The sequence below is a fragment of the Ceratotherium simum genome, chromosome 6 (assembly GCF_057802395.1).
Source record: "Ceratotherium simum simum isolate JZ-2026a chromosome 6, ASM5780239v1, whole genome shotgun sequence".
Taxonomy (NCBI): domain Eukaryota; kingdom Metazoa; phylum Chordata; class Mammalia; order Perissodactyla; family Rhinocerotidae; genus Ceratotherium; species Ceratotherium simum.
In genome coordinates, this window is record NC_141905.1 from 50,824,684 (window position 1) to 50,896,772 (window position 72,089).

The following is a 72,089-nucleotide window of genomic DNA, read 5'->3' on the forward strand; positions in this document are numbered from 1 at the left end:
TACCGGAGTCCAGGCAGCCTTTTGTGTTGGCCCTTCCCAAAAGGGGGGATGCACAAGTCTCTGCTCTGCTCAGTCCTGAAAAGCAGCCCACAAGAAAGACCTCTGCATTGGACAGCTGAGAAACCAGGGCAGATCATGAATTTATAGTATCTTGATTAGGAAATAAAGGGATCATTTTGAAAAACATTTTGACTGATGTCTGTTCCTTAGCATCCCAGATCTTGTATTCATTGACTCATAAAACAATGCTGTTTATTGCTATTGAAATCTGGCAAGATAAAGAATATTTCCCTTGATCCTTGGATGGTGACAAGAGACAATGGGTAAGGATGGGGACCAGGGCTCCTAGCAGGAACTAGCATTTCCATGTCTGAAGAGAGGGAGGTGACTTCCCCAGGGATAGACTTTCTTGGAGTTTTCTTCCTTTCAGAACACACACAGATGCAGAATGACTTAATTTATTGATGCTGCTGCTATTTTTAGAAGAGGCTTCTGGTGTTATGACTTCTTCTGCCATCATCCCAGAAATCAAGAAGGCATTTTATTCTTCAGCATTTTCTTATGATGAAAGGCATTCAATCTTGAGAGGCATGCCCAAAGGTTCACATGACAGCAACTGAGTTAGGCAAAAATGAGGTAGACTTGTGAACCGTGGGGGCTTTGTAATGTGTCAACTTGGCAAGACTGAACTGTGTTTCCCAGAATTTCCTTCTCTGTATGTTTCCAGTCAGGGTGAGTCAGGAGACATTTTTGCCTGTGATTTGGAGGGTGGAAAAGAAGCAGTCATTTTGTTTTTTATGCTTGGAAGGGCAGGCAGGCATTTTTGTAGCTCAGGGCACATTGTTGCTTATCTCCTGGCTCAACCCTTTGGTGTGCCAGGCCTGCAACTACTCCACCTTCCCCTGGATCCTCCCTGAGCATCTCTGAGTCCTGGGCCAGGAGTGTGTTTAGGTCCAGCACCAGCAACTCCTGCAGGACCCCCCTATCATCGAGGTTGGAGGCAGCGAGAGATGACTCCAATTCCAGCCCATTGTCGCGGGGATGGAGCCCTGGCTGTGGCTCCGACCCATCCTTGCTCTACTCCCTGCCTAGGAACTGTAAGTGCCAGCATCAGACAAAAGACAAGAGCCTCACAGAGACGGCTTAGCCAGCTCCCACAATTGCATAAAATCAAATTTCTGTAAGAAATATGTATATACACCTCCTAGGGGCTTCTCTTCTCTCACTGAACCCTGACTAATACACAGAGAGACTTAGTGAAACTAGGAATTAGGAAAGTAGTGACCTAGTTTCATTTCTGCCAGTTCTGCTTCTGTCACTTTGTGAAAATTATTTTATCTTTTTAGGCCTCAGTTTCTTTAAAGTACAAGAGTTTTACCAAGTGATTCACTTACATCCCTTTCCAGCTCTAGGGCTATTAAATGACTTGATGACTCTGCCAAGGTTTGCCAGATGCTTCAGGAATAGCTTTCTAACTGCAATGTATGGAGATTATGTTATGATTTCATTATTTCTACATTATCTTCAACCCTCAACTACACAATTTGTGTGACAGCAATGCCAGTTCAGGTCAGAGAGTGAGCTTTCTATTCCGTAGTATAATTTTGTAGAGAATGTTAAGCTGTAAAGCGCAGAGTTTACAACTGGAAGTGCTGGACAGGGCCAAGGCAAGGTGGTTTGAGAGGGCAGTGAGGCACCAAGCGCACGTCACTTAAGGAGACACTCACTCTCAGGGTCGTGCAAGTGTAGGGTCAGCATTTGTACCAACCTGAGAGCGAGTGTCTCCTTAAATTTTACACCCCAGGTGCCTCACTCACTTTACTCCTCTCCTAGTTCTGGAGCCTGACTACCAGGTAAAGCAAAGATCCACCACTTGAAAGTATGCAGTCTTATGCAAGTTATTTTAATCCCTTTGAGTCTGTTTCCTGATCTCTACAAAGGGGATAATCACAATATATATCATAAACCATAATCAGAGATTAAACACAATAGTATATGTAGAACAGCTAAAATAGTTCCTGGCACATAGTGAAGGCTCAATAAATGTTAGCTACCTTCATTTTTATTTGCATTATATTCAAATATTAGAGGCACAGAACAGTGTCTGACACACAGTTGAAATTCAACAAATATTGACTGAGTGAATTAATGAATGAATAGAGATGGATAGATGGATGGATGGACAGACAAAATACGGACTCTGAGTTCAGCTTCCCTGAATATCTCCTCAGCTGTTCAGAGAAATACAAGCAAGAGAGAGAGAACTATCACTGACAAATTATTGATGATTATTTTTAAAGATTTTATTTATTCAGCTTTTTCGCCCCAAAGCCCCAGTAGATAGTTGTATGTCATAGGTTCACATCCTTCTAGTTGCTGTACGCGGGACTCGGCCTCGCGTTGGACAGAGAAGTGGTGCCTCCGGGCGCTCCCAGGATCCGAACCCAGGCCGCCAGCATCAGAGCGCACGCACTTAACCGCCAAGCCACAGAGCCGGCCCTGATGATTATTTTTAAATGGAGGAAACTATTTAAAACAACCTCTGCTGCTCATGATTGGGTTTAGGGATATGATTAGGTTGGGGAAAGGAAGGTGCCTTCTTTCATTCATTCGTTCATTTTCCAAGTCAAGAAAGCACAACTTGCAATTTGAACTTCCTCAGTGTCTTTTACTCTATGGTTATTTTCCCAAAAACCCCTTCCTGCTCTCCTTTTGGGAGCATGCCCCCTCGTTTTTCTGTTTTGTTTGTTCTTGGTTTTTTGTTTTTAAGTGTTCTAGCCTCATTTATCTGTATTACAAAGGTAACTTGAAAATACAGAGTGCTATCTAAATGTGAGGGACAAGAGATGACAGTGACTTTTTGAGAACCCGTTATAGAATCCTGCCCCTTTTCTTCAGTTTCCCTGTCCTTGATCAGAATAAGTTCTTTGTGTGATCAGGCTCAAGGGCAAGAGTCTTAGTGAGACCAGCAAGAGGGTGACAACAGGAAAAAGAACAATTTTTCAAATGCAAAGTAATTCACTGCGTTTCTTTGGGAAGTAATAACAACAGCGGTTTCATTTTCTCAGTTCTAATGACTTCATATCTATGCTGAAAGAAAAAGAAAAATAGGTGACAAGACTGGTGCTCTCCTTACATAAGACTTTTGACAAGCAAGAGAGGCCATGGCTGGACTGACTCCAAAAGCTAAAGTCCACGCAAGAATAGCTGGGTGTTGAGTCACTGTACCCAGAGGGTCTGCAGACAAGACCTATGAGACAAATCTCTCTCTGCTTCAGTCAGGGAGGTGTGGAGGAGGGCCCACATAATGACCATGCAATAATATAATGTAACTAACATGTATTAACAGCTTGTAATTTACCAGGCACCACCCTTGGGGTTTTTCTTGGTTTATCTAATGATAACTACTCCTTACAACAAACCTATGTGATAGGAAGCAGAGGCAGAGAGATGCTAAGTAACTTTCCCAAGCCACACAGTTAGCAAGTTGCCCTATTTCACTTCAGAGCTAAAGGACTTGACAATTACCATTATGTTAGTTTGGAATATTAGCCAAAAAAATAAAATCATAAAGACCAGCTCCAAATAGTTCCTTATGCTTTGGAAAAGCAAGAAATCTCATAAAATATAATCAAATTGTGAAAAATATGAAGTCTTAAATTTAGATTAAAAAAAGTACTAATAGAAGCACACAGAATATATATTACTGATATATACACTCATAAAAATCATGTAGAATGTAAAATAGAATATTATATAATCTATGATGGAATCTATTGCTTTTATATATTATATAGAAAATATATAATAATAATATATAAATGCTGTATAATATACTCATATAAATATTTTATTATATTTACATTTATGTTACATTTAATACTGCTATGATATATTTACATATAAATATTTACAGTATATAATATAAAATAATATTCATTTTATATATTATATAATTTAAAATAATATATAAATATGTTCTAAATAAATAATAAATATGTTATAATAAATAAAATAGATTATAAAAAATCTATATATAATGGAAACACAGAGAATAGGAGAGATTTTTTGTCAACTGCTTTACTGCAGCTCATATAAAATACACTTGAAAGAACTGCTTGTGTGAAAGGTCAGTTGGTATCAAGAAAATGGTATGCCCCCAGAAAAATAACTGCCATTTTTGTCTAGCTTAATAGAAGTAGAGTAGCCAAAAAAAGGGAGATGAGAAGTGTTCTAAGGTGTCTTGGTTATAAGATCCCGTTTGGTGCAATGTGTCCATTTGAGACCCCAATGCTTTAAGGACGAACAGAGACCTGGCTCTCCCACCACTCTCTGCCCTTTTCTATGATACATCCCACCTTCTTCCCTTCCTCTTAGCTTACTGAGAGTTTAATCTCCAACGAATTTAGTCTAAAGCAACTATTCTCTGGAAAAGGATGGGTGAAGAGTGTGGGCAGGCAGTGAGCAGCCGTGAGGTTGGGGGAGAGTTTTGGAGAAGCATCAGGGGATTTCTATCTGAGTGGCAAGTGGTGGAAGACAGGCAAGATGGGAGTGAAGAAGGCTCCCATCTTCACGAAGGCTTTCAGATTTCCAAATGCACTGGTACAGCTAAGGTTCTGCCATGACCCTGAGTTGGAGACAAGGGCTTCTAGCCAGACCACAGAGAATGACAGAGAACAACTGATAGAGAAATCCCTCCATTTTCTGAGAAACATCTTTGAGCTGAGTCCTGACAAACAATACTTTAAATCTTTTGTTCTTGAAACTTCAGAAGAAGCATGAAGAAACAGAGTAGAGAGGTCATTAATAGAGGCCTTGAAGCAAACCTCACACTAACAGATATACTTTATAGTGTGGGCAAATTTTAACACAGAACAGGAAATCTGGAAAAAGCTCTGAATTACTTATAAACGTTTCTGAATTCTCACCAAAAATAGCCTACTCTCTTCACCAGATCTGAAACTACTCTGCGGAAAAAGCCAAACAAATTCAAAATGCAAAACATATGAATCAAATGAGAATGAAGAAATCGTATGGACTTTAAAATGTGCTATAAATTCTTTTTTTTCTATAAGATGTCTTTATTTTTATTTTTTCTTCCAGTTTTATTGAGATATAATTGACATACAACACTTTTTAAGTTTAAGGTGTACAGCACAACGACTTGATATACATATATATTGTAAAATGATTACCATAATAGGTTTAGGTAACATCCATCACCTCACCTCCACATAGTTACAAAAAAAATTTTTTTCACTTGTGATGAGAACTTTTAGGACCTATTCTCTTAGCAACTTTCAAATATATAATACAGCAGTGTTAACTGTAGTCAACATCTTGTACATTACATCCCTAGTACTTATTTATCTTATAACTGAAAGTTTGTACTTATGACCACCTTCACCCAATTCCCCTGCACCTCTGTCTCTAGCAACCACAAATCTGATCTCTTTTTCTATGAGCTTGGGTTTTTTTTAGATTCCACACATAAACGAGATCACACAACATTAGTATTTTTCTGTCTGACTTATTTCACTTAGGATAATGCCCTCAAGGTCCATCCATGCTGTCACAAATGGCAGCATTTCCTTTTTTATGGCTTAATAATATTCCATTGTATATATATCACATTTTCTTTACCATTCATCCATCAGTGGACACTTAGGTTGTTTCTATGTCTTGGCTATTGTAAATAATGCTGCAGTGAACATGAAGGTGCTGATATCTCTTCAACATAGTGATTTCCTTTCCTTCAGATGTATACCCAGAAGTGGGATTCCTGGATCATATGGTAGCTTTATTTTTTGTTTTTTGAGGAACCTACATACTGTTTTCCATAGCGGTATAAATTCTTTAAAGGCAGCTGTTAGTCCAGTGAGACTATCTCTGCAGCCTGCCAACACCTGGCCAATACGTACACTTACATGAAGACAGTAAAGCATGAAAAAGCAAAATGTTACTTTTGGAGAGAATTCAGAAAGGAGCTAAGTCCTACAGGGAAACAGTTGCCCCATCTGCAAGATAGCAGCTTTCGGCCACATGAAATAAACTGTGAAGACTGCTATCTGCACAGAGCAGAAGGGTGGGCTGTCCTGGGGTTCACTGACAGGCAGAATGGAGAAGAGGGAACAAGACACCCCACTGAGACAAACATAATCTAATGGCGGCAACTTTTCCCTAAGCAAATCTGGTCATGGCCAGTAAATATAAAACATTTCTTCAGATTTTCTACTAATCTATGAGGCGGCTTAATTGGGTAAATTATGGGACCCTTCATGAATATGGGGACTAGAAGAAGAAGAGGAGTTTTGTGGGGAAAGGTAAGTTCCATTTTAGACTTATTGAATTCATTTATGATAGAGGTCAGCAATTTTTTCTATGAAGGGCCAGAGAGTAAATATTTTAGGCTGTGCAGGCCACATACGGTCGCTGTCACATGTTTTTGTGTGTATGTGTGTTTGCAACTATTTAAAACTATAAAAAACAAATAAACTTGAAGGCCATACGAAAAACAGGCAGAGGAATGGATTTGACCCACAGGCTGTAGTTTGCCAGCTGCTGACTTACGACTATCCCAGGTGAAGATGTCCAGCAACCTATTGGAAGAACTACTTGAGTCTGAGCTAAAAGTTCTCAGATAGACAGATATACATGTATGTATATTAATATTTATATCTGTATTTTTATTTATATATACATGTATTTATCTATCTATGTATCTGTCTCTCTCTCTCTACACACACACACACACACTCTGGGGTATCATCAATAGTTCAGTTAGAATGATGATGGTAGGTAGGTAGTTCCACAAAGAATACCTTGACTCTGGATGTTATATTGCCAAGTCTTAGTTTGCTCAGCAAGACCGGTTCTATTATGCGGGAACTCAGAAAGAAAACACAGACCATAGCCTAACTCTCCTCAACTTGGCAGACAATGTCTTTCACAGTCTCTCTCCAGGAGCACCTTCTTAACCAACTCAACCCCTCAACCCTTAGCAACTTTGAAGTACATAATACAGTATTGTTGACTGTATTCACAATGATATGCATTAGGTCTCCAGAACATATTTATCTACTTAGTTGCAAGTATGTATGTATCCTTAAACAACATCTCCCTAATTGTGCCACCTCTCCAGCCTCTGGGAACCACTATTCTACTCTCTGTTTTTACAAGTTCAGATTTTTTAGATTCCACATACAAGTGACATCATACAGTATTTGTCTTTGTCTGACTTATCTCATTTAGCATAATGCCCTCAAGGTCCATCCATGTTGTTGCAAATGTCAGGATTTTCTATTTTTTATGGCTAAATAATATTCCATTGTATATATATACCACATTTTCTTTATCTATTCATCCATGATGGACACTTATGTTGTTTCCATATCTTGGTTCTTGTGAATAATGTTGCAGTGAAGATAGGTGTGCAGATATCTCTTTGAGATACTGACTTCAATTCATTTGGATATATACCTAGAAGTGGGATACTAGATCATATGGTAGGTCAATTTTTAATTATTTGAGGAAACTCCATACTGTTTTCCATAATGGCTGAACCAATTTACATTGCTACCAACAGTGTATAAGTGAATCCACGTAGTTTATATCCAGAGAGTCCTTGCTCTTAAGCCCCACAATTAAACAAGTGAGAATCTAGAGTCAGACAGACCTGGATTTCCTCCTTAGGCATGTTGCTTAAGCTCTATGAATCTTCTTTTTTTTTTTTTTGTGAGGAAGATCAGCCCTGAGCTAACATCCGTGCCCATCTTCCTCTACGTTATATGGGATGCTGCCACAGCATGGCTTGACAAGTGGTGCTTCGGTGTGCACCCAGGATTCGAACCCGCGAACCCTGGGCCATGGAAGTGGAGCGCGCGCACTTAACCTCTTGCGCCACCACCGGGCCGGCCCCTCTCTGAGTCTTCTCTTATTCATCTGGTAAATGGCCGTCTCTCACATGGGCGTCAAAGGGAGTAAATTAGATGAGTCCTATGAAGCCCTGAGCAAAGATTCTCAATCAATATTAGCTAGTGGGGTTTCCGGTGACAGCAGTTCTCCTGAAGCCACATAAGTCTAGTGGTCATTTAGATCTCTCGTTCTCTGACTGCTACATCTCTGGTCTACCTTTTAGGAAATTTTCCTCTACCTTGAACCTCCTACACATACTTCCTCCAAAACATTTCATCCCAGTTGAGTTCCCAACCAGAAAGACCAAAGCTCTCCTTGCTAAAGTCTTCTTTTCCTCCAGCAGGAAACCAGCGTAGCTGCAAGTTAGTTGTGCTTGCCAGGATAAATTTCCATGTCATGTTTGCAAGTACATAAAAGTGTCCTTCGTCAATAGCACTGTGCTTCTTGTCCTCAGAATCTAGAGTTGGCTCAGGCATTTTTCTGAGCAGCAAATCAGCCTTTTCCAGAACACTGCAGGACAGCTGGGCAGTACTCGGCCTATGACCATGAGGTAAAAGTTTTTTTCTTACACTAATCCCTTTAAATTGTGTCTAGTGTCTTTGAAAATCTCAAGGCAGATTGTTTTTAAGTACTAGACTTCAGCATCTGTTTAAATATTTAACATACCTTAATCCAGACAATAATTGTTTCAGGCACTTAAAATTCTGAAGCACTTCTGCGCTCCCACAGGCTCTCCCTAATGGAAGTTTTTAGAAATCCTAAACAGGAAGTGGCCAGTGGCTAGAGCAGGGAAGGAAGGCCCAGCAGGCTTTGCGGAATGGGGGAGGGGCAAGTTTATTTCATTCTGTCACACACCAGGATGAAAACCAGACAGAAATGTTCTTACCGGCTTTTGTTTCTCTGTATTTCATTTGAAAGGAAAAGTCAGGAGCATGGGGTTATTTAATTATAATTTTTAAGGGAAGCATACTCTTTATGAGAGCTCAGCATTGGATGCTTTAGTAAAAGATGGGCTGAATTTAGTCAATTCTTTTCCAAAGAAACGTGGTTGGGCACTAAACCCGAATCCACATTTCTGAGGTCCCCCAAAGCCTCCAGGAAAGCTGGGCTTGATCAGTCCCAGTACCCACCCTCTCCTTTTCTGTTTTGTTTTTAATCCTCAGTGATCTTTAAAAACACACACACACACACACACACACACACACACACAACTTACCTAGAATCATGAAGGACGTTTTTCAGGATAAAAATACTATAAACACACTAAAAAACTTTGGAAAAATATCAGATAGTATCAGGGGGAAAAGTCATATCATCTATTATATAACTAACCAGAAATAAAATATTTCAACATTTGATATATATGTACTTTATGTGAGAAAGTTTTTCAAAGTTGAGGGTATATATACACATAGTTTTGTTTTGTTTTGTTTTGTTTGCTGAGGAAGATTTGCCCTGAGCTAACATCTGTTGCTAATCTTCCTCTATTTTGTATGTGGGCCACCACAGCATGGCCACCGACCAGCGTTGTAGGTCCATGCCTGGGAACCGAACCCCCGGCCACCGAAGCAGAGCGTGGCAAACTTAACCACTAGGCCACCAGGGCCGGCCCACATACAGTTTCATCTTACCTTTTCACTAACATTAAATTGTGACTATTTTCCCATGTTATGAAAATTTTTCAATACTGTGAGTATTGAGAGCTTCATAATAATGTTGCAAAATATGGATGTATCGTGATTTCTTTATCTTCCTTCTTTCCTTTTGTTCTTTCTTCCTTCCTTCCTTCCTTCCCCATCTCATTCCTTCTTTTTTTCCTTCCTTCTCTCCTTTCCTCCCTCCTCTTCTCCCTCCTTCCTTCCTTTGCTCCTTCCCTCCTTTCTCTACCTGTCTCTTTCCCTCCTTTCCTCCTTCCCTCTTTCCTCCCTCTCTTCCTTCCTTCCTGATACCTTCCTTTACAGTTTAATCAAATTTATACATTCACACCATTTAAATCATCAACATGATCTACAAGGTAGGAGAAATAGTAGTTCCCCATCACCATCCCACCTTATTTCCCACTCCTCAGAGGCAACCATTTATAATGCTTTTAGTGACTGTTGTGTTATTTCTTGCCATATACTTAAATAATATGCTTATATTGGAAGTTCTTGATTTTTTTAATGTTAGGTATTATCTATTGGCTTTCTACCATAAAACCCTCTCCCCCAACACACACACACACACACACACACACACACACGTCCCTCCTCTCTCACATCCTCCCATCCCAATACCGTTTTGTCACTTTGGTTAGATTAATATTCACTATTTAGATTATTACAACCACATAAACGCTTTTCATAACTGAGCCATGTCTTGTTCTACAATGACCTTTCTTTTCCTGTATTTTGTTTCATTGTTTCTGAAGTTAAAGGAAACAAGCAAAAAAAGTCATTTTGTTTCTTTTTCTTAGGTTTCCAAGTATTTATCACCATCTCAGCCCCAAATTCTCCTCTAGCTGACTAAATCTCCTCTCCATATTTTCAAACATTAGGTAAACTCTCATTTTCACATTTCTGTGGAAATCACTCACAGGACCTTTGACCTTCTCCTGTCTACTCTGGTTGCTCTCTAGGCCTGCTGCAAAGCAGCAAGTATTTCCCTTCCCCTCATCCAGGGTCTTCCCTTCACCTCCCTCTTGTAGGAGACCGTCTCTTACACTGGATCCTGCGTTTTCGAAGTCCCATTTCTTTGTTTGCCTGGGTTTACTCCTAAACATCTCCTCTCAGCTCCCTGAGGTACAGTACACGTCAAATTTTTACTTCTATATATAAAAGAGTCTTTATTCTTTCCTCACATTTAAATAATTATTTGGCTATGTTTAGAATTCTAAGTTAGAAATTATTATTTATTTTTTATTTTTGAGAATCAATTCACAACCTTTGCTTTATTGCTAAGCGCTTCAGATACAGACATGGACTCCCGCCTTCCCACCAGGCCCTGGGCTGAGGTTGATGTACATTCAAGGTCTCCAGCCAGGTCACGGACGGCCCTGTAAAGAGACGTAGGTCTGGATGATCGGACGTCCCCCGGCGGAACTGGGAAGTGGAGGCAAGAAATATGCACAACGCTGAGACCCAACGGGCAGCTCAGGCTGAGGCTGGCCCGGAGGCTGGCTGGCCTGCGGGTTTGGGCGACGCCGTCAGTTCCACTCGATGCCCCGCTGCTCTCCGGACCGTGAGGCACGCAGTCCACGTAAAGAAACATTCCAGCCTGGTACTCCATCCAAAAGCTAAGTTAGAAACTGTAGCCCCACAGCATTTTGAAGGCATTTTCCCATTGTCCTCTAGCTTTCAGTGGTGCTGTTGACAGGCCCAATAACATTTGGATTCTTGTTTGTTGTATAAATCCTTTTTCCCTCCTAGAACTTGTAGAATTCTCTTTGCCACCAGTGTTCTAAAAGTTTACCATCATGTCCTCCATAAACGTTTCTTTTTATCCATTTGGAATCTTACAACTATCAGTTCAGGGAAATATTATTGGATTTTTCTTTTTTTTTAATTGGACTTTTCTTGAATAATTTTTCTTCCTTTTATATTCTTTTTCCTATCTAGAACTCTTATTATTCAGATGTTGGTCTTCATAGACTGATCCTCTAATTTTCTTGTCTTACATACCCTATTTTTCCTTTCTTTATCTGTTTTTTTGACTCTTTGAAAGATTTTTTTCTAATTTTTCTTCCAATCTTTCTTTTGAGTTTTTCATTTCTTTAATTATTGTTTTAATGTCCAAGGGTTCTTCCAAGTTCTTTAGAAGTTCCTTTTTTTTCATAGCATTTGTTTTTATTTTATGGATGTAATGTCTTCTCCAATATCTCGATTTACTGATGATGGTTTCTTTGTTGTTGTTTTAAGTTTTCTTCTCCCTTCAAGTCAATTTTACCATTTGCTTGTTTGGGCTGCTGTCCTCCATGTGACAGTCTTTCCTAAAATGTGTGGGGATGCTTTAACACGAGTTCATAATTAATAGTGAAACACTAAAAAGATGACCTGAAGTTTGGCGCACATGTATGGCACTCGATGACTCGTCTTCCTTATAAGGTGATCTCATTGTATCATTTTATTGGAGGCAAAATCTATAGGAATAGCTTCTTAAATTATTAATCAGTCATCGGATTCTTAGCTCCAGCTCACCCCTACACACACACACACACACACACACACACACACACACACACTTCTGCAGCACCTCATGCCACTGATTCCTGACCCTTTGGGGAATTCTGCATTATAAGTAGTTTTTTTTTTTATTTCCCCCACTGCTAACAGATGTGGTTTTCTCAGGTTTAGTATAAGGAATTACCACTTATCTATTTCTTTCAGAGTTTTCAAGATTTTGTTGCCTTTGTATTCTCTTTTATTCTCTTTTCTTTACGGATTTAAGCCTTCATAAACTCTGTCATTTTAGTAGGATTTGAGGAGGGAACTAAAACAGACTCATGTGTTCGATTGATAGTCCTACAATACCTTTAAATATTTTTTTTATGAACCATCATCTAGTTTGTTTAAAATTTTACGCAATTATAACTAATCCTGCAATGAACATCCTTTGTTCACAAACCTTTGTACCAGTCAGGGTTCAACCAGAGAAGAGGAAGCAGTGGGAGATATATATTAAGAGATTTAATGCAAGGAATTGGCCTATGTGATGGTAAGGGCTGGCTAGGCAAGTCCAAATCCATAGGACAAACCATCAAGAAAGGCAGGCTGGAACTCTGGGGCATGGGCTGCAACTGCTGTCCATAGGCAGAATTTCTTCATCAGGGAAGCCTCAGTTCTGTCTTAAAGCCTTTCAACTGACTGAATCAGGCCCACCCAGATGATCTAGGATAATCTCTCTTGCTTAAAATTAACTGGTTATGGAATTGAATCATGTCTACAGAATACCTTCACAGCAACATCTACATCAATGTTTGACTGAAAAACTGGGCACTGTATGTGGCCTAGCCAAGTTGAGACATCAAAAGACCATGACAACCTTTGACTGAATATCTGATTTTCCATACATTCCTGAAATTCAAATTTTTATGTCAAAAGCTCCTAGTGTGTCTTGCCACAATGCCCCACAAGTTCTTTATCCAAATATGTTCCAAACACTCATGTATAAATAGGAGTGTCCAACTCACCATATCCTTGCCAGCTTTGATTAAAATTTTTTTTCTGTAATTGAATAGTTTTAAATGGCATTGAAATATTGTTGATTTTATTTGCATCTCTTTGATTATTAGTGACCATTTTCACATGTATATTGGTAAATTTAAAACTGCCTGTTCCTATTACTATTTTCTGAATGATTTGTTAGAGGCCTTTACATATTAAAAATGATATTTCTTGTCATACTTGTTGTAATCATTTATTTTCTGTCTTCTAGTTTGCCCTTTGATTTTTGTGAATAGAAATTAAATGTAGCCTCTTTTTGTCATGTTTCTCATCTGCTCCAGATTTCTCTCTATCTCTGTAGGGAACTTGACTATGGCTTTTGTGGCTATAGGGAACTTGACCACTGACCAAAGCTAAAGAGTGGTGGGTCATGGCATCAGGTGGTAACTATCAAGGTAAGGGAGTGGGGAGAATTTGAGTTATTGTTACAATTCTTGAATCTGTTCTAAGAGCCAGCTCAGTAAAGCAAATCAAGTGGGATAGTGACACAGTACTACCCTTACTGGCCCAACTTCAGATGAATAAAAAGCTCACTGTGGGCCAATTTGAATGAACTAGCTCTCTCTGCAGATACCATCCAGTGAAAGGTCTCCCAAGGGACATCTATTCATATCCAGCCCCAAACTATTCCCTTTTCATCTTCTCTTGATATCTTGGCCCCAGCATTTCCTTTAGTTCCTCTGACTAATTAGGTGGATCAGAAGTTTAGGCTTACACCCTGGTTTCCATGCTTGAGAGAACAAACGAAAAATAGATCTCACTAAACATTATTACTCAACTACCACACCATTCTCCAACAGCATTTATGCTGAGAAACTTAACTTCCCTTTGCAGTAGGAGCTCCAGGACCTCTGAGCACATCCTTCTCTAAGATAAGTGGAAAGTAGGGTGGCCCTTGGTAATAAATTTCCTCTACTTCCCCTTCCTTCCAGGCCATCCCTTCTATCATAGTCCATTTGGACTGCTATGACAAAATACCACACATTGGGTAGCTTATAAATAACAGAAATTTAGCTCTCACAATTCTGGAGACTGGAAGTCCAAGATCAGGATGCCAGCATGGTGAGGTGAGGGCCCTCTTCCAGGTCACAGACTTCTCCTTGTATCCTCACATTGTGGGAGGGTCAAGCTAGCTCTCTGGGGCCTCTTTTATAAGGTCACTAATCCCATTCATTAGGGCTCTGCTTTCACAACCTAAGCACCTCCCAAAGGCCTCACCTTTAATAACACCACCTTGACCATTGGGTTTTCAATATGTGAGTACTAGGAGGAGACAAACATTCAAACCATAACATTCTTCTTTACATTCTGACTAGCCACAAAATGCCATGTGTGTTTTAATGGTTAGGGGATCGGGGAGTGCAGTCACACATATGCACATATACACATTTGGTTAATTGATATAGCACTGTACTTGCTGTGTAATGTTGTGTAAGAAACTAGCTCTCTTCGTTCCTCATCGGTAAATGGGGATACTTACCACCCAGCTCCGGGGGCTGCTGTAAATATTAAATGAGATGATCCCTGTGCAAGCCTCATTTGATTAATATAAGTTGTAGTTACACAGAATGATAATACTAATAAATAACATTTTCAGATGGTTCTTATGTACCAGGCAACGTTACAGGCACTTGTTATATGTTATCTCATTTAATCCTCACAAAATATATGAAGAATCTAAACTCAGAAAGGTAAAACAACTTACATAAGGTCACAAAGAGAACACGCTAATTACGTTTCCCAGTAAGTCCTCAGGCCCCGGGTTCTGATTTTTAAGGTTTCCTCTTTTTTTCTGTATAAGTCAGCTTCCTAGCAGGAAACTGTTGTCAAAATCAATATGAGCAATTGAAGGAAGTTGAATAAAGAGGTGGCTGAGTTTAGAGATAATGAGAGCCAATGTAATGCCCTGTGGGTAACAACAGACTAGGCCTCAAGGGGCAAGAGAAGGGAGAAGTTACAGGAACATAAAGAGAGAATTGTAAATAGAGGGCCAACTGACAGCAACTGTGGACTTTAATCAGAGGAAAGTTCTGGAGGGTGGAAGCCCCAGAAGTAAATATTTGAGGATACTGCTCCCTCTCTCTGATCTCGTTGTGTTTCCTTTTCGCCAAACTCACTGGAAAGCCAGACAGTGGACATCATTGGTATTTACAAAGGTGGGTGGAGAAGGATGAATGGATCTGAAGAGACAAATGGGAACTATCTAGTACTGATTCCATGATCTTATGACACACACATTACTTGATTTTCAGAAATGCATGGTCAAAAGCAAACACTTAGGGGTGGAGGAGAGAGAAAGCAAAGAGATAGATAAAAATGAAAAGTAATGCTAACATTTTGGTGTATATCTTCCCTAAGAAGCAAACTTATAAAACCATCCTAATTTGTCACTACCAAATCTTCACTCTGCCTAAATCTGTGCCTTCAGCCTGCCTCCCTTCCACAATTTTAGAAGAATTATCCTTATTGTAAAAAAAAAAGTCAAGCATCACAACGTTGTTCTGGTTCACTTCCTATTTCACCTACTCAAAGACTTCTCTCCAGTAATTATCAGCTCCGTTTGTATCATCAGTTTTTCCATCCTTACTGAATCCCTCCCATCAGCATATACATATACATTAATATCATGCAGTTTCAAAATAATCTCCCCTCATCTATCTCCAGCTATACCCACCCAACTTTCTGCTTTTACAGTGAAACTTCTTAAAAGAATTGCCTCTTCACTTCTTGTTTTCTCCTCAAGACATTCCAAACGGGCATTTGCCTCCCTCGCTCTTGACACATGTCTCTTACAAAACTCACCAATGATGACCATGTTGCCAAATTCAGTGGTCACTTTTATATCCTCATTTTAGTCCTTTCTCAAGAACTAACTTCCTCTTTGAAAACTTTCTTTTCTTTTAACTAGTTCTTATGGTAGCATCACCTTCGACTTTTCTTCCCTCCTCACTGGCCACTCCTTCTCAGCCTCCTTCTGCTGCTTCTTACCCTCTATCCAATCTCTGAAAGTCACTGGGCTCTCTCTGGGCATGCCCTCTCTTCTACATCTACATTCTTTTTATAGGTAATGGCATTCAAACCCAAGGCTTTCAAAACTACCTATATGGTCAGGACTTCCAGATTTATCACTGCAGCCTTGACCTCTGAACTCTAGACACATCTATCCAGCTATTGCCTTAATGGCTCCACTTGAAAATTGAATAGGCATCTCAATTTATTCCAAAACAGAACTCCTGGCTTCTCCCATAAACCTATTTTTCCTGTTGTCTTCCTCAACTCAGTAAGTGTTTCTATGTCCGCCAAGTTGCTCAAACCAGAACTTACTATAATCCTCATTTCTCTCTTTACGATACCCCAAATCCAATCATCAGCAAATCTTGTTGACCCTACCTTCAAAACTATACTCCAAATCTGTTGCCTTCTCTCTATCTCTTCTGCTATCACACTAGTCTTGGCCTCCATCATTCCTTGCCTGGACCACAGCAATAGCTTCCTAACTGGTCTAGCAGTTTCCACACTTGACTTCCTAAAATCCAGTCTCTGTACAGCAGCTGGAATGATTCTGTCCAAATATATATAAAAGCAAGTCACTCCTCTGCTTAAACTCTCTCCCCCAAGACACACCCCTGCCCATTGCTTTATATGTGACTTAGAACAACATCCATGCCCCTTATCCCATCTGACAGGCCCCATGTGATCTGATCCTTGTCTAATCCTCAGACATATCTCACATGACCCTCCTCCTGCATCAGCCACATCAGCTTCTTTTTCTTAAACCTGCCAAGTTCATTCCTGCCTCAGGGCCTTTGCAGTTGCTCCTTTCTATGTGTGGAAATGATCCCTCAATCCCCAGATCTTTGAAGACCTAGTTTTTTCTTGTCATTTAGGTTGCAGCTTAAATGTTTCCTCCTCGGAGAGTCTTTTTTTAAACTATCCTACTTAAAGTAACTATAGCTCCCCTCTCATCATCACCAAATACCCCAGGCAGATCCTGACTCATACTCTCAGTTTTAATTTCATCAAGACAGCAGTAATCATGACAGGGTAGTGTGACACAAGGATATTTTCCTGTATTGTCCCATATTTGTAGTTTATTGCTGTCTTCTCCCACTGAAATTTGAGCTGAGAGAGAGTAAGAACCTGTCTGTTTCTTCGTTGCTTTACCTCTACCGCAAAAAATGACACCTGGCCCAATATCTCTTGCACAAGTGAATGAGAGAGATATAGATAGATACATAAATTCATTTATTTGTTCAACAAACATTGTGGATATGTATATGTACATACACACATACTCACGTGTGTGTGTATTTCACATACTTGTTTAACAAATGAATTATATTTACATAGCTGCTATCTACAGCTTTAGACTACTAGTTAAGAGTGTAGGCTTGTAAGCTAGACTGCCTGGGTTCAAATTCTACCTCTGCCACTTAATAAACTATATGACCTTGAACAAGTTACTTAATGCCCCATCTGAAAAGTGGGGATAGTAATAGCTTCTGCCCCATAGGGTGTTGTGATGATTATGTGAGTTAATACATGGAAAGCCCCTCGAACAGTGCCTGGCTCAATGGTTCATGCTCAATCGATGTTAGCTCGTGTTTTATTATCATTATCTATCTTCTTTCCCAAGGTTCCATCATATTTTACACATGACAGAACACATGATAGCCTGCATTTGTCTTAGCTGTAGAGCTTGATCGTCTCCTCATACCAATTAATGTGCTTCTGCATGTTTGATAAACACCTTTGAACTACAAAACTGCTATTGGTGAGAAGGGAGCACACTGTGTACTTTAGGAGGTGAAAGAATTCAAAATCATTATAAAACAACTTAGATTCAAATATAACATTGAAAATCAAAATCATATTTTGGGCATAGAGTGAAATTGTGAGCTCTTCCTCTTTACTGATAACTGTGCTCATCTTCCTTGGGGATGGTCACTTGCCAAAAGCAAATGCTTTTCTCTCACCCTCTTCCCCTTTCCTTCTCCTCTTCCTGCCTCTGGGTGGATATGTGTTTGTCTTCATTCTCTCTCTCTGCCCCTCTTGCCCCCTGACTGATATGCATGCATTTAGAAAGACTGGCAGGAACTGGAGTCAACTGTTCAGTGACTGTTCAGTGAGATTTCAGTGAAATCTAGGAGTGAATCTAATCTGGGTGGAAAGAAGTGGTCTCTTGCACATAGGTTGGTCTGGCTAGGACTGCTGAGTAAACCTTCAGTCAGTGTTGTTCAGGTTGAGTGCCAACTTCCATATTAGCATAACAAGAATTTATCCTTCTCCCCTGTCTGTTCCATCAGAAAATATCCTCTCACCACTTCCTCTGAGACACCTTGAAATAGCATGCAAAAGAGGCCATGAGACCCATGGCTTAGGTTACTAGCATGTGAGGATGGCTGAAGGGCTGTAAAGTTGCTCATCTTCTCCCTGTCTAACCTCTTCTCAGAAGTGGTCAAATGGCCATGCTTCAAAGCTGCCGCTTTGTACATCTGCTCACTCACATCCCATGTGTTCACTTTTCTTCTCCTACAGTGAAATCACCAAACATTCCTTGGAAAATATCTTGCCACTGCTGAAATGCCCTTTTATCTGGTATTTATATGATGAAGACAGTTCCTTTGGATTATTTAGAAGACAGAGTGTGTGATCAGGTAGAATTTTCAAAGACTGAATTCAAAGCTATCATGTACAATCTGTTTGCCTATGTTATACACCTCGGAGGCCAGAACAAGGCGGCTCTGAATACTCACACCAAGCAGACCAGTTTATCCTGCATGAGCAGGCCCGCCAAGGCAAAATCAGAAGTCTAGTGACCAACTACCTGGGTCTACTATCACATGGGCATACTTTCAGAAGCATAGGCTTATACCAACAAGGTGGGAAATCTTTGCAAGAAGTTTGCAAGCTCCTATAGAATTGAATGCCCTCAGATTGACTATGAAGAAGGATGGGTGCTTTTTAAATGGGGCGAAAAGTATTATGAACAGGCTAAGATGTGCTTCGAGAAGGCTCTGGAAAAGAGACCCACCAATGCAGAGTTCTCCCTAGGATTGGTGATCACAGTCTATCATCTGGATGACAAAGCATCAACAGAGAACACCATTCGCCCTTGGAGTCGGGCCATCCAGCCCAATCCTGACAACCACAGTATATGAACATTCTCCTAGCTCTCACTCTTCAGAAGATCAAGAAAGAAGTAGAAGGACAAAAGCTAGTGGAAAACGCCTTGAAAAAAACACCGTGTCCAACAGATGTACTCTGCAGTGCAGCCAAATCTTACCAAATTAATGGTACACTGGACCCAGCTATAGAATTACTTTAAAAGGCTTTAGAATCAGGGCCAAACAATGCCTACCAACATCTCCAGACTGGATGCTGCCACAGAGCAAAAACCAGACAAAGAGAGAGGTCAAGAAAGTGCTCAACTAATGAGGATGAAGAACCACAGAAATAATGACAAACACTTTGGATCACTTTAGGTAAGTTGTTGAATTGAATGTTCACCTCCCCCGTGCCGGCTTGGACCATGCATGCCTCTATGTCATGACAGGTCAGTATGATGAGACGAAGTATTACTTCCAGAAAGCATTCAGTAAGGATCTGACTCCAGCAGAGAGACAAACGCTCCATGTGCGGTACGGCAACTTTCTGCAGGACCAGAGGATGTGCAATGACACTGCCATCCGCCATTACCTGGAGGTCTTGAACAGAAACGGGACAGTGACTGAGAAGGAAAAACTGATCATAAATTTAAGAAGAACTGCCAAGAAATAACTCTGAAAACACCTCAGACGCTGTGGGTTGGCAACTCTCCAGATTCATTCGTGGACTGATAGAAAAGGGCACCCAACAGCTGACGGCTCAGAGAGAGGACTGGATGCCTGCTGGACGATCCAGCCTCAGACCCTGGCTGATTTGTCCCCCTGCATCTCTGGCTGGGAAGGGCAGTAAGGAAATGGTAGAGGGTACAGGTGGGGCCCACCTCCCAAGAGCAGAAGGCCCTAGAAAGAGTGTATAACCAGGCTTCTGAGCTTCAGAGAGAGAAGAGAGAGCGCAAGAGAGAGGGATAGGAGGCCTGTTTGTTGTTCACGAAGGGGAGGGAATTGGGAATTCAGAGAAGCTGCAACTCACAGGAGCAGGGCCCAATGGCTGGGCTCCTCATTTTGCTGTCTCTTTTTCCATATGAAACAACACAAAGGCATAAAATATTAATAAATTCAACTACATTAGAAACACATTGCACAGATGAGATACCTTTAAAAAGTCAAAAGATAAATGACAATCTTAAAAATACTATTTCAACAGATTACTAGGTAAAAGATTAACTTCCTCAATGCTGACATAGTTCCTGTTAATCAATAAGGAAAAATCAACTCAATTGAAAAATGGGCAATGATCGGGAACAGACAGGAAATGCAAATGACTTTAAACCTATGAAATGATTGTCAATGTCATTCCTATTTAGAGCAAAGCAAACCAATACTACAAGGGAAACCATCTCAGGTCAATAAAGAAAACACCTTTCCTAAGAGTGTACCAACAACGTGTGGGTAATAGGCTTTATTGTGCATTGCCAATGAGAGGGTCAAGTGTATAGCTGGAGGGAATTTGTTGCAGGCCATTAAGTGTACATAAACCTTTGCCCCAGCGATTCCCCTCTTACTAGTTTGTTTATTTACATATGCATGCAAAGACATGTACATGGATATTCATGAAGCTCTGTTTATAATCACAAAGGACTGAAAACAACTCAAGTGTCCATCTTTAGGGGACTCATTAATTCAATTTAATGTTTCATCCATGAAATAGCACGTAGCTATTGTAAAAAAAAAAAAGGCAGTTCTACATGTAAAAATATAGAACACTATCTCCGAGATATATTAAAAAATGAAAAGATAGAAGTACACAAGGGTGTGTACAGCATGCTAACATTGTTCAAAGGAAGGAAGGAAGGGCAGGAGGGAGAAAAAAAGAAATATCAGATCACAAATACACATAGAATATTTGCAGAAGGATATATTCCGTCTGGAGTAGCCTCTAGAGAAGGAACTAGTTGTCTAGGAGTCCATATGCAAGGGAGACTTATTTTCGATTGTATATCTTTTTGAATTTTGAATTTGATACCAAGAGCAAATATTACATAGTCAAATAAAGTAACAAAACAAATTCAAAACAAAGATGGTCAGGCCAGAATGCTCTGACCACCCCATTGGTGTCCACTCTGCAAATAGTTCCTAGTGTGTGCAAACCACACTAATCAATGTTTGAAAATCTCTGCACATAACCAACTAGTCTCTATTTCCAGGTCCTTCCCCATGCCTGAATCTCTACCACCACCACCACCCACTCACCCCACCTCAAACATACACAAAATGTTCTCCAACTCTTTTCACCAATCCATAACTTTGTTCATCAAAATTGATTTTTGAAAGTTGAACTGCCTCCTGGAAGTTTGCTCTGACCACTCTCCTCCATCTGTCTTAATCTCCTCTGGCTCTTTTGCCATCAGTACTAGGAAATTTACTTTTCGTGCAACAAACTTTTCCTGGGCTCTAGGAAGAAATGGAAGTAATATGATAAGTGAGAGTGTACCAAAATGAAAGGCACACATCTTTAACAGTTCACACTGTAATATGGTGCTTCTGTTGACAGCACACACAACCTCAGTTGTCTCATGTCCCAATAATAGCTTCATCCATTCCACGTGCTTTCCGGTTTTGAAGAGCTTTCCTCTCTGTTGTTAGATGTCTGAAAGTTTAATCTTGTGATCAGATTAGGAACTTCCGAAAGGCAGAGACAAAGGTTTTTATTTCATAGTGATAAATACCTGCCCTGACACTGAGGGGCAATTTTAGTCTGCATTGGTTGGCCTGGCATGAGGATGGAGGTCTCTGCCTGTAGCCCTTTAGTAAGTACAAAAAGAGTGTAAAGAAAGGTGCAAAGTCTGGTTGGAAACTGTGAAAAACCCTAGAAGCTTTGCTTCCAAAGACCTGGTGAGGCAGCTGATAAGAGAGGTGGAAATATTCCTACTGTCAATTTAAAAAAAGATCCGGAATTCACATACATTCAGAGAACACATAAACATTCCCACACATTTCCTCTGACTACCTTTTCTGTCCCTTGTACCTTTATGTGGCCTTTTTTCACGTCTCTTTTACCTACTAATGCTTCCCTGATAATCTACTTCTAAAACTCTTTTTATTCTCAGAATCAAACATTGACAAATATTTGAGGCATTCTTTGAGGGCACTAATGTTTTGAATAAATGCTCTCCTAAGGGATACTATCAACAAAGGTCCTATACGTTGGTCCCATCTGGGACCAACAAGGTAAAAAGAAAACCCCCACCCCGTGGCAGAAGAGATCAGAATAAGAGAGTCAATGTCAAAAAGAACCTCCCAGAGGATGGAGTCAGGGATGTGGAGAATCACGGCAAGAGAGTTCCCATCAGAGAGCAGAATCAGGGTCTAAATAAGGAACTTCCACCATTGCCACCATTAGAGGATCTTCAAAATGCCTATCCAGCAGAAATCATCATTGCTACCAACTTATGACCTCTGAAGTGCCTCCACGTTCCCATTTTTCAATTTGGACTGTGTATGATGGTTATCATGCCCCACCATTGCACGTGGCTCACATGAATTATCTAACTTTATCTAGTCTTTTAGTGTTTTTATCACCAGATCACAAGGACTCACACCCACACCAGTGGGGAGAACAGTGCATCACCCAGAGATCCCTGACCATGAGCTGGTATAACGATTGCTTTGACTCCGGGTTGACTCCCTTGGGAAAGGTCTGAGTATGCTCTGTGTTTGGGAAGAAGGGTACACTGTGGATATTTAGGGCCAGAGTAGGATACTGTGATAGAAAAAGCTCATGGCCTCCCCAAACAAGTGCTCCCACTTCCATAGTATGAAGTGGTCATTGGCAGGGGGGCTTCCCAGTCTGGAACTACATTTCCCAACCTCCCTTGACATCTAAGTGGGCCAGGAATTGCTTGGCCCCACCCTTAGCATTTCTGATTCACTAGGTCTAGAATGGATCCTGAGAATTTGCATTTGTAGCAGGTTCCCAGATGATGCTGGTACTGCTGGTGGTTGATGACAATGTGAGAGGTCGTGTACTATACCACTTTGTAGCTGATACAGCCCCTCAAGGTGGCTTTCCTCATTCCAGGAACAGCAAATACAGAGTCTCCGTTAGTTAAGCTGAGACGGGGGCAGCCCTAGGTCTATATTCTAGGACACAGACACATAAATATTTGTAACAACCAGAGTAATCAGAACTGTCATTGAGTAAGTTTCATTTTTCTCAAAATAGAAATATTGCCAGGAAAAACCGGTTTTCCTTTCCAGTTTCTATTTTGCAAGCACACCGTGTATTCTCACAGTTGATACAACCCTATTGTGGTAGCATTATACACAGGCACTGGCCATATAGATTTCTGAAAAGTAAATCGGTACCTTTAGGCACTTCAAAACTCAGTGACCATGTGCTTTCTCTGTGCTTCTCCCCAGCCAGTACCTTTATTAGTAAGATGTAAACATTTCTATCCAATAGTTTTCCGGAATGCAAATTCCAAGAAACAAAACAAAATTCACAATGTTCCTAGTTTCCTATTTCAACATTTCTTGTACATCTAACATACATTTCTATAAATACATAATAGAATTTGTAAATAGAACTAGAACTTGTAACTCTTGAGTGAGACCTAAAAGTAAGGGTTTCCAACTGGGATGGTCTTAGCTGTGTATCCTAATAAAAGGGTAGAGGATTGTCAGAAGCATAGCTTCTGCTTCCACCCTGCCCAAGGCAGAAAAACCCACAAGAAAGAATGCTCTCTCCAAGACGAATAACCCGCCTTACCAACCGCCGGTTTACTGGCGAGTATGTTTCACCTACGCTCTGTGTAATTTCCTGACCTCAAAGACACCTGGTGCTATTACCTTTTTTCCCCTTGGGTTTATGTACATTGTAATCCCTTTGTGATCAAGGGTGTGAATAAGAAAAAAGCAAAGAAAGCACTTTTCCCCTAACACAACAAGCCACCATGGCTGCAAATTGCAAGGTACTAGTGCTGAATACCAGGGTGACCCACGGGGATTTAAAATGTTATTGAACTCAAGGAAGCCAAGAATGCACAGAGATGTCAGGGATTGTTTGGCTCAGGTTAGTGGTCATGATGGATGACAACATCCATCATGTTAGAGGATCCAACACTGGATGTTGTCATTCAAATGTCAGAGGAGCTAAAGCTCTGGAAAAGGCAAACATCCAAAGTCTCCCTTCTGTCTCTTTGGGTAATGATTTTAGTTCTTAATTATAATAAAAACTAATATTTACTTATGTCCAGGCCTTATTCTAAGGTCATTTCATGTATTAATCTATTTGATCCTCACAACAGCACTATGAATTATCAGTAGTATTATCCCCATTTCTCAGGAGAAGAAAGTAGAGCACAGAGACTTCAATAATTTCCACAGTGTCACAGCATATAAATGGAGCCTAGTTTCAAATCCAGATAGACTGACATCAGAGCCCACAGTTCTAATCATATACTCATTCATTCAACAACTACTTTTTGAATGCCTGCCATGTGCCAAGTATTATTGCAGGGACTGGAGGTTCAGCAGTGAAAGAAACAGATGAAAAACCCCTGCCCTGCGGAGGTTACGTAACTGCTCCTTACAGTGGCCTGCAGGGTCACACTGGTGATAAGGGTGGGCAGGGTGAGGATGGGTTAACATTGCAACAATGAGGCAGGGTGCATGGTAAATGTATGTTTCTCCGAGTTGGGCTCCATTGATGTCAGCTGATCTAAGACATTAATACAATTCACAAAGAGGAAGTTCTGACTCACTGCACAGAGTGGGGGTAGGGGCGCCAAATAGCTTACCTCTTATTCAGGATTGTTTCCTCTTAGAGACCTGCCAATTTCACTTTCCAGTTTCGATTTCTCTTGCCTTATGTCAGTTGCAGGGGAAACAAAGCAAAGGAACTAGCTGATGCTTCTATATATAGGTCTCTTTAGCATTTATTTGAGGCAGAGGAGGAGGATTTCTGAAGAGCACAGTAGCCTGAACGGTGGCCTTTCAGAACAGCTGAGAAGTGCACGGCAATCATGAGGTAACAATTCTCCCTTCTCTGATTGTGTTGAAAATGTCTAATCAATCTTGATGTGGAAGGCAAATCCTAAACAGCTCTAATGAAGGCAAGTTCCTGAATTGTTTTGCTTTAGTGTTTGTTTATAGCCTTACCTCCTACCGGAGAAGCTGAGAGCTGAGGTCAGAAAGGAGGTAGGAAGGAAGGGGGCAGAGAGAGAGAAGATTAATCATGCAGGTGCTTCATTTAAAGATGGGGTCTGTAGACTAAGTCCACAGTCTAAAGATGTAGCTCCTGTAGACTGTCTCTCTTTTGTTTCTTATCAGAAAGGATTAAGTGAGGGGCTTTTAATAAGATTCTTATTTAACAAAAGATCTCTTTTTAGCAGATATTGTTAAAAATGTACTCAGGGTAGCAACCCCGCTTCAGGCTAAGGTGGATATTACGTTTAATGTGTTCATCATCTCAGATTTGTATTACGTCTCATAAAATGTATTCATTCATTCAACAGAAATGTATTTTACCCCAAAATTCCACTGATTGGCTAAAGTCCTCCTATCTGAATTATGAATTGGATATAGAGTGCTTAGAGAAAATAGTCCCCATCCTCTCACACCCAGAAACATAAGATTGCCCTGGGGAGGAAGTGTTAGGTCATTGGGGAGGAAGGGAGCTTTCTATTTTCTCCAGTTTGAGGGTAAGGATGCCTAAGCTTCAGTCCTGGGAGCTCCAGAATGCAGTGACACCAGCCTAGAGGACACTTACTTCCTAGAGAACACAGTGCCCTCCTTCTATAAGTTTCCTGATCTCTCTTCTAGAAATGATTTTTTTTTCTGCTAGTCTGCATGTCTGCCTGATAGGACAAAAAAAAAGATTTGAGGTATTTCCAGATGCCTGTTTTTATGGTAACTCAGAATCTTTAGAATCCTTGTTCCTAATTCTTACAATTTTAGCATGGTCTTCTCTTAGAATCTTTCCCATAATAATACAGACTCATCAATCTCTCTTCTAATTTTCTTTGATTCTTTAGCTATAAGCATTGTCACCAGGCATTGCCCCTATGCTCTAAGACAGTGGTTCTCAAATTTGAGCATGCATAACAAACACCTGGAGAGCTTACAAGACAGATTCCTGGGCTCTAGCTCCTCCCCTAGATCTGATTTGGTAGTTCTGAGTTTGGATCCAAGGATGCGCATTTCTAACAGGCTCCTTGGTGGTGTTGGTACTGCTCTAAGACACTGTAGTGGCAGCATGAGATCTGAGCCTGGTGAACGGTGATACTGTGGCTTTCAACCAGACAAAAAGCAAGGGAAGAAATTGTTGTTGTGTAAACAGTTGGAACTTCTAGAGGCATCGGGAGCATAAGTCTCACAAGTCTGAGTCCAGGAATCAAGTATCTGGGACCAGCTTCTGATTTACCAGTGGAAATAAAAACCCATAATCACACAGTGAAATTGGATGCCTTTTGAATGGCTGCTCAAAGGGATTTTATGAGTGTATATATTAAATGTCTCTATCCTGCAAATACACAATTGACTATATGTTTTATATATTGGAGATAATTTCAACTGTATTCACTCTCTCTGTTTCTTTTATAAAATGAGAAAGGAGCTAAACAGCTTATGTGCTAAGGGAATCTTCCTGTAGCCTCACTGAGAAGGAAAATAGATCAGATTGGACATGAACTTTTCAAGGGGAGGCTCCTGTCATTACAATGCCAGATACCAAGCCAGGCACTCTCTTGGGCTCCCTGCCCCCCGCCCCCCATGTTATATCAAGAGGCTTAGACAGCCTGGCTCTTCACTGAGACCTGCCCAGGGCTTTGAAAGGACAGAGGGTCCTTCCCTGACTGGAAACTCCTACCCATTTTCCATCCTATTTTTTGTTTATTCTACTTGAGGTAGTTAAATCTCCATTTGTTTCAAGTAACAGATATGCCCAGGAACTGATTTCAAGTTCCTAGAGTGGCTGACAGGACCCATGGACTATAGCAACCCCAGGAGGACTAGAATAGACGACTGGAGAGCTTGAGGGATCCAGACTCTGTGTCTTCTCCATGTGCATCTGGGTCACTCACTCCGCAGCATATATTACAGAATATGGTCACCATCAGACCCCAGCGTGCACAGTACTCTTCATAACATGTGAAAACTGGCTCCAGCTCCCTCACTACCTCTCAGTTCCATTTCCAGCTTTCACTCAAGTTTGTGTGCCCAGCCCTGGTCCAATCAAATTAGGTGGTGGGAGGGGGCTATAAAAAGTGAAAGATAGGGGGCAGGAAGAAAATGTCCAAACACTTTGGACAAGTGTTTCAAAAGTGAGCCTTGCCACATTACATGACTTCACAGATATCTATTGGTTCTCTATGTCATAATCCATAATATTTAGAATATCAGCTCCTGATAAAAGAGCTAATTCATATATACCATGAAGAAAAATTTTTTAAGTGAGAAAAAGCTACATTTCAGAGTTTCTAACACATAGGCAATGTAGAGAAACAATTTTGGGCAATTAATGATTTTTAACCTACTCATCTCTAAAGTTATTCAAGATAGGCTTTTTGTTTATTTGTCTGTTTGCTGTTTCTATTTGGTTAGCTTTGCTTATTTGTTTATTTATTTATTTATTAATTTTGAGGACGAACACTAGAGAGAATGGAAAATCTTTCCAGAAGAGTTGTAGGGGCACCCTAAGGGAAAAAGACCATTTTCCACAAGAAAAGATGCTAGCTGTCTTGTGGGCCTCCTCCTGTAGCCACACTTCTAACCCCCTGTTACGAAAGCAAACCGCAAGAGAGGAAAAATAAAATTTCAAAAGAAAATTAAAGCAACAAATGCAAAATTATTAATAGATCACCTCAACGAGACATGTTAAAAACAGAAATCACCAGTCTAAGAAGTAGAGGTGGGGAGGAGGGGAGGAAAAAATGATTATATTTTATTCCAAAATGAAAGTTTAAGACACTGCTAACATATATAATAATAATAAAGTTAAGAGGCAGAATAATACAAAAGCAGGGGAAATGAGTAAAAATGAAGAATGGTTGAAATTAAGATTTAAATGGTTAAGATGGAAAAGTTCAGAAAAAATGAGAACATAGAATGTCAAAATAATAAAAAGACAAAACAAAACCAAATTGATAGAAAAGTTTGGAAAAACAAAAATAATCAATTCAGGATATATGAAAAGCACAAATAATTAGACAGGACATAGAAAGTAATAAAGATTTAAACAGACAAATTAAGGAGAACTAAGGAATTAAAAATATAGAAGATAAAATGGAGTTGAATTTCAGAGGGATAACAAGAGATTAAAATCAGAATGGCAAAACATTAAAAGAGTAGAAAATTTTACAACTAAAATTTCAAAATACAAAAGTAATTCTAGGTAAAAATGAAGAACAGAAACAAAAAGCAAGTAAATAGAATTACTGCTTAAACATCACATAAAATCCAACCTCCGCTAAAATCAGTTGCCACAGATTTGGCAGCCCCTGCAGAGGCCGTCACAAGCAGAGAGCGGAGGACCAGCGCCACCTCACAAACACTGCCTTATTCCAGAAAACCTAGCCCCAGGCTCAGAGACCTGCCCACTCCTTCTCCCTAACTCTTCTGCTGCCCATAGTTACCCAATGGCTGCTTCCCCCAGCATATAACACACACACCAAAATACAGAAAGAAAAAAAAGAATTGGTAAATCTGTGCTATTTCTCAAAATGTCCATCTTTGTGTTTTCCCCTATAGTGAGACCACAAAGAACTCCTTGGAGAGCAGCCTACGGCAACTAAAATGCCATTTCACCTGGAACTTGTTAGAGGGAGAAAATTCCTTGGATGATTTTGAAGACAGAGTGTGTAACCAGATTGAGTTTCAGAACAATGAATTCAAAGCCACAATGTACAACATATTGGCCTACATAAAACACCACAGAGGCCAAAATGAGGCAGCCCTGGAAAGCTTACAACAGGCTGAAGAGTTAATCCAGCAAGAGCATGCTGACCAAGCAGAAATCAGAAGTCTGGTCACCTGGGGAAACTATGCCTGGGTCTACTATCACATGGGCAGACTCGCAGAAGCTCAAATTTATGTAGACAAGGTAAAACAAGTGTGCGAGAAGTTTTCCAGCCACTATAGAATTGAGAGACCTGAAATAGATTGTGAGGAAGGGTGGTCACGGTTAAAGTGTGGAGGAAACCAAAATGAAAGGGCAAAGGCGTGTTTTCAGAAGGCTCTGGAAAAGAACCCAAAGAATCCAGAAGTCATCTGTGGACTGGCAATTGCGAGCTACCGTCTAGATAACCGGCCACCGCCTCAGAATCCCATTGACCCTCTGAGGCAAGCCATTCGGCTGAATCCTGACAACCAATATGTTAAAGTCCTCCTGGCTCTGAAACTTCACAAGCTGAGTGAAGAAGGTGAAGGAGAGAGATTAGCGGAAGAAGCTTTGGAGAAAGCCCCGCATGCAACAGATGTGCTTCGCAGTGCAGCAAAGCTCTATCGAAGCAAAGGTGCCCTGGACAAAGCTATAGAACTGCTTAGAAAGGCTCTAGAACGCGTGCCAAACAATGCCCACCTGCATTACCATATTGGGTGCTGCTATAGGGAAAAAGTCCTCCAATTACAGAAGGTAGGAGAGATTGAAATGTATGGGGAAAGAGAGAAGGTACAGGAACTAATAGGACAAGCTGTGGATCATTTAAAGAGAGCTGATGAGATCAATGGAAATCTCCCCCATGCCTGCTCCTACCTTTCCTGCCTCTATGCACAAGCAGGTCAGTATGAGGAAGCAGAGTATTACTTCCAAAAAGAATTCAGCAAAGAGCTGACTCCTGTAGCCAAACAAGTGCTCCATCTGCGATATGGCAACTTTCAGCGGTACCAAATGAAGTGTGAAGACAAGGCCATCCTCCATTTTATAGAGGGTGTGAAAATAAACCAGGAGTCCAAGGAGAAAGAAAAGATGAAAGACAAGCTGAAAAAAATTGCCCAGGGCAGACTTTCTAGAAATGGAGCAGATTCTGAGGCTTTGTCTCTCTTGGTGTTTCTTCAGGAGGTGAATGGAGAATCGGGGCAAGCAGGTGAAAATTCTGAGGGGGCTTTGGACTCTGGAGGCCTCTTCCCTTCAGCATCTTTAGCTGAGGAATGAGGAACTGGGACATGTTGCCCTCAGGGCTACTGCTGGAAGGGAGCTGAAACCCCGCCAGCAAGTTGGTATTCAAAATATTAACAACTGGTGTGGCATAGGCATGGGCTAAGACACTGGCCACCGGACTGGATCAGGGATATGGAGAACATTGCCAGGCCAAGTGTGAACACTTGAATTGCTCAGGGCGTTCTGGGAGAGGCACCAGATTGGGACAGGTCCTGGTGCTTGGTAAGGGGACTATTTCTCAGTGGACTTCTTGGGACCAGTTTGCACGGGGACATTTGCTTAGTCACCCCCCACGCGTGGGGTTTGTTTCTATGTTGATAGAAAGCAGCCAGATTGCTCACATCGGTAACACTGTGGTCCATTTTTGCAATGTTTTTCCATCCTTAGAGTCATTTTAGATCCTCTACAGTTCGGCCCTGCATAGACACAAATGTCCCATGTCCATCCAAAGGCTAGGGGACCAAAGCTTAGATAGGACTGGGTGTCCCCTCTCTCTGACTTCTGCCTTCTTCCCCCTCCTCCTCCTCACACAATCCTCAATCTAGACTCTCCTACACAACATGGGTTCAATTGTCTCATTAACTGAGGTGGGAACATAGTTTGAAAATAAGAGCAGAGAACAGGTCAAATCTGGAAGGAACAGAGTTAGGAGAAGCAATGGGGTCCAGCCAACCACAGTACCATTTTTCATGAGCCACACGGGGAAATTTCACCTCTTCTCTGCCCTCCCTAGAATCATAATACAGCAGGTGAAGAACAAAGAAAAGGATTGAAATCTTCAGGGAAACTACAAAATTCATGATATGCTTGAGGCAAATGGGATTTTCTAGGTAAATACTGCATAGCCTGCAACATCAACGTAGATGTGAACCAAAACAGAGTCAGCTGACCCAGCATGACAGCAGCAGCCACCCTCTGGGTTGCAAAATGTTTGCCTGTTAGAATTAGCTTAGATTTAAATGGTAGTTACTAGGGCCTGAGGGGTGGGGGAATGGGAGAGATGTTTAAGGGTACAAACTTGCAACTAGGAGATAAATAAGACCTGGAGATCTAATGCACAGTATAGTGATTACAGGCACACTGTTGTATTATAATCATCAAATGTCCTAAGCGATGAGATCTTAATTATTCCCACCACAAAAAAGAGATGATAAATATACGGCATAATAGAGGTCCTAAGTATGGCTACAATGACAATCATAATACATAAACGCATCAAATCAACATGTTGTAAACTTAAAATTACACAATGTTATATGTCAACTATATTTCAATAAATTTAAGTAGATATTAACATTTTATTAAGCAATTAAAACATTATACTATAAAATTCAAGGTGTTTTTAAATTAAAAATTCCAACTACTATCATGCAGTTTTATGTCATTTTCTGTTTCTATTAAAAAGTGTTGTGTGCCCTGGAGATCATCAGTATGTACAGTATGGATTTCTGAAACAAAGTCATAGATTTCATTAACAAATAACTTAGATGTGATGGACCATAAATGGTGTCCTGGATTTTCTGAAATTTTGCTGTACCTTAAGTCTTCCAGACTCAGCTACTGATGAAGGAAATGTTACACTGGGTACGAACTGGCTCCGTATAACCCAGACTGGTCTACCATCATAACCACCGAATAGAACAAAGTTTTGTCTACAACCTTAAGAGTGCAGGGCTACAGCTTACACCCCAACCTCCACCATCATGCACCCCCATGCACACAAACACCCTGCCCCCACACTGACAGTGGGTGGGCTGCTGCCCCTCTCTGTTAAATCTTGTTAACGTCTTGTGCTTCTGGCCACATTCTCTGTCCTCTTCTGACCTCCAATATGAGGTGGAAGTGAGCAAGTGTGGCCGATTCTGTTTTATGCCCCATTCTGGAGGCAATCTAAATGCATGTTGCAGAGTTCTCCCTATTAAGTACAAAATAGAGACACAAAACCCTGAAGTCACTCTTGTTTTTCAAGAGGGCTCTGGTGGAAAACATAATTCACACCAGTTGCAAAGGTAGACTCGTTGCTTTGGATTGAATTGGACAAGTGTCCGTCTCAGAGGAAGGTTTAGCTCACTTTGCCTGAGTAACTTATTATTGGATCTGGTGCCTGGGGAGGAAAACTAGGAATGTTCTGAGCGGAAAGTAAGATGGGCAGGTACACTGACCCTGAGAGAGGACCACTGGCACCTGTAGAGGGCTAAAGAAAGTACGCCAAGTGTATGTAATCTTGTCCTTACATGTCATGCCACCCAAACCCTTGCTGGAACAGGACCCTGAAAGGAAAAAGGAGGAAAGGGTAGGGACGAGATGTATGACATATTATATTTGATATTTAATCGAGGACTTAAAGCTAACAAAATTGATTGGAAAACAATAAAGAAAATTATGTATCTAGCTCATGTTTCCTGAAATCTCTCTATCAGGGATAAGAAATGAGCCATATTAATTGGAATGACTGGAATTCCCTGGCTCTTAACCACATCGCCCGGTGCAGGACATTTGACTCCCCTCATATCCTCACCCAGGTAAATAACAAGCCCCCAACAGGCATCTCCTAGGTGTCGATGAACAAGTCTGTCAGAATCATCTGATCACATCCGCTGTTGGTATTGCTCCAGCACCCACACCCATCAATGTCCTCTGCCCACAAAACTGCTGCAATATATGTCATCATTCTCTGTATTTGATTGCCACCTGAAGAGTACCGACATCCCTGCCAAAGATGTTCTCAAGCATATCAGCGCCCATGAAGGAGGGAGGAGCATTTCTCTCATTCCTGTCAGGGTTCCAATTAGTACTAATTATTTCTCAGCCTCAGCGTCCTCAGTGCAAGATTCACCAGCCTCTGATAGTAGCCCCTTTTCCATAGAGCTCAAACACAGTCCCTGGGGGCAGCCGACCTTGAGTCAGGCTCTACTTTCCTCTTTCCTCTCACCTCATGTCAACTGACTGCACAATCTGCATCCAGTAAGACCAGAAGCATGGAAGTGTTAGAATCCTGAAGGTAAACACAAACAAGACTGTGCTAGGATCCTTACCACGTGCACCACCAAACCTTGGAGGCCAACCTGGGAAATGTGGGTTTCAGCTAGAGACCATGTACTCCTGTTTCCTCCCTTCCTCCACCACTTCCCCCATCATTTATTTTGGGGACGGGAGTAACTTAATTTGACTAATTAGAAATTGTCCATATGATTTACAGTGCAGCTGCCTCCTTGCTGGTCATCTACACCTTCTTGGGAGGCTGCAAACAGGGAAACTGACCAAAATCCTTAATGTAAACTGGCACAGTGACTGGGGAAAACAGTCTGGCACTTCCTCAAATGGTTAAACATACAGTTACCATATGACACAGCAATTCCATTCCTAGGTATATACCCAAAGAGAAATGAAAACATATTCACATGAACTTGTATCTGAATGTTCATAGCAGCATTATTCATACAAGTCAAAAGTGGATCCATCAACCAATGAATTGATATATTAAATTAGGTATATTCATACAATGGAATATTATTTGCTAATACAAAAAAATGAAGTACTTACTGATACATGCTCCAACAAAGATGAACCTTGAAAACATTAGGTTAAATGAAAGAAGCCAGGCACAAAAGGTCACATATTAGATGATTCTATTCATAGGAAATGTCTGGAGTAGGCAAATTTATAGAAACAGAAAGTAGATTAGTGGTTGTCTAGGGCTGGGAGAGATGGGAGGATAGGAGGTGATAACAAACGGGTGTGGGGTTTCTTTTGGGGGTAATGAGAATGTTCTAAAACTGATAATGGTGACACTTCACAGCTCTGTGAAATGCTGAAAGCTATTGAATTGTACACTTTAAATGGGTGAATTGTATGGTATGTGAATTATATTTCAATATAACCATTAAGAAAAAAGAATGAGCACTCTTGTTTCAAGTATATATAGAAAGCAAGAAAGCAAGCTTTTCTTTCATCGTCTTTTTTTGTGTGTGTGAGGAAGATCAGCCCTGTGTTAACATCTGCCAATCCTTCCCTCTCTTTCTTTTTTTTTTTTTTTTTTTTTGCTGAGGACGACTGGCCCTGGGCTAACATCCGTGCCCATCTTCCTCCACTTTATATGGGACGCTGCCACAGCATGGCTTGCCAAGCGGTGCGTCCGTGCGAGCCCAGGATCCGAACCGGCGAACCCCGGGCCGCCTCAACGGAGCACGCACACTTAACCGCTTGCGCCACCTGGCCGGCCCCTCATCTCCTATTTTTAACTCTAAGTTTGTTTGCATTGCATTGTGCCCTTCTTCTCACTAGCATTTTAAATACTCTCATTGCTTTTACACTCAACAGATATGTTAGAGAAATTCTATATTCTATTTTCTGAACAGAGTATCGGCATGAAAATCTGGTCCCACATGATTTTATTTTTAAATACCCATACCCAGGAACCATTCATCAGCCAATTCCCACAAAGGAAGAGTCCAAATGCAGAAGAAAATTTGACTCAATGTGTAAATCTAAATCTACATGTGCACAGTTTTAGAGTGCTATGAATTTCTTAACATGCAGAATGTTATTAAACGCCACATGCAACTGTTGCAAATACCATGCTAATTCATGTGTACTTCTTGAGCCAGGAGTTAGAACTAGAAGAGAAGCAAAAAAAAATGGGCAGCTGGTGCTACTGTACTGGAAAATAATTCTTCATTATGCAAGAATCTATTACATTCAGATTGAAAAGAAGGCTTTGACCAGTGCAGTAAATTTTCCTTTTCTCTGATCTAACCACTTCTGTTGCTCAGATCTCTGCACTCCAAGCAGGGTCTGTCTCTAAAACCCGCATCCTCACAACACAGAAACTTTCATGACACAATTTCTTTTTGTTTTGAGGTGAGAAGTCAAGAGATAGAGATACGTTTTCCCTGTGCTGGATGTTCAGGGTTTCAAGTCCAACTGTGCCAGGATTAAGCAACGGACTCTGAGCAAGAGAGATGCCATGTGTTCTTTTAAAAATTTACATTTTTTTGTGTCTGTGATATGTGGTGCCCTCTAAAGCACAAGACCACTGGTAGGGGTTCCCCTTACCTGGGTGTAAGGGTGGTGTTTATACCTTTTATAGTATCACAGTATTTATACCTTTTAGCAAGGTATGTCACTTTATTACTTCCAGGATAAATTGTGAAGGAAGACAGCCAATCAGAATTACAGATTTTTCCAAGTTGCATGTTACTTTCAATGGACATGACAATCTCTAACCTCAACGTATATTATGATACTCCAGCTGATGGAAAAACCACGTGTCAGTTTTGTTACACAGGAGTCTCTGCTTTCTGCAGCTGCAGAATGGAGACAGCCTTTCTCCTCTCTAACTGACAATTACTTCATCATCAACTCAGCTATGAAAACAGTATGAAAACTATACTCCCTAGGTTTTTATGGATGTTTACATCATGGCTAGGAAGTTTTATAAAAATGGAAAAGGAATCTCTCAGGGTAATATTACTCCTTCAGACCTCAAAGTATAAATATGCAAATTTATCAGCTAGCCAGCCAGCCATTAAAAAATATTACAATGTGTTATTCCCCATTTTACAGCTGGGAATGATGGCCTTAGACCTCAGAGATTTCAACTGCTTGGGCTTCACTCCAGGGCTTGGCTTCCTATGTGGAGTATGGGGTAAAAAGGAAATTTAGGCTAAGTGATTGGACTCAGGGTTAATCCCAGAGTTAGTTAACTGAACACACACAATTCAAGCCAGGTCTCCAGGAGCAAGTTGTCTCCCACAAGTAAATTTACTGGAAGAAACTACTTTTTACAAAATATTTCTGGATTGGTGCTTCTCATCATGTGGTCCCAGAAACCCCTACATCAGCATCCCCTACAGACTTTATTAAAATGCAGTTTCCTAGGATCCACCCCAGATTTTTGGTCCAATTCTTGGCAGTGCTTGCACATCCCCTCAATCTGCAGTTTCAGAGTCATGATTTTAAACGTTGTACTTCAACTGAGTCATCACAGATCTCAATCTTCAGTTTTCTTTTCCTCTTCTTGACTTTAAATCAGTTTCACTTTCCAGTTCCTCCTCACTTTCATAAAGGCAATCACTGAGAAACAGGGAGAAAGCATCAGCTGATGCAGGCACCCCACCCCCAGTTTCCCTTTATATAGTTCCTTTAGCGCTTACTTCAGTCAGGCTAGGAAGATTTCTGAAGAGCAAATCGGCCTGGATCCTAGCTTTTCAGAACAGCAGAGAAGCAGATCGCAGTCATGAGGTCAGTGAAAGAGTTTCTCTGGTGCAGGCAAGTTCCTGAGTTGTCCTGTTGTTTATGGACTAAACATGCCTTTATCAGTATGGTCACTTTTTATTCCTGTGGCTTTTTCTAGTGTACACACTCAGGCTCCCTAAGCTTCTACAACTGTTCACTGGGTGGAGCTGGGAGCCAGAAGCTGGGATGTGAGGGAGGCTTGGCAGGAGTGGTTAGATCCACTCAAGCACAAAGTTTGCTGATTCAAAGTTAGACCTAAGGGAAGTGCTTTTTGTGGGGTTTCTGTTGTTGTTTTCTTTGAAAGAACTAAGAGGCTCTCTTCTTGTCATTTTAAAGGAAAGCATTTCTTTTCGGCAGATATTATTACAGATGGAATTGGTAGTGCAAATCCAACTCACGTTGATGGGGATTTTGCCCTGAAAGTTTGATCAGTTCAAGGTGGGAAGTGGAAGAGATGATTCTCACAGATGTGCATTTTCTATTTCTTATCTGAAAATAAAACCCAAAGCACAGAGTTTGCTTTATATTGCTGTGATGAGAGCTGGGTAGCAGCAGAAAATAATTTCTCTTCAAAACATAATGACCTAATCTCTTTTCTAATACTAATCTCACCTCTAGTGATGGAAAGCAGATCAGTGGTTGCCTGGGGATGGTGGAGGGTGGGGGTGGGATAGGCTAGGAAGGAAAGCACACTGGGAAATCTTTGGGGGTGATACGAAGAACCTACAAGGAGATGGTGGTGGTTACATGGGTATATACATTTGTCAAAACTCATCAAACTGTATATTTTAAATGGGTGCATTTTATTGTATGCAAAGTGTAATCTTTGTAAACTTGATTTTAAAAAATGCATGTAGACCTGCTCAAGCTCTGCCACCAGATAGAGCAGAGCTGAGAGAAAAAGAAGTCTTTCCCACCAAACATCTATGGGGAGGGATTGAGGGCTTGATTGCCTGGGGAGGGAGGATCCCAGTGACCACTCAGAGAGTGAGGGAAGGAAGACCAAGGGTTCCCAAATGCTCTGCAGGCTCATATTTGGGGATGGTACGAGGAATTCACTGCCAAGTGCCTCAGGTTACCCTTTTCTACATAACGGCTTCCTGGTCACGAGTGATGTTAATTGTGCCTGCATGAGTGAGGTTGACCAGAAAACCTGGCCCTGCCCAGTGCCCTGGCAGCCAGTCTGCTCAAGAGGTTTTGCAGTGACCTGTGCTTGGGTGTGCCAGAGCCCCGTGACTTGAAGAGGCCTGAGAGAGGCTCTCTGGACTACATTGGACTAAGCTCACATCAAGGGGCCACTGTTCCCAGAGGCTGCAGGCACAGAGGCAGGTTGGGTTGCTCCTCCCAGCAGTGCTAAAAATTGCCAAAGGATTCCTGGACCTGCCTGCTGATGGCTGCCTCCTCTGCCCCATCCACTATGAAACTCTGTTTTTCCCTTCACATACTCAAAATTCACTTAAAATTATAACACTAATATACCAGTGATCATGGTGGTAACAGTTTCTATATGATCAGTAGTTAGTGGTGCATTCTATTAAGTGCTTCACATGCATTATCTCTTATCATCCTCCCGTAGCCCCAGAAAGGAAGAACTATTATTTTTTTATTAGCCTTATTTTCTAGATAAGCAAAAGAGGGCTCAGAGGGCCAATTACTTGCCCAGGAGGTCAGATGGAGCGTAGGTTCAGAGCAAGGTCATTTCCAAGGGGCCGAACTCGAGTGCTGAGCATCTTCTGGCTCCGTGTACAAAGGCCGAAAGGGTGAAATGTCCTAATGCTCTTGCGACCCACTCCTTAGAGTGCTCAGAGCCACACCTTAGAAGAAGGTAAAAGTGGATCTCCCCAGGACATTGTTTCCTATACGTCGGATGGAAGGAAGAAGGAAATTCATTCCAGGCCATTTTAAAAGTGAGAAAATGTGGCTAACTGATGTGATTCAAGAAATATCCCAGAGCTGGTCAGAGAGAGAACCAAAATCCAGGTGTCCTGTGGTTATTTTCCTCTATTCTAGATCATCTGACTCACTCTTTGATACATTACATTATCTCCCACAGGTAAATGGGAAAGTGCTTTTCAAAATACCTCTAGAACAGTGCTTCTCAAAATGTGGTACAGGACTCCTGCAACACTATTTCAAGGGTGCTTTTAAAAATGCAGATTCCTCAGCCCACCTCCAGATCGCATCAGAATCTCTGGCAGTAGGGCCTATAATCTGTAAGGCATCTATAATGCCTTTTTACAAACTCTCAAACACAGTTTAGAATCTGTGTAGAACAATATTCCCAGCAGAGAGTAAACACAGCTCTCAGAGGTTCAGTTTCAGCTTCTCCTCAACAGAAGTACTGACAACATTGCATCAGTTTCATTTTCCTTTTCTGCTTCATGAAAGCACACACTTAAGGGCTAGCGTCCTGGGTGGAAATCTCTTCAGCATTTGCTTGCAATCCACAAGCAGAAAATAAAATCAGCCTGGACCCCAGCTTTTCAGAATAGCAAGGAAACAGCCAGCATGAGGTAAATATTCCCTGCTTCTCTGATAGGAAGTTGAGAATTGCTCACAGATCTTGTAATTATGTGCAGCTTCCTGAAAGTATGCTGATTCAGTGTTTGCTTATAAATTAAATATGCATTTATCTAATTCAATCATAAATCTATCTTACCAATTCATGCATTTTTATTTTTGTGGCTCTTTCTGATTTACAGAGTCAGGCAGCTTAAGGACAGTAAGGGAAGTGCTTCCAGCAGAGCTGGAAGCTGGCAGCCTGGAAGGGAAGGGGGTTGTTGAGACAGGCTAGAGGGACAGCGTGCTCGATCCTTTCAGGCAAAATCTAGTCAATGAGGACTGGAGTCTGGAGGATAGTTATTGGAGGTCCTGGTCTCTCTTTTGTTTCTTATATTCGAAAGGACTAAATCAGAGTTTTGTGAGTTTTGTTGTGATTATTTTAAAAGCATGCTTACTTCTCAGCAAACATGCTAATAACTAATTCAGCACTGCCAAACTCCAATTTCATAAAAAGGTCTTCTATCTTGAAATTTGCTCTTTCAGAATTGAGGAATATGTCTCCCTAGCTTTCTTTTTACTGACTGCTAGCCCTCCCCTGTGAACTAGGAACAGGGAGAAAGTGTCTGCAGATGCCCTCTATCACAACCAACATGAGTGCTCTATTAGAATGCAAATTACTGGGCCCTGCCTTTTGAAATCCTGATTGAGTAGATCAGAAATAAGGCCTAGAAAAAAAATACATCTTTAAAGAGGACCATGGGACGTTATATACACACTAAATGCTCCCTGCATTGCATGTGTGTAAATGTGAGTGAAGGAAGCCCAAAGTGGGTGGGGAGTGGGATGGGTGGGAAGGATGTTGCTGACATAAAGCAAGCCTTGCCTATTTAAGAGATATTTTAGAGATGAGAAACTGGTGATTGGAAATCACTTCCAAAAAGTGAAGTTGTCCTGGAACCTTGCTACTCACAATGTGGTCCAGTCCAATACCCCCTGAGAAGTTGTTACGAAGGCAGCATCCCAGACCTACTGAATACAAATCTGCATTTTACCAAGATCCTCAGGTGATCTGGTCCACGTGCACATTAAAGTGTGAAAAGCACTGCTCTGGAGAGTTCCTTGGCTCATTTTTTGAAGTGATGGGTTCCTTGGGTTGTGCCTATTCTGACCAACTGACTGGGCATGAGGTCTGCCTGTCCCTTCACGTAGTCAGCTGGAGCATAACCAGAGTATGTGTGATGCAAGCTGCCTTGGAGGAGATTTCCCCGGAAACTCCTACACTTACCATTTCAACAGGGCCTCTTTCTGAAAATTTCAAGATTCTACTCGAGTAATGGCTTTGATTAAGCCCTGGAAGGAGATGTGGCATCCACGCTGGAGTATGCAGGCAGCGCCAACAGGCTGTCACCATCCTGGTAGGCAAGCAGAAGGAGGAAAGACTATAAAAGGCTATAAATGAGATTTCCTCAGGACCAGTAATGCTGGTTTTATCTGCTTTGGTCAGCAAAACTTCATAGCTGCAGCTTGAGGCTGTGAGAAATCTCTTCCTGGGCCACAAGGACTCCCACCTCCCCAACGTTTTCTATTAGATACAGAATCTTCAGGTAGGAAGGGCATTCAACACCTCGCGTTTCACCTAAACTTAGACACTCTCTTTATCAAGTTACTGCAGCCATCATGCTGCTTGCTTGTTTGTCTACCCTTTAGATATCGGAATTTAATTATTGTTCAGTAATTTATTAAATTTTATACATATACATATAAAGAGTATTTACAGTGACTTCCAAAAACACATGTGAGATAAATTAGTAATTGAGTAAACCTTGGCAAATGGAGTATTAGTTTTTAAATGGTAATAATATTTTTTTATTAAATCAGAATTATTTTCAAATGTTTTATTTTGATCTACTCAGTTAAATATGTTAACGTTATCATAACTACATCAATTACAACACAGGTAAACATGTCAATTAATATATAATAAATATGTAATGAAAATCCAAAGGGGAGAAAAACCCAGAGTATTTCATGTACCTAAACTATGTAGAAGAAAAAGTGACAAGAATTGCTAAGATAATTTTTTTTTAATTTCAGCTTTATTGAGGTATTACTGACATATAAAATTGTAAGATATTTAAAGTGTAAATCATAGTGATTTGATATATGTATACATTGTGAAAGGATGCCCCCCCCATCTAGTTAATTAACACATCTATCTCTTCACGTATTTATCTTTCTTTTGGGGGGGGTGAGAACATTTAAGTTCTACACTCTTAGCAAATTTCAGTTATAGCATACAGTGTTATCAACTAGCCATGTTATACATTAGAGCCTTAGACCTTATTCATCTTATAGCTGAATACTCTTTTACCAACCTCTCTCTGTTTCTCCCACCCCTCTACCCCTGGCAACCACTATTCTACTCTGTTTCTACGAGTTTGACTTTTTTTTTTTTAGATTCCACATATAACTGATATCATGCAGTATTTATCTTTCTCTATCTGGCTTATTTCACTTAGCATAATGTCCTCAAGGTCCATTCATGTTGTTGCAAATGGCAAGATTTCTTTCTTTTTTATTTTTATTTTATTTATGTATGTATTTTTGGTGAGGAAGATCAGCCCTGTGCTAACATCTGCCAATCCTCCTTTTTGTGCTGAGGAAGACCGGCCCTGGGCTAACATCCGTGCCCATCTTCCTCCACTTTATGTGGGACACCGCCACAGCATGGCCTGACAAGTGGTGCGTCGGTGTGTGCCCGGGATCCGAACCAGCGAACCCCGGGCTGCTGCATCGGATCGCGCGCACTTAACCGCTTGCGCCACCGGGCCGGCCCGAGATTTCTTTTATTTTTATGTCTGAATAATACTGGTCAGAAAAGATTCTTGATATGATCTCAATCTTCTTAAATTTTATTAAGACTTATTTGGGGGCCCAACATATGATTTATCCTGGAGACGGTTCCATGTGCGCTTGAGAAAAATGTGCATTCTTCTGCTGTTGGATGGAATGTTCTGTAAATGTCTAAGTCCATCCAGTTGAACATATTGCTTAAGTCCAATGTTTACTTATTGATTTGCTGTCTGGATCATCTATCCATTGTTGAAAAGCGGTATTGCGAAGCCCCTACTATTTTTGTATTGCTGGCTTTTTCTTTCTTCATGTCTATTAATATTTGCTTTGTATACTTAGGTGCTCATGTCTTGGGTACATAAATATTTATAAATATTATATCCTCTTGTTGGATTGACCCCTTTATCATCAAACAATGACATTCTTTGCCTCTTATTACAATCTCTGGCTTAAAGTCTATTTTGTCCAATATAAGTATAACTACCCTTGCTTTCTTTTGTTTTGCATGGAATATCTTTTTCCATCCCCTCACCTTCAGCCTGTGTGGCTGAAAAGCTGAAGGCAACTGTGGGGAAGGAAGAAATTTTCCTCTACCCTTCTAGGTGCTTCTGGCTGGTCTAAGAATTAAATTGACATGAGACAGATTAACAGGAGAAAATCAAATTTAATTTTGTACATATGAGAACCCCACATACATGAGAGAGACAAAGACCCCACAAACATGAGAGGTTCAGAGACAAAACGGTACATGAGGTATACATGCCATCTTGAGCTAAGGAATGCAGTAGGGGCCTTAGGCTTCAGAGGGAAGGAGGGAAATTCACAGGATAATAAGAGTAGATGTTCAGTAATTAGAGGTTTGCCCTGCCATACAGATAGGTCATAAAATTTTATTTCTGGTAATAACTCTTATTATGGGCAAGGCCTCCAATTTAAATTCTTTGAGGGAGAAGTAAAAGTTTCTCTTGAGCCTGCAGGGTCTCATTTGCCTCAAGCTGAAAATATTCCACATGCCAAAGTGGCACATCTTGGGGAAGTCTGTTCTGAACTCCTTCACAGCATACAGTTGGGTCTTATTTTTTATCCATTCAGCCACTCTATGTCTTTTGACTGGAGAATTTAGTCCATTTAGATTTAAAGTAATTATTAATAGTTATGGACTTGCCACTTTGTTAATTGTTTTCTGGTTGTGTTGTAATTCCTTTGTTCCTTTCTTCTTCTCTTGCTCTCTTCCTTTGTGATTTGATGATTTTCTGTAGTGGTACACTTAGATTCCTTTCTCTCTATCTTTTGTGTATCTATTATAGGTTTTTGCTTTGTGATTACCATGAGGCTTACAAAAACATCTTGTAACAGTCTATTTTAAGCTGATAACTTAGGTTTGAACACATACTAAAACTCTACCTTTTTACTCACCCCTCCCCCACATTTTATGTTTTTGATGTCACAATTTACATCTTTTTATCTTGTGTATACATTAACAAATGATCGTAGTTATAGTTATTTTTAAAACTTTCATCTTTTAACCATTATGCTAGATTTATAAGCAATTCATCCACCAAGGCAATAGTATTTTAAGGCAAACCTCCTGGACTCTGGCTCTGGGTTTCATGTTTCTTCTTATCCAAATCTCAGCACTCCTAGTCCAATATACTTTGTTCCAAATTTTACTTCAGGGAGAGGTCAGGTATCAAACACCTAATCAAATTGGAGATCTAAGGAGGAAGTCTTAGGAAAAATCAACAGATCTGAATTCCCAGTTGCAATAGGTTTGATAATCATGAAGCCACATACATAGTAGGCTATCTTCCTGAATAAACTGTTCAACATTATCGTAAATTTTTTAGCATGGTCAGCTCTAGCATTGGTGAAGTGGTGCTATGGATGGAATGTCCCCAAGAGTTCCACACTCAGGCTCTCTCATAGGTTCAGAAATGTTGAGTGAGCTTTTCTGTTCTCACTTTCTTGAGCAATTGACATCTAAAGCTTATGACAGGGTTGGAATATGTTTCATCTTGGAGAGAGATTCTTTATCAATAAATGCTTAAAAGTTTAGTTTGGTAAGATCTCTCTGGTTTACTGATGTTAGGGAGGAATAATTTTCCTTCTCCCATTCTAGGTTCTCCAGCTGGCCTAATAATTAAATTGACGCAAGACAGCTTAACAGGAGAAAAACAAACGAAAGCTTAATAACATGTATACATGGGAGAGATCCAGGAAAACTGATCAACTCTCAGAAATGATGGGAACCATCACCTTAAATACCATCTTCAGCTGAGGACAAAAGAAGATGTTGGGGGTGGAGAGTCAGTTATGGGTGGTTACCAGGAAGGGCATAGTAAACAATGGTAAGGTTGTTATGCAAATTTAAGTCACTGCCTTCTCCATTGGTAAGAGTTTTAGAGATTTAGTCACCCCCCTCTTCCTGGAATGCGGAGGGATACACCCTCAAATGGAGACTTCCCTTATAAATGTAAATATCTCTTACAAAATGGTAACTTCTACTCAGTTTTCAGAGCTTCTCCTGTGTCTGCAGTTTCTTTAAAATAATCCTTATGCCAAAGAGGCAGCTTTTGGGGTGGAAAATTTTGCTCCCCTACACTGATATGTCAAAGCCTACACTACCACCATGGGATAAAAAGAGATAGTGTCATCAAACTGGCAAGGTGATTTCTGGTTTTTGTTGAAGCAAAAACATCCAGTCACCTGTCTTTCTGTAGGCTCACTGAGAAGTTGGATGAATACTCTCTATCAATCCTTAGAATGTTCAGCTATTATTTCCAGGCACTTACATACACCTACAGATCTGCAGACACAGTCTATTTATCTGGAATCCACACTTTCCTTCTGTTACCACCCAACGTGGGGCCTTCTGCTCGCCACGACACATGCCAATAGTCAAGAGGCAAGGTGGTAGGAGAAAAAGGACTTTTTTATTACAGCTTGCTAGCAAGAGGGAAGATGGCCGACTAATGTCTGAAAAAAACCATCTTAAGGGGCACAGAGTCTTACAGCAGTTATATAGGCTGCTGGGTTACAGGGGAGGAGGTTAGGAATGTTGACCTTCTGGTATTACAGACTAGGAGTCGCCACACCAGATCTTTCAGTATTCATTGATGATGGCTATTAGCGTAGATTCTCTGTTCGGGGGGTCATCACATTCCTAAGGAACTCAAAAGAACAAAGTTATCATCTTATCACAGCTGGGAGGTACGTGCACAAGCAGGGGTTGTAAAATCTACAGAACAGTTAGACCTCCTGGAGGGTGCATATCCAGCTGGGTTAGTTTGTCAGAGGTCCTTCAAAGTTACAATAGGGCTTCTTTTCTACAATATGGCTTCCCTTATGTCAACCTTGTCTTGAGCCAGTATCACTTCCACTCTCTAAACTTCCTAATTGGGCAATCAGCAAGGTTAACTAATGTTGAGACACTAAAACGCCTTTATCACATTTTAGTTGCATAACAGTTATAAACAGATTTGTTCAGTGATCTTCTTTATAACTTACTTTATTTTGTAATAATTGCTACCTTAAGTTATGACCTGTAGTCCTACATAGGACAGTTAGAATCCCCAGGTGAAGCCGAATTGGAAAACCCTACAATGGAGAGGGAAGACATTGGCCTTGTGGTGCTTTAGCCAGGGACCAAGAGAATAAAAAACACTGCCGAGAAAAGAGGCACACACATAAAAAGGATATCTACATAGACAGCAACTTCCCCCTCTTCCCTTGCCTTTGGGTTGATTCCCTTGCCTCTGCGTCTCTCACTATAAAGCATTTCACATGTAATCATATTGGGTCAGAAACAGCTTAGATGACCATTGCTGGAGAGAGAGACAGGAAGTAGGTCAGAGCACTTGTAGCAGTGGTGTGGGGGCCGGTGCTGATCCATGGTAAACTGCAAATAAAGTCAGTGGCTCCTCATAGAGCAAAATGTATTTTGACATTTTAAAGAACTTCCCATTATTCTGAGATTATATCCTTTTTACTTATTCAGTAATAATAAAAATGCTTCCCTTCTCTCTTTTTCTCATTTTTTAAATAAAATATTGGTAAGAATAGATGGTTGTTGTCTTTTGGGATGAATTTTCTCCCCATGTCACTGTATTGCCAACTAAGTTGGCAGTCCTATTTGGTTCATACCTTTTTTCTGAAATTGTGCTAGTCTATGAAATTCAAAAATATGGACAACACAGGGAGACTGATTCAGTCAGACTGAAACTAAGCCTGCATGGGTCTGTGCATGACCGCAGGGAGGCGGGGGTCGGGGAGAGATGAAGGGAAATCACATAGCATGGTGGCAAACATCCCTGGGCTTTCATTTCTTTACATGACTCATTCTAACCAGACTGTGAGCTCCTGGGAACAGAGAGGGCCGGGATAACCTTTATTGTTCTTAGTGTCCCCCAAAACTAACAAAGTGATTCAAAGAGGTAGCCCTGTAAAGGATCCTTGGAGGACTAAATAAACCTTACCCAGGAGGTGTGAGGGCTGAGCCCTGACTTAGTACTGAGCAGGACAAGAGCTCCCAGTTCTTATCACAGCAGTGCTCTCCTCTCATCGCCTTACCTTACCTCTTACATATTTGCTCACACAGTGATGTGCTTTGCGGTTTCTTGCACAGACCCTAGCTGTAGAAAGGCGAATCTAGGAAGCGAGAGAAAAGTACCTCCTCTTCTTTCTAGGACGACTTATGGGTGTGTACTAGTCAAGGTTCTCAGTGAAACAGAACCAATAGGAGAGAGATATATTTATATGCTGCTGGTTGATGTCGGGCCCAACCCACGAAGGTTGGGAAGAGGCAGCAGGCATTTGCTAAAGGCAGTTCTTCCAGGCTCTTCTGTGTTCCTGCTAGCCAAGAAGTAAACTATTTTGAGCACTACAATGGAGGAAATTTAGTCAGCCAGCTGCAGAGCTTAGACTTCACTTGTTTTTCTTCACCTTTTACGTGAAGGTTAATGGAGGATGGACTCCTGGGTGGAGAACTCTTGGCTGTCTTACCATCAGCTCTGCCTTGCACTGTGGTCATCAACTTTCTTCAGATCAAAAGTAGGCAGGCACAAGTGGTGGGCTCACAACGTTTGACCTCACCTGGTTTTTCTGTTTTGTACATTTTTCAGCAGTGAAACCAAAGTGGATCTTTAGCTTTATCCCCATTTCTTACAAAGGAAGAGCCTTTATACAATTGGACACATTTTGGTTTTCCTCATTGAGAATTTTAACTCGCTTTTGTATTATTTCTACAATAATTTGTAAAGATATTTATTTTTATCCTTTTTTCTTCTTTTACTTTTCAGGTCAAATTTTTTTATACTGCCCTTATTTGCTAAAATAAAGATTCTCACCTAAAGCTAGTAAAATATATATATATATATATTTAAATAAAATATTTTTACATATTTTTTATGTAGGGAAATATAAATATAAAAATATATACTTTATATATATTTAAATAAAATATTTATATATATATATTTAGAATGAGAGAGACAGAAATTTATTATGAGGATTTGGCTCACATGATTACAGAAGCTGAGACATCCCATGATCCACTGTCTGCAAGCTGCAGACCCGCGAAAGCCAATGGTGTCGTTCCATTCTGAGTCCAAAGGCCTGAGAACTGGAGGGCTAATGGTGTAAGTTCCAATCTGAGTCTGAAGGCCTGAGAACCAGGAAAGCCTATGGTGCAAGTCCCAGTTGAGGGAAGGAGAAGATGAATTTCCCAGCTCAGGAGCAAGTCACAGAGAGTGAATTCACCCGCCCTCTGCCTCTTTGTTCTACTCAGGCCTCAACAGGTTGGATGACACCCAACCACACTGGGGAGGGCAATCTGCTTTACTCAGTCTGCTGATTCAAATGCTAATCTCTTCTGGGAACACCCTCACAGATATGCCCAGAACTAATGTTTAACCAGATATCTGGGCATACCGTGGCCCAGTCAAGTTGACACACAAGATTAACCTGTAATTGCATCACAGGGTGCAGTGCTGGGCAGGTGCACATCACAGTGACCATGTTTCTTTTCTCCACAGTGAAGTTAACAGAAATTCTCTGGAGAAAATCCTTCCACAGCTAAAATGCCATTTCACGTGGAACCTATTTAAGGAAGAAAGTGTCTCACAGGATCTAGAAGACAGAGTGTGTAAACAGATTGAATTTTTAAACACTGAGTTCAAAGCTACAATGTACAACTTGTTGGCCTACATAAAACACCAGAAAGGCCAAAACGAGGCAGCCCTGGAATGCTTACGGCAAGCTGAGGAGTTAATCCAGCGAGAGCACACTGACCAAGCAGAAATCCGAAGTCTGGTCACTTGGGGAAACTATGCCTGGGTCTACTATCACATGGGCAGACTCTCAGAAGCCCAGATTTATGTAGACAAGGTGAAACAAGTGTGCGAGAAGTTTTCAAATCCTTACAGTATTGAGTGTCCTGAGCTTGACTGTGAAGAAGGGTGGACACTGCTAAAGTGTGGAGGAAAGCAAAATGAAAGGGCAAAGGTGTATTTTGAGAAGGCTTTGGAAGAGAAACCCGACAACCCAGAATTCACCTCTGGACTGGCCATCGCGACCTACTGTCTGGACGAAAAACCACAGAAGCAGTTCTCTGCCGATGTTCTGAAGCAGGCCATGGAGCTGTGTCCTGACAATCAGTACATCAAAGTTCTCTTTGCCCTGAAATTGCAGAAGGTGAACAAAGAAGCTGAAGCGGAGCTGTTGGTTGAAGAGGCCCTAGAGAAAGCTCCTTGCCAAACAGATGTCCTTCGCGAGGCAGCGAAATTTTATCAAAAAAAAGGTGATCTAGACAAAGCTATTGAACTGTTTCGAAAGGCGTCGGAATTCCTACCAAACAACGGCTACCTCTATCACCAGATTGGGTGCTGCTATCGGGCAAAAATCAAACAAATTCAGAATACAGGAGAATCTGAAGCTAGTGAAAATAGAGAAAAGATTAAAGAACTAAAGAAACAAGCTATAGACTATTTTATTAAAACTATTGAGAAGAGACCAAATTCTCTGTATGCATACTCTGATCTCACTGAGCTCCTGGAAGCAGAAGAACGTTATCAGATACCATTCAATAAGGAGCTCCCTGACACTGAGAGGCAACAACACCGTCAGCACCATTGCAACTTTCAGGAGCATCATGGGAAGTCTGAAGACACTGCTGTCCAACATCATTTAGAGGGTTTGTCCATAAGCACAAAATCAACTGAGAAGGAAAAGATGAAAAACCAACTGCAGAATATAGCTGAAAATCAGCTTCCACAAAATGCGCCAAATTATTGGTATCGCCAAGGATTAATTCACAAGCTGAATGGAGATCTGCTGCAGGCAGCCGAATGTTATGAGAAGGAACTGGGCCGCCTACTAAGGAACAGCCCTTCCGGCATAGGCAGCATTTTCCTGCCAGCATCTGAGCTTGAAGAAAACAGTGAGGAAATGGGCCAGGGAGCAGACATCTCCATTCTAGGAGAGCTCCCTGACCCCTGAGCTGAAACAGAGAGGAGGGAAAGGAACAGAGAGTCAGGGAGCCTGGAATGGTGGCCATGATGAGGAGAGGGGTGGGAAGGCAGGGGCTCCCCAATCTGAGCTTGCTGGGCAAGGCGGCCTTTCTTATTGCTTTAAGGTACATTTTTAGAGAGCTGTTGTCTCATGTTTGTCCACCCTGTCCATACCAGCCACACATATTTCTCTAGTCTGCAAATCTTAAAACTACTTATTAGTAGAAACAGTGCTTCAGTTCTGCGTGATGCTGATGAGTTCTCCGTTTGTACTCAGTTCACCAGATATGCCCCGCTTCTGTCCTTGTTGCTAGGAGTCATAATTGGTGACTGCCTATGAACACAATTTCATCCTTCATCCCATTACCATCTAGCCTTCTGGGCCTCCAGGAAGACTAGCTTTTGACTAACCCTGGAAAATTCCTTATGTCTTGCTCTTGGCTTTAGCCATGTATTTATATGTATTCTTGATAGTGATACTACAATAAATATGTATTCTTGATAACAGTGTTACAATAAATTTGAAAATTTCCACTCAGGATAGAAGTAATCGTGTGGTTTGCATGTGTGACTAAGAGTAATATTAATTCCCAAAGTTTCTCTTGCTAGAGATGGTGAGTAATTGCTACAGCCATACCATGCTATTCTCAACATGTCCATTTCAGCTCCTCCTTGAAGCTAATACTCTCACCCTGTAGCCAGCCCATCCTTGGGTTGTGGGAACTATGACTCTCATTCCAGCCCAGAGGCCTCAGCTGAGCCCAGTGCCCAGTTAGCAGCTGCTGTTGTTGACCAGGGTTGCTGTGCACCCAGGAACATCTGGGCAATTGCCTCCCTGACAGAGTGTAAGGGGCACTAGTACCAGGCTGGCCATTGAGACAAAGATCTTCAGCCTCCAGGGTGAATAAAAATATTCATATATTCTCCTCCCAGCTGAGGAAATCCATAAGGGTTGTTTACACCATGCAACCAACCAGTGTAGGTAAGAGCCCCATCAACCTCTATCCACCCCACTACAAGGTCCACACTCGTATACTTTTCTAGTGATATCATCTGATTGTCTGTATGCAGAGGAAAATTCTTATGTACCAGATCCCAAAGAAGACAGAGGGACTGGCAGTCCTATCTAGTTTGTGAGTAGAGTCCCAAAAATTTGACTCTTTCCTCATGCAGCAAGAGAATCCTGGAAAGCTTCTTAATAATCTACATTGGCTGTAGGAGCAGCAGACTTTCGTGAGAGTGACCCCCCACCCTTGAGGTGTCTGCTGGCTCTAGCAAGGCTGGGGGGAGCCACCAGGTGCCCAGCAGTGAATTCCTGACTCCTGGCCAGCCACGGCCTGGAGCGGCACCCTCTCCTGTGACCAGTTCCAGATGGGTCTGCTGGGCCCCTATAAGGGATATTACTATGGGAACCAATATTGAAAGGTTGGCTGAGATAGAAAGGCAGTTCTATAGGAAGGCAGAGACTAGCCACTTCCTGCCCTCAAAAAACAGCTACAGCTCTGGGGTAGGTGAGGAACTGCCTATCTATGTGCAAACACACATGCTCAAGGACACAAAGATTTTGAATACCAGTGGTGATGGGAGAGATTAGAGGATTCCTACACTGCTACCCCAATAGGGGTACCTGTTCTCATCCCCAGGAAATACACACAGCTGACTCATAAAAGGATTATGGACACCACCCAACACTATCCCTCCACACTCGGAGTCCCATCCACCGTCAGATAGTGTTGAGGCTGCCCAGAAGATGCAGTTGACTTGTCCTGACCTACTTACCTAGGCTATGATTTATTTTGTTGCCTGGTCAATTTTATTGAAAAGATGCCTCTGCATCTACAATCTACCCTTGTCTGAGTGGACACCCCCAATCTGCACTTCCTGGTGTATGACCCTGATTTCACCACAGCTCTGCCTCTGGAGACTCAGAGGGAATCACATAAATTGCTGGTTTACGCAGTCATCTACTCCTTCTTACTACCTGAGGCCATACCCCGCCTTACCCAGTTAGTAACCTGGTAGGGACTTAGAGCTTCCAGACCAATTCAATTTTACCTTCACCCAGGCTGCCGCCAGTGTCTGTAGGGCAGGCTTGACTGGTGGCCACACAGCATGTCCTAGCAGATTCCAGGCCAGTCCAGAAAAAAGATAATTGGAGGAATGGGGATAAATCTCTACAGGGGAACCATGGACTCCTTCCCTCAAGCATAGCAGCTCCAGGGAGATAGGGACCCCATCTCTTTTGCTCACAATTGTATGCCCATCCCCCAAAAAAGTGCCTGGATTGAACAAGGCTCTCAAAAAAATCTGATGAAGAAAGGAACACACTGTCTCCACTCCAGAACTATGACACTGCCATTACCTTCAGCTCAGGGATCACCTCCTCCAAGACAACTTCTCTGAATCTTAAGAGAGGATACTGGGAAGATAAAAGAGTAAATGCCCAAAGCTACAAAACAATAACAGTAAAAGAAAGGTTTGGTAACTTGTCCAAGGCCACACAGCTAGAAAGAGGTATAGCTGAAACTCCAACCCATAGCTGTATGAAACCAAGCCACCCTGCTCCCCTGACTTCCTGTGCATTCTAATGTGATATGTGCTAATTCGGTTGGCACAAGCCAGAAGCTTCAGGCTCTACCTTAAGAGCAGCTCAAGCCCCTGACTTATGGATTTCTACTAGAATCCTTCCTTATCACTTACTCCACTTAATCCAAACTCCCCTCTCCTACATTGACTTCTGTATGTGATTCCTGAACATTCTGGCTTCCCGTTTTACTCCTCCTTCCCACTGTGTTTTGTAATCTAGTGTCATATTTTTAAATTCATCCTGATATAGCAAATTCACAGGACTCTGACAATAACAGTGCTCCTCAAGGTACATGTAAAGAAATTCAGAATTATGCCCATCCAGGCCTGCAACAGCCCCTTCAAAGCCACCAGGATCTGACATGGTGAGTTCCATTTTGTGAAAGTCAGGCCTGGCCAAAAAGGATCTCATAAACTCATGGGGAATACTCTCCTTGGACTTTAAGATTTTCCTCTGCAGTCCATTTTTGATTCATCCATAAATGTAACACTTAGTTGTAAGGATATAAACAGGAAAGTAAAAGTATATAAATATGATTATCATTTGGACATTTTCCTTTGAAATTCCTTTTCCCTTAGACTGGGAATTAATAGAACATTTCAAATAAATTCTAGAATAATTTTGTTGCTGGTTTAACATTGAGAAATTTGTTTGTAGATTTGTGAGTGGCAGAAAGACTGTGGCCCTAAATGAATTAGTCTCACAGGGTTTAGAATTTAGAACTCACACCAAGAACCCCCACACAGCAGCCTTCTGGCATTCACAGACATAATATATGCACCTTGGAACATTTCCAAGTGAACTCAAGGATCTGGACCCACTAGGGATTTTGAATTTGCTGAGGCATGACTTGGAATAACATATTGAGAGGCTGATGTCAGGGAACCATGGCTAACGAATAAACCTAGCTGGTAGGCCCAACATTTCCATATCAAGGGGGCTTTATTGTCCTCTGCATGTCATCATTTACACAATAACTCTAACGAAATGCCATATGCAGTGGGACATATCACTCAAAAATACCACAGATTAACACTCTTAAGATAGTGGAGGATGGGCGGAGGGCAAAAAAAAAACCCCATCAAGACACACAAGTGTGTGTGAAAACCACCGGGCTATCTCAAGGACAAGGTTACTAGTTGCTAAAATTTTCTCAGTGAAAAAGCCTGGAAACTAATTGAAAATAAGCATAATTTTAGAAGGTAATAGATTCCAGATTTGAGTATATGGAGCTCAAAGCACTTTTATTTGTTTTCTCTCTCTCTCAGCAGGCCTTTCCTGTAGATTAGAAAGACATTACAGAAATTAACATTGTCCCTCTACACTTAGGAAAATAAAGGCACAATGTCTCCATTATATTATGGTGTAGCAAAACATCCCAGAATTTGGTGGCTTAAAAAATTAACCATTTTATTTGCTCACAATTCTTGGGTAAGGGGCTGGGCTCAGCTGGAGGGTTCTTATGCCAGTTTTGCTTGGGCTCACTTACGTGACTGCAATCAGCCAGTGACTCAGCTTGGGCTGGATGATCTAAAATGGACTCACTTAAACGTCTGCTGGTTGATGCCTGCTGTTAGCTGGGTCTTTCTCTTCATATGGCTTCTCATCCCCAAGGATGCAAGCCTTGATTTCTTCGCATGGTGGTCTCAGGTCAGCAAGAGAACAAAATCTGCAAGGCCTCTTGTAACCTTGGCTCAGAGCTCCCACAGTGTCACTTCTTCCACATTCTGTTTTCGGTCAATGCAAGTGTCAAGGCCAGGCCAGACTGAGGGGGATGGAAAAAGGAACTCCATCTCATCATGGGGAAAGAAGCAATGTAACAATGTAAACAAGCATGCATTCAGAAAAGGGAGTCTTGGGCCATTTCTTTGCCATCTACTACACACAGTATTTCAGAGAATTAGACATATACTAGCTATGAGATGCCAAGCCATAGATTCTTAGGGTTTCATACTTAAAAGGGATATTGGAGATCATCTATGAAGTGGTTCTTAAAATGTGGTTCTTGGAACAGCAGCATAAGCATCACCTAGGAACCTGTTAGAAATGCAAATTCCCAGACTCACTCCAACCCCAGAACTGCTGAATCAGAAACTCTGGAGATGGGACCCAGGAATCTGTGTTTCAACAAGCCCTCCAGGTGATACATGTAAAAGTTTGAGAACTATTGATCTAGAAAATGGTTCTCAATACTGGCTGCACATTAAAATCACCTGAAATGCCTTTAAAATATATGGATGGCTCAGACTCCACCCAAGAGGTTCTAATTAAATTGATCTGGGATAGGGCCCAGGCACTTGTTTAACTGGTGAGAAAACTGACAGCTACAGAAGTAAAATGACCTTGCAAGGTCACACAGCTGGTGAGTCAGACAGGAGCTGGTCCTAGATTCCTCACCAGCAGCCATGAGGGGAAGGTTTTTCTGTCTCTAATACACAACCATTTGTTTCATTTGTAAACTTCTAATCACTGCCTTTTGTTTTTTTAGACACAAATTTTAAGAATGCCATGTTCCCTACCCATTAACTCTGGTGTTTTGTTAGCGACTAAACAATTGTTAACCGGATGCATCATCAGCTTTTCTCAGGAACTTAGGCAGTTTTATTTATCCCTTTTTGATGCAATCAGACTCTTTCTGAAGAAGTTTAAAGAATGATACAGAGCTTGAGGGAGGCTGAGAGAAGAGAGCAATGATGGAAGTGGTAAGAAACCCAGGGACAGAACTGGCAAAAAATGATCAAATAAAGGAAGGAACTAAGGGAAAATTGCCCTGCAGGCTGACTTCTTTTCTATTGTTGAATATGTAATGTAAAAGGCTTGGGGGCTTATATGACTATTATTTTCTAAAAGATTTATTTTTCTCTAAATATTAGGGCAATAGCCTCAACATCACCATGGTAATAGCCATTGTAACACGGTAGTCACAAATGCTAAACATGTAGACCAAGACTCCAGGAACAGTAATTCAGTTCACCACAAATTTACTTTAGGATGTGTGTGTTTCTGTAGAAACAATAGAGAACACTTGGGTAAAAGAATGGTCTCTGGCTCCGAGCTCTTCCTGACCGATGAAGGATGCTATTTGTCTTGATATTTGACTTCCTTCCTCTCTTCACTGGCCTATTGAATGCAACCACACCAATTCCAAACACCTTCCTTTGAGCAAGAGGATATTTATGACATTTTCCAGAAAAGGAACAGTTCAGCTGAAGTATATTTCCAGGTTAACAGCAGGAAGAGCTGCCTCCCCATTACTCCTTTTTCTGTATAGTCATCCCACATTAAGCATCTAACAGGGACAAAGTCAAGAAAAGGGATTTGAGGGGCCAGCCGGTGGCACAAGCGGTTAAGTGCAGTCGTTCCGCTGCAGCAGCCTGGGGTTCGCCAATTCAGATCCCAGGCATGCACTGACACACCGCTTGGCAAGCCATGTTGTGGCAGCATCCCATATAAAGTGGAGGAAGATGGGCATGGATGTTAGCACAGGGCCAGTCTTCCTCAGCAAAAAAAAAAAAAAAAAGAGGATTGGCAGATGTTAGCACAGGGCTGATCTTCCTCACACTCAAAAAAATAAATAAATAAATAAAAAGAAAAGGGATTTGAAGGTAGCCATCTGCCAGTGAAGCAACAGGCAGATCTAGTTCCTGATCTTGTGGCTCTTCTGGGTCTCTCTCTATCTGACTCAATTTCAAGGTTTTGCAGCACTAGTAGTGGGATCACTAAAATTGTCCCTGGCCCTCAATCATTGGCTAGCTAGCCCTATAATATAAATTATCCTCCGATAACAAACAAGCAGAGGCGAGGGCCCTGAATTCAGCCACTGGCTGGATTCTAGGAAGACTCAGCCATTGGCCACTGACTTGGAAATCTTGGTTGATATTGAGAAATAAATGGCAAGCAATAGGATATACTGGAGTATATGAGGGAGCCATTTGGTGTAAAACTAATTTGGCCTGACCTTGTTTTTTCAAAAGTGCCTGACATGGCCATTGAGTATGTACTGTATATCTGCTTTAACTATTTGCTGTGTCCCAAAGACAAGAACAAATGCCCTTAAGATAAAGATGTAACTTGCCCCACATTGGCATTTCCTTAAGGATAAGCATCTCTCCCTAGAATTGATTGCTGCGCTCACCCTGTGACCACCCAGCTTGAGACAACAGACCTGTTACCTGCTGTGTCCATCAATCGCTGTGCCCAACAGGGCAATCTCATGACTACTGTAAAAGGGACATTGCCATCATATGTGATACATGCTCTTTGATGGTATATAACCACTCCATATACCCCCACTTCTTTGGAGTGCTCCATTCCTTTGTGAAAGGACTCTCCTGGGGTATATGGTCCTCAAATCTGGCTCATAATAAATTCACCCCAATTTAGATTTATAGATTGGTTATGGATTATTTGTGTCGACAATATCATCAGGACTCAGGAATCACCATGTGTCCATTCCTTTCTCTCATAGAGGGATTAGGGCTAGTGTCTTGCAGAAAATATTTTTACTTGAAAATACTACTGTTCTGTGAAAATCCTCCATCTGATATAAGAGCAAGAGATAGAAAGCCAGGTGTGTGCTGGTAAATGTTTAGCAAATGGTCCTCAAAAAAAAAAAAATCCCTAATTTGTAGCATTTGCCATTTTCCATGGTATACATACTCTATTCCTGGACAATCTTGAGTTAAGAACGTGACATTGTTACAGATTCTCCCTCCAGGTGGGACTGGGGAGGAATTGCATGACCAATTGGATAGAAAGTGACTCACCTAATAGCTCCCGAGTGACGGGGAGAAACCTGGCACCTAATATAGCTTAAATGAAAGAGACTTCTGCTCTATTGATGGAGGCATAAAAATAAAGATTCCTGTAGCACTTAATGGCTGCACTAATGTCTCCCAGAACCAAAAAAAAAAAAAAAAAAACCCATCCAGAACACTCTTCCAGATATGCAGGATACAGTACCACTGGCCAATGCCAGGAATGGGACAGCTTTTGTAAGGAAGAGCAGGTCAGAGCTGACCCCAGCTCCTGACATCCACATGCACTATCCAGTCCTTAAGATTCATTGCTTTGAGTTGAAATTCTGCCCATTGTGATTGTTTCCCTATTTCCATTTCACATTTACTACCATCCCATCACCCTCAGGTACGTCTCACAGCCTTCCTTTGTTCACATTCCCTACTTGTCCCACGGATGAGATTTCTGCCTCTCTCCCTCTTGTGGAATTTTGTGAGGAAAATTTCCTATAAAAGCTGGGTGTGTATGTGTTGCATTTGTTTGAGCATCCTCAGACTGGGCCTATTTCTGGAGGGTAAGCATGGCAAACAAGCACTTTCCAAAACCAGGAGGAAAATTCTTTCTCTTCTTCCATGACACGTTCTTTTGAGTTGAAATGTTCTAACCCATTAGTTTTCTTGAACACAAATTTCAAAGGAATCTTGCTTTGAAGAAGACAGCATTCGTTTATAGACTTAATTAATAGATATTTAACTGTTAGTTCAGTTACTTCTGAATTACTTGGATATACTGATTTGTATAGGACTCCTTGACTGGATCAGAATAGACAAGTGTGTAGGATGGCTAACCACCAGAACTCAGAGCTTGGGGCTGGGATGGGAGAGGAGCACGGCACCCAGCAAGGATGAAAGGGAAGCTGTATTTCAGGCCATTCTGACAAAGTCGATGTAATTAAAAGAGAGAATTGGGAGAAATGTTCTTGGAGTTTGTTCCTCTTTTATTATTTGAAAAACAAAAGAAAAGGACTTGGAATTTTCTTTGTTTTGTTATTTTTAAAACCTCTTCTTTCACAGGATTGTAAAAAATATAATAGATAAGATTTACTGAGAGCTTCTAATGGACAAGACTCTGAGGTACACATTTTAATTCAGGCTTATAAACTTTAAGTGCAGGGGAGATAAGTTTTACCTCAGACGCTTAGTTCTAGTCTATACTATACTAAGAATGAACACTCCATTCAAAACATTCTATTTGAGACTTTCTATACAGAATATGCCACCCAAAAGCAGGACCCCACTCCTAACTCCTGCCTGGGTGATCACAAGTTATATTCCAGCTCTGTATGGGACCTACTTGCTTCCTTCCACATTAAGAGACCACGGTTCTCTCTAAGACTTTTGCTGAGAGCAAAAGTAGCTTCCCCATCTCCCTGTTGCTCAAATAAGAGAAGATTTATGGCAACTGTCCAAAAGGAAATGATAGGTACAATTTCTGGGTTAGAACAAGTAAAGTTGCTTTTCTAATGACTCCTGTTTTCTGTACACAGGCTGGACATAGCACCACACCTTCCAGGTGTGGTAAGGAAAGAGATCCAGACCTTTGTATCTGCTGGTGAAGTTAATTACATGCTGGAGCTCCTGACCAGCATCTTTGTCTAGCTCAGTTTCACGTTTTCTACAGAACCGGGAGATGACAATCAAAATGGCCCTAACTCATGTTCACTGCCCAGACTGGGCCTGTAATAACAATGTATACTCCAGTCACTGACAAGCAGGGATGGGAAGCACTGAAATCAGCTATTGGCTTTGTCAAGGAGCAGTGGGAATTCTGCCATTGGATGCTGCCTTTGCAATTTTGCCATATGAAAAAGCACTATGGTGTTTTTTGTTTCCCTGTAGTTGGCTGAATGGCTGGTGAAGAGCAGGAACTATTTCACCCTGGAAAGTCTACTGACCTGTGAAAAGCATCAAAAGACACAGGAGCAGGAATGGAAAATGTAAAGCTTAGAGACTGTGATTAGCTCCAAGACTACAATGAGGACGGATGAGATGAGTCACTGAGTATATAGGGAACTTTCAACTAACTCAAGAGTCAGAATGGAGAGCAGGGCCTGACCTCTAGCAAGTGTTCCTCTCTGAGGCCCTGTGGTGCAGTATCTAGGTGTGGAACACTGCTATGAGGAGCTGTGTTCAGGAGGCTACCTGATCTCAATTTTTATCATGATTTGTTTCTGATTTGGGCTTTTTCTAACCAAATGAAGGAACTCCTAACAATTTCTAGGTTGATTCAGGAATTAGTCCAAGAGTCATTTACCAAATTTCATTAAGATTTTTAAAAGTGCCCTGGTATTGGGTGCAGGACGGTTTGAATCTCATCTGTACCACTTAGTAACTCCGTGGCGCTATGAAAAATCACTTAAACTCTGTGATCCTAAGATACCCTATATAAAACCTGGGAATAATAAGTTATACCTTGCAATGTTTTATGAAGATTAAATAGGTTTTCTTATAAGCATTAAGACAGACCAGATATATGCAGAAAAAACTCTGTATAACACAATGAAAAAAGCTGGGTAGTATGCAAAACATATCTTTATAAATGCATAGTTGTATTGGGAAGAGAGTGGAGAATTCCAGGAAGTCCAGAAATGACAGGAACATGAGAATCCACAGGAGTAAGCAAGTACTCATTTGCTTAGGTGATCTATGTCACATGCTGGTGGCCTAAATCATGAGTTTTAACAGGCCATTGTAAAGGATATGGAAGACAAAGCCTGGGGCCTGTGCTTAGGAGGTTATATCATAGAACCCACGTAAAGCCAGGACCCATTCAGAGGATGAACTAGAAAAACCAACACCTCGCAGACCTAGATGATAGGGATACACATGTTTTTTCTGCCTTTGGCCCTGGATAGAGCAGAAAAAAAGTCTTTCCTGATAATTCCTAATTTTAAGTGGAGAAGCATGATTAATTGCGGATGAAATTCACCACCTATATGGCCTTAAAAAGTCTCAAGTTGAAAATTTAGTTTAAAGCAGTTCTGGATTGGTAGCACTCCCAAACACCTAAAAAAAGCAAATAAAAACTCCCCTCTATGTATACACTTTTTACATGGTTCTCAAAGAATTCCCAAGGATAAAGTCCAAGGAACATGTCGTCACAATACAAAATCAATGAACGTACACACAAATAAATAACTCACAATTTGTAGGAGTTACCTGAAACATAAACTATAAAATCAGAGTAACAAATACTGCAGATATTGACAATATTGGATGCAGAATATAAAATAATATGTTTAGTAAATTTCAAGGTTAAAAAAAGAGAATTTAAATATGATAAAGGGACAAAGTAATGAGTCTATTAAATTTAACTATTCAGATTTGTAGAAGAACCAAACAGAACTTCAAAAAATACATCTGAAATAACTGAAATTTGAAACTCAAAAGATTCTTTAAACACTAAGTTATCCATGGCTAAAGAGGTACTTATTGAACTGGAAGGCAAATCTGAAGAAACTACTCAGAATGCAGCACAGAAAGACAAAGAAATGGAAAATTGAAAAGAGATATGCAGAAACATGGAGGACAGAGTGAGAAAATTAAATATACATGTGGCCAGAGTTCCAGAAGGCCAAATAAAAGAGAAAGGAGGAGATGTAATAGTTGAAAAGACAATTGCTGAAATTTTCAGAATTAATGAAAAATGCAAATCCACGAATTCCACAAAAGATCACATCTAAACACATAGTAGTGTCTTTTAAGAGCCTTTGAAGGAAAAGATCTTAAAAGTAACTAAAAAGAAAAGAAATATCTACAAAGAAATTATAATTAGATTAAGCTCTGATTTCTCAATAGCAACCAGAACATAGTGGAAAAAATATTCTCCAAGTGCCAGGAGAAAAAAATTGTCAGCCTAGAATTTGATTTTTTTAGCCTTTTTCATTTGAAATAATTTTAGACTTAAACTTGCAAAAATGGTACACAGAGTTCTCATATACACTTTATCCAGCTTCCCGTCATGTTAATATCCCATACAATCATAGTTGTTGTTAGTGCCGAGTTGATTGCAATTCCTAGAGACCCTGTGTACAGCAGAGCGGAACCCTGCCTGGTCTTTTTGCGCCACCCTCTCACCTTCCAGCCCTGGATCAGACAATACTCCAACGCTATTCACAGGGTTTTCACGGCCCCCTTCCAATTTTTTCGCGAGTGGCCAGGTCCTTCTTCCTAGTCTGTCTTAGTGTGTAAGCTCTGCTGAAACCTGTCCACCATGGGTGACCCTGAAATACCAGTGGCACAGCTTTCAGCATCATAGCAACATGTAGCCACCATAGTAGGACAACTGACAGAGGCGTGGTGTGGTTTCCTGACCAGAAACGAACCAGGCCATGGCAGTGAGAACACCAAATCTTAACCACTAGACCACCAGGGCTGGCATATAACCATAGTACAATTGTTTAAACCAACAAATTAAATTGATAAAATATTATCAAAGAGTCTACAAATCTCATTCAAATTTCACCAACTGTCCCACTAATGTTCTTTTTCCAGTTCAGGATCCAACCCAGAATCTTACCCCAAACCACCTTTGTTCATAATATCATAATTGACCCTTTAACCCAAGCTCTATTCAACCATAGTTTGATGAATGATATGACTTCTTCTTTGTCATTGTCCCCTTATATGAATATCCTATAGAGCAGAAGGGTCACTGTCATCCCTGTTAGGACTTTTTTTTTTCTGAATTCTCTACCAAATACCATTTCACAAACCCCTCTCCCCAAACTCACTCATGATTATAGAGAGAATTTGCCTCATTAGAGATAATAAACAGAAGAGTTTTGATGTCCCTACTCCTCTGTCTCTCTTCAATTATGTGGAAACATACCTGCAATAACATCCTGAACTGGGATCCACCAGGGGATGGACACTTAACCCAGGTATGCCCAAGAAGGATACAGTGTCCCCAGCCAGTGTTCCCATGGTTTGGGAATCTTGGCACACCCATTTTGTGGAAGGAGAGGCTTACAAAGGGGAACCCTCATAGGAAATTGGGTAGGCTGGGGAGAGATCCACGCTCAGCCAGTCTTGGCCTGTCTTGCCTCTCCTTTGCTCCACCAGATGGAGTTATCATTTCCCAATAGCCTGCTGCATTGTTTTTTCCAATGAGAATTCTAAGAAGTTGGCATGTGGTGTCCCCAAGACAACCTCCAGGTCTGGAGATTCACTAGAAGGACTGACAGGACTCAACATATAGTCATACTCACAGTTAAGATTTATTACAACAAAGGATACAAAGCAAAATCAGCACAGGGAAAACTGCATGGGGTGAAGTCCAAAGAAAACCAGGTGCAAGTTTCCCAGAATTCTCTCCCAGTAGAGTCATACAGGATGTGCGTAATTCCTCCAGAATCAAAATGTGACAACATATGTGAAGCTAGTTAGGGACTCAATGCCCAAGGGTTTTATTGAGGACTAGTCACATAGGCACCCTCTGCTTAGCACATACTAAAATTTCAGACTTCCAAAAGGAAAGCAGGTGCTGGCATTAACTACATCATTTGCACAAACAGTTTAGGCACAGTAAACCACCTTTATCATTAGGGAATCATGGGAATACTCGAAAAATCCAAGTTCCCAGATACCAGCCAAGGGCCAATCTTGCAAGCAGGCTTTCCTAAGGATCATAGTCTCAGGATTGCCATATTAACCCTTTTCTGCACAGTCCATCCCCTTGGTCCTTAGCCAAGATGTCTTTACAGCAAAGGTATTATCAGTAGAATCCCACACAGGGTGAGATCTTACAGTATTGACCTCAGTTATGCGCTTTAGGGATCCTGAATTTTGCCAGCCTAAACAAATCCTATTGATTATAAATGTCTATCTTGAAAGTCCAGGTGGCTTGCTTCTTAAATTTCTGGCTTTTAACCTGTTTACCTCGCGGCACAGCACAACTCTGGCCAGTAAGTTGAAGTTGACCTGGCTGCCTTCCTGGGCTGAGGTATTGTCATGATTATCAGGTACACACATAAGAAGTACAATCCCAGAAGACACACATGGTATTCCTGGAACCAGAGTTTACAATTGTTCAGGCACCCCAAGCAGGACATATCTTAGTCAGGCTTCCCCCATGTCGCCTTCCACTGTGGGGCCTCCTGCCCCACGGTTTCCAGTTTGAAAAATTCAGTTGAGTCCTTGGTTTCAGAAGGACTACCTGACGTTTCCAAACACTTGTTCATCCATGACATCAGTTCATCTGCCTCATGAGTGAAGATGATATTGCAGGTTTTCTGGGTAGAAAGTTCAAGAGATGCCTCCCCCTACCCCCGCTCCCCCATGCTGTCTCTTGTGCTCATAGGTTTAGCAGTCTGAATTCAAAGCACTAGCAGGGGCTTGGAAAGGCAGCATGGAGAGATTTCCTTCAAAAAGAAAAGAAAGCTTCCAGGAACAGTTTTAAAATAAAGATCATTAACAGCCCTCTCCCCTTCCTCCATGCCTCCCCAGGTGCTGGGTCTTTATTTTTCTTCACTGTTACAAATCAGAGTTTCCCATTCAACAATCATAACTTTGTATTTTTTTAATTATCTCCTACTCTCACCCAGAACTTTTGACTGGAAAGACTACATGCAGAGGGACAAAAGTGTTTTAACAGAAAAATATTTTTATACGACTTAACCAGAAAGAGACATCATTTTCAGGGATTGGGCAGGACAAAATCATGAATTTTTAAAAATTTTCTCAATGGTTGATATAACTCCCCATCCCTTTCGTCCTGATCATTTATACAGCGAGCCTAAAAAAGAACAACCGTTATCTGGGGTCAGTTGCATCTAACAATCAAACTACATTACTAAGGTGTGTGTATTAGGAGAAAGGGGAGGGACATACAGCCAGTCTATCAATCCATTCTTGCAGACTGCAACTATTTGGAAAAGTTGAAAACAGAAAGTTAACAGCAGTGAGATAGCCTCCAGAGGAGTCGAGAGTCCAATCTGTCAGGAGTTGGTGGAGGGGTCACATTCCCTGTGATGTGTCCTCTCCCAACTTGCAGCTTTCAACAGGAGTCACTTGTCAGGAATGCAATTAGCAGCTGTATCATGAAGGATTCAGAGTATGCCACTCCAGTACATGCCACTTTGGCATAATGATTATTTTCAGCTGAAGACAACTGAGATAAAGCAGACACAGGATGACCTCTGTATCCTCCCCCATCTGCCTGAAAGCAGAACATAAATTCCACTTGTGAAGGTGTCCCTCCCCCCACTTCCTGTACCAGCAAGGGGATGACAATCATATTATCGGAGATGAGATGGCACTGGAAAGAGCCTACACAAACAAATTTTATTAACCAGCCCTTATCTTCCATTAGTTTCCCCCATATACTTACCTTCCTACAATTTGCCACTGTGGAGGAGGAAGAAATTTTCCTCTACCCTTCTAGGTTCTTCTGGTTAGTCTAAGAATTAAATTGACATGAGACAGATTAACAGGAGAAAATCAAATTTTATTGCACATATACGAGAACCCCACATACATGAGAGGTTCAGAGACTCCACACACATAAGAGGTTCAGAGACAAAAAATGTAAAATGAAGTATATATGCCATCTTGAGCTAAAGAATGGGATAGGGGCCTGAGGCTTCAGAGGGTAGGAGGGTAATTCACAGGACGATAAGAAGAACAGATGTTCAGTAATTGGAAGTTTGCTCTGACACATAGATATGTCATAAAATTTTTTTTGGTAATAACTCTTATTTTGGGCAAGGCCCCCAACTTAAATTCTTCAAGGGAGAGGTAAGAATTTCTCTTAAGCCCACAGGGTCTCAATTGCCTTTACCTCAAAATAGTCCCCATGCCAAAGTGGCACATCTTGGGGAGGCCTATTCTGAACCCCTTCAGTCCCACCTTGGAAACTTCATGAGAAGTTTCACATTCCAAAAGTTGGATTGGTAGATGGCTCCACGTTACTGAACTGGTCTCTCAGTTTAGAGAACAGGTCAGTCCAATTAAACAGCAGTGTCCAATATCAGGAGGCAGTCATGCAGGTGGGCTCCCAAAGTTAGGCCCATGGTATAAGTAATCAGGTATTTAATAAGAGGCATTTCTAAGAAACAAAAGAAAAACAACAGTTAATGATTGGAGCAGACCGTTTCTGAGTTTTGAAGGCAATCAGTTGAGATTTATAGATGTCTGACTTGAAGCATTTTCAGATGGAGTGAGGGCAGGCAGGGGCAATCTGACAGATTTTCCTAGTTTGCAGCTTGAATGTCTCTGATGATCCTTCTGAGTGACCTATACAACAACAGATATAAAGATTGTCCATACATAAGCCATTGTGGTGATGTCTCTGAAATTTATATCAAGTTGTTCAGCTTCAGTTTGCAAGGCTTCAGGAAAAAGGGCAGTTTTAGTTCTCAGTGATTCCAAGTCAAAAGGTGGGAGAAAATTGGATACATTAGTTTGGAGAGTTGTAGCCAAATATTTGAGGAAACTAGAATTCAGGATCTGGTCCAGTTTACAGGTATAAAACAAAACCTCAAAGACAATTAACACAACTAGAATCTAATATGCACAAGTATATATTATAGTTTCTACCGCAACATAATTTTTTCTCTCTAAAATGACCCTCGTTTCTACTGAAGATAGTCAAATTAAGACTAATTTGTTTGCAAAATAAGTCTAGTTTCAATAAATTTGACCCATTTATTTTCATAAGTTCAACAAGAATAGAGATTGATCATATACGCTCTTTTAAATCTACTTTGCTGGAACCTTTCATAAGGAATCTCTAGATTGAATTTTAAGGCCTCTAAAGGCCAGGAAACCAAGCCAAGGACTTGCCATCAAACTCACCTGCAATACCTATAGATTTGGGTGAACTCCTCTCTTCTTAAGGTCCCAAGACATCCTAAGGTTCCTGTGCTTGCCAGGAAATGGCCTTTCTTACTCAGCTGGTAAGGCTCCTGGGAACCCTATAAGAAAGGCACCAGACTGATATTTCCAAGGGGCTTTGTTGGCTCCACAAATTCAATCTTGTTTCCTTAAAGCTGTCTAGTCCTATCTGAGTTTATGAAAATTCTCTCTCAAATATGACATTCCAGTCAAAGCCTTGGTAATATAACCGGTTTTCAATTGTGTCCTGCTACAAGGAGAATAGATTCTTACCAAACTTATGCAAATAACTATATTGCCATGAAAAGAAGAATACTCACTAAATTTCTGAATTCTGGAGGGATCAAGTAGAGAGAAAAAGATAAATGTTTCAATTTTGCTTACAAGGTATAATTCATGTGTTTCCCACCCTTTTGAACAGAACAGGGTGTTTAGATTCCCTAAGCTCTGATCCAGCAGACTATTCAGCTGCCCGTCAGATGCATATGCATCCTCTGGCTGGCAGAGACAAAAGAAAACAATGACCATCTCTGAGAGGAACAGGATCTACAGAAAGCAAAAGTACTCATCCCAAATCTTTACCGGAGTCACTTTTTCCCATGAAATAGTTTCACAAATACTTTCTCCTGCTAATCTAAATTTGGGAGAGAGAAAAAAAGACTGTAACCACTCGCACTTCCAATAGACCCTGCAGCAGGCAGAAATCTGGGAGACTGATGGGGCGAGAACTCTTACTTTCTGCCTGTGCTGTCAGATATCGCAGGATCTCTCAGCTGCAGCAGCCTCAGAGGGAGCAGAGTCCAGCCAGGGAAGTTTATCCTGCTGACAATGCCAAGCATGGGGGAGGAAGAAATTTTCCTCTACCCTTTAAGGTTCTTCTGGCCCGTTTAAGAATTAAATTGATATGAGACAGATTAACAGGAGAAAATCAAATTCAATTATCTATGTATGGGAACCCCACATACATAAGAGGTTCAGAGACAAAGGTAAAATATGGTATATATGCCATCTTGAACCAATGAATAGGATAGGGGCCTGAGGCCTCAGAGGGAAGGAGGGCAACTCACAGGGCAATAAGAAGAGCAGATGTCCAGTAATTAGAGGTTTGCCCTGACATATAGAGAGGTCAGAAAAAATTTATTTTTGGTAATAACTTGTTTTGGGCAAGGCCCCCAACTTAAATTCTTTAAGGAAATGGTAAGAGTTTCTCTTGAGCCCATAGGGTCTCAATTGCCTTTACCTCAAAATATGCCAAAGCAGTACATCTTGGGAAGGCCTATTCTGAACCCCTTCACAGCTCCTAGAAGCTCAAAGTCCTTTCTCTTTGTCTTGTCACTTCTCTACAAATTTACTGTTCTTTTGTTAAGATGCTACATAAGCCCTAGTTCTGACCACCTCTTTGAGTTACTCATCACTGGGAACTCCCATGACTATGCATGATGCACATGTTAATGAACTTCTATTTGTTTTTCTCTTGTTAATCTAGTTTTTGTCAGTCTAATTGGCAGAGCCCCAGCCAATGAGCCTAAGATGGGTAGAGGAAAAAGATTTTTTTATTTTATTTATTCATTTTTTTGGTGAAGAAGATTGGCCCTGAGCTAACATCTGTGCCAATCTTCCTCTATTTTGTATGCGGGTTGCTACCACAGCATGGCTTGATGAGTAGGGTAGGTGCACTCACGGGATCCAAACCCATAAACCCAGGTTGCTGAAGCAGAGCGCGCCGAATTTAAGCACTACGCCACCAGGATGGCTCCGAGGAAAAAGATTTTTGAGAGATCTTTACAGAGCTGAACAGCAGCTGCATATCAGATGGTCCAATCAGAGAAGAGCCCTTTCCTGTATGCATTTGTATGTGACTCAGAAAGTCAAGCTGGCATCCATGCTGTTTTTATAATGTAGGACCCAACAGAGGGGCATCCTGAATGAGCAGAGGTACCCCAGCCTGACTTCTGTTCCTTGAGCCCATGCCTGCTTTCAGTTCAGCACAGCATAAGGTAAGGCTGAAACAGCCCAAGAGCAGACAGCCCCAGGTTTCAGTTTAGAGTCAAGGCCAGGCGATTAGGATCTGTGAATTCCAGATTCCAAAAGTCAGCTGCTTTTCCTCACGCAGCAGCAAAGCCAAGACACTGCAGGGCCAGACAGTCGTGGTCCAAGGACAAGGGACAAGCAAGGCTTTCCTAAGCCCTTTTTGTCTTTTCAGTCTTAGAGTCCTAACTGACCCACTCAAAAATATGCACATGGGGCTGGAAAATCATCAGCCTCTAAGTGTCAGACATCTGACTTCACAAGGGGTTTCATTAGCAACTAAAAACTGCTTTTTCTAACGTCAAAAGTGTATCTCAGCCTGGAGATTGCCTCTCTTTTTATGCTGTCTCCCTTTTCCCAGAGGCTCCAAAAGGTAAACATCACAGCAAAAATCATTAGTTATGGAGACCTATTCTGTTTCCAGTACTCAAAAAATTTGAATTCCAACGCTGGCCAAAGGGGCAAAAAGCAAGAAAGGTGCATCCTGCCAATACTTTTTTTTTCCTTTTGTTTTGGCAGCTTTACCTGACTGAAATGATCCCACTAGCATTTATGAAATTATAAGCATGTAACAGTGTATATTAATTTTTATCATATATCCAGATGCTATAGCCACAAAATACAAAGCCATTTCCCTCTTTTCTTCCTCATTGCAAATTTACTGAAACTCCTCTCAGTAAATTCAGCACTTACAAGGCTAACATGAGCTGGGGAGATCTGGGCTGGAATGCAAGAGGGGCGTGGAGGCAGCTGTTCAAGCAGTGGTAGTAGCCAGGCTGAAGAAATGACTAGACCCAGGGTTTTGTTTTGTTTTTTTCTTTTTCCCTGAGAACTGATTTATCCTTTTTTCCTTGCTACTTGGAAGAAAGAGCAATACACACTTTTAACATTTTTGGTCTATCCAAAACTGGGAGGAGAGAATAAAACCAAAGGCATCGCCTTGGCTAAACAGTTCCTCTCTGCACTCTAGCCAGCTGGGCCAAAAGCAGCCAGAGAATCCCCTCTCTTGGGGGTGCATCCACCAGTTTCCAAATCCATAGGTAATTTTTACCTCTTACCAACAGACAGCAGTGTCTTAGCTGCTGTTGCATACCTCGAATGACTCCATAGCCACCAGGCACAAAAGCTTTGTCATCCCCTGCCCCTTCATCCTTCCTTTTCCCAAACAATGGTTTCATGATATTTCAGTGAGTCAGGGTACTTCAACCATGGGGATAGTGGTACCCAAGACCACTCTCAGATGGGCTAATTTGCTTAAAGGACTCACAGAGTAATGTAGTAATAATCAGCATGTAGTAATAATCATCAGCAAGATTTACTACAGTATACAGGAGAAAACGAATCTTTTTCGGGAGAACTCAGTGATGTGTAACTCAAAGAGGTGGTTAGAGTAGTTTATGTAGCGTAGGGGAGGAAAAGTCTTTTTCCTTCTACCCTCTTAGGTTCAATGGCTGGGCCTGCCAATCGAACTAGTAAGAGACAGATTAACAAGAGAAAAAAGAGTTTAAATTATGTACATACACACAGGGGTTCACACAAAAATATGTGGCTCCCAGAGGTGGCCGGTTGACTGAGGCTTATATACCATTATGCAGTGTTGATAAGTCAGTGGCAAATCTAATCCCTTTCACTAGTATTCAAACCTGAGAGAATCATGATGTCAATAACTTTTTCTAAGGCTTCATAGCCCAGTGTGGTGTCTCCTGTCTCCATGAACACGTGAAGCTATAGGAGAGGAAGACAACTCCTCTACCCTCTAGGTCCTCTGGCTGGTCTAAGTATTAAGTTGACATGAGACAGAATAACAGGAGAAAATCAAACAAACTTTAACAACATGTATACAGGGGAGAAACCCAGGAAAACTGAGCAACTCGCCAGCATGGCCAAAGCCACCGCCTTAAATATCATCTTCAGCTAAATACAAAGGAGGATGTTGGGGGTAGTGGTTTGGGGCTTCAAACGGGGCTGGGGGCTAGCGGGTAGGGGAGAGCAATTACATGAAGATGGAAATGTAAACATTTGTTAAACAAGTATTTGCTGGGCCACCTAAAGACAATGTGACCCGAGAGATAGACTTTGATGAAAACGGGCTTGTTGGTGTCTTTCTATCACACCTATTTCAGCTCCTTCCTGGAACAAGGCCTTCTATCTTAAAGTTTTTCAGCCAGTTAGGGGGAAGGTCAAAGTTCCTTTCAGAGTCTTTTGTTCTTAAAAATAATCAAGGCAAAGAGACACATTTTGGGGTGGCCAATTCTGATCCTCTACAAAGCCCAGAGAGGTCATAGGTAATTGAAGTGGGATGCTATAATGGCAGCACCAAGCCCCTGACAATTTGGAATGACGTTGACAGTGTTGGACTTGACCTGAGCCCTGTGCTCCTGGAAAACAGCTCAAGTCAAAAAAATCTACCCACTCCCTAACTTTTGTGTCTGGGAATGTAGAGAGTTGAGTTAAGCTACTCCATGGTATTGCTGCCTCGGCACCCATTTTGTTTGGCCAAGCAGCATGAGGAGGGCCTTGAACTAACATTAGCCTCCTCATGGATATGCATGCCCTAGATAGCAGCCTGCAGAGTCACAAGCAAAAGCAAATTTCTGATATGACTTCCCCAACAGCCTTTGTGATAACAATCTCCCCCACCTCCCAGGGCCTTCCTCTTCTGCCCTTCCCCCCTTAGATAAAACCCCTGTGGAGCTTAACAGTCGCCCCCTCCTCTTTTTGGTTTGAATTGACCAATCCAGCCTTACCCTGGGAACCAGAAAGCATTTCACCCATGGACTATAATAAAGGCATGTGCCCCAGGTCGTACCTCCCTCGCTCTGCCTGTAGCCTGCCTTGATCTCCCCAGGTGGCTTCAGGACTTGTGAGTAACATCTTCTTTATTTCAATTTCTCTTGTAGTCTTTTGTTAAACTGCACATTTAACAAACATTCCCATATTACTTAAGTAAGACACAGACCCTCCAAATTGCCATCCCATTCCATGTCTCGAAAATGATTCGCTGAACTAGTTGTCCCCACTGATCAATCAGAACAAAATGCCCATAAATTTAACTTGACCAAATCTCTGTCCTTCCCGAAAGGACCCTGAAATTTGACTCACCCCTAAGGTTATATGAGCACTGGAATGTCAAAAAATCCTCTCAAAACTTGGCTGATGACAAGGAAAGATATTTCCTGCTCAAATGTTGGATCTCATCACCTACTCCCCTCCTCTCCCACACCCAGTTCTTTGTAAACTTGTTTACTCGCCTTATGTATAACAGAAAAGCCCTTTTCTGACTAATCTTGGAGACATTTGCAGATCTTATGATCAGAGCCATCTCCCGATTGCCATAGTCACCCTCCCCCTATTGCAGTAGTCCCCCTCCCTTACTGCAATGGTCTTTTTCTGTTTTTCACTTAAACTTTATTTTTCAGAGCACTTGTAGGCTTACAGAAAAAATGCACAGAAAGTACAGAGTTCTAATATACCTTCCCTCTCCACACCCTCACCCCTCCTACAGTTTCCACTGTTATTAACATCTTGCATTCCTGTGGTATATTAGTTCCAACTGATGAAAAATATTGATACATTATTATCAACTAAAGTCCATAATTTACATTGGGGTACACTCTTTGTATTGTACATAACATCATGTATCTACCATTACACTATCATAAGAAGAGTCACTCCCCTAAAATTGCCCTGTGCTCCATCTATTCATCCATTCCCACTCTCCCTAAACCCCTGGCAACCACTGATCTTTTTACTATTTCTTTTGCTCGGCCTTTTCCAGAATGTCATATAGTTGGAATCATATAGTGTGTAGCATTTTCAGATGCTTCTTTCACTTAGCAATACACATGTAACATTCCTGCATGTTTTTCCATGGCTTGATAGCTCATTTCTTTTTACTGCTGAATAATATTCCATTTTATGGATGTACCACAGTTTGTCTATCCTCTCACCTGCTCAAGGACATCTTGATTTCTTCCAGTTTTGGCAATTATGAATACAGCTGGTGTAACATTTATGGCAGGTTTTGCGTGAACATAAGTTTTTAACTCATTTAGGTAAATACCTAGAAGCACAATTGCTGGATTATATGACAAGCCTATGTTTAGTTTTGTAAGAAGCTGCCACCCTGTCTTCCAAAGTGGCTGCGCCATTTTGCATTTCCACCAGCAATGAATTAGAGCTCCTGTTGCTCCACATTCTCATCAGGATTTGGTGTTGTCAGCGTTTTGGATTTTAGCCATTCTAAGAGGTGTGCAGTGATATCTCTTTGTTGTTTTAATTTGCATTACCCTAATAACGTATGATGTTGAGCATATTTTCATATGTTCATTTGCCATTTGTGTATCATTGGTGAGATGACTGTTCAGAT

General features: G+C 41.2%; 2 protein-coding genes across 2 annotated transcripts; both read left to right on the plus strand.

Moving 5' to 3' along the window:
* Positions 1–24,999: 24,999 nt before the first annotated feature.
* On the plus strand, positions 25,000–31,743 carry IFIT2 (interferon induced protein with tetratricopeptide repeats 2). Its single transcript, XM_087432236.1, has 2 exons — positions 25,000–25,250; positions 28,970–31,743. The coding sequence occupies exons 1-2, from the start codon at positions 25,246–25,248 to the stop codon at positions 30,369–30,371; spliced, it is 1,407 nt and encodes a 468-aa protein (XP_087288362.1). The 5' UTR covers positions 25,000–25,245; the 3' UTR covers positions 30,372–31,743.
* A 4,788-nt stretch (positions 31,744–36,531) lies between these two features.
* Positions 36,532–49,549, plus strand: IFIT3 (interferon induced protein with tetratricopeptide repeats 3). The gene is made up of 2 exons (XM_087432234.1): positions 36,532–36,620; positions 48,002–49,549. Exons 1-2 carry the CDS (start codon positions 36,616–36,618, stop codon positions 49,461–49,463), a joined length of 1,467 nt encoding a protein of 488 aa, XP_087288360.1. The 5' UTR covers positions 36,532–36,615; the 3' UTR covers positions 49,464–49,549.
* The last annotated feature ends 22,540 nt before the right edge of the window (positions 49,550–72,089 follow it).